The sequence below is a fragment of the Neltuma alba genome, unplaced genomic scaffold, assembly GCF_004799145.2.
Source record: "Neltuma alba isolate B1F8T4 unplaced genomic scaffold, ASM479914v2 tig00012783_pilon, whole genome shotgun sequence".
Lineage (NCBI taxonomy): Eukaryota > Viridiplantae > Streptophyta > Magnoliopsida > Fabales > Fabaceae > Neltuma > Neltuma alba.
In genome coordinates this window covers 64,972-137,060 of record NW_021637187.1, presented here as the reverse complement: position 1 = coordinate 137,060, position 72,089 = coordinate 64,972, and the positions used below count along the sequence as shown (strand labels likewise).

Here is a 72,089-nt window from a genome sequence, read left to right as displayed (position 1 = left end):
ATGTTCCTGGCCACTAGTATGTCACAGATACTATATATATATATAGAGCCTATGGGATGCGTTCCCTTTTGTCTGTCACCCTTATCTCTTAATTTTGTTTCTATCCCACTGCTTGTTTAATTTGAAAACCATCAACACCTAATCCAGGTTTATTTATATTTTGTCAAGTTTAAATTTTAAATCACCTTGATTGCTTCAAAAAAATTTTTAACCTTAAAATACTTTTCAATTATAACAACTCTTCAAACTTGTAATGGTTCAACTCCAAGGGTATATTAATTAAAATACTTGGAACGTAATTAATTTTAATTAAAATGTACTTTTTGAACTATCCTTTTTGTGTTACACCCTTAAAAGTAAACTTTTATTCCACTAAGTTATAAAGCTATTAGCATAAAATTTGCAATTTGCATATAGTATTTTACGCTCTATAGTATTTTTCTTCATTACGATAATATTATGTGAGAAACCAAACCGTGGTTTGGAAAAGTGATTCTGGAAAATAGATTCTGTGGAGAATAGATTCTGAGAAAAAGTGATTCTGAGAAGTAAGAGTGTTTGGATAGTTATTACTAGAAGCACTTTTTACATGTGGAAATTACCAAAAAGGGTATAAGTTAATATGATAATTATATAAGAGATAGATTTTATGATATATTTTGATTTGAAGAAATAAAATTGTTAATGAAAATTTTTTTACTAACATAATTAATATATATAAGATAATATAATTAATACATAATTAATATGTGTATATATATTTATAAAACATAATAGTAAATATGTTTATAGAAAAATGAATTTTTTTTTGCTAACAGAAAAATATTAATTTTCTTTAAAGATTTTAAACGTGAAATCTCATAACATTTTTTCACAACTACTTTTTGTAATAACATACTACATGTATAATAACCTCTGATGTTTAATACAATTAATTAATTAATTGTCACCACACATATATATTCATAAAATATAAGAGTGAAAATATTTTTAGAGAAGATGAATTATTTACAATTCTTGACCAACCCATTAATGGAAACTATTGCTTTGATCACTTTGAACCCATTCAACGCAGACCCAGTTGCTAAACTCTCTGGTTTCTTCCCTTTCGAGTTCAAGTTCGCAAATTCAGAGTTACTGCCAATAGTCAGTTTTACTTTGCCCGCTTCAATTTTGCTATTGAATTGTTATCAGACCAAGCTTAGTTCGAACCACAGATTCAGAGATTCAGAGATTAGTTTTGGAGCGCCGAGAAACAAACAACCAACCCCTGTTTTCACGAGCCCAAGACGATCTCACCGATGTCGAAATTCAGAGCACTGACGGCGAAGACGCGAGACGGCGAAGACACGAGCCGGCGAAGAGGTGAGCTGATGGTGACGAGAAGGCGAAGAGGGGAGCCGGCGAACAGGCGACCCGATGGATGAGCCGGCCGAAGAGTCGAGCTGGGTGAGGATTCGGCGAAGATTTGAAGGCGGCCAGCGAAGAGAAGGATAAGAGGGTATTATGGGTATGATCGTTGCCCCCCCGAATGGTTCCCAATTTTTATCAGAGAAGCGAAAATTATTTGCTTCCTGTAGAACCATGGTTTCACCGGTTGAAACCATGGTTTCAGCTTGGACCACGGTTTGGCAATTTGGGCTTGGTGTTTGGATGGCATTTTGTGCAAACCATGGTTTGGGCTTCCAAACCATGGTTTCCAGTGTCATCCAAACGGTGCCTAAGTAGAAGGTCACATATTCCATTCTGCTTGTATCCCTGTGATTTTAGTGCTTGTCCCTCTAATTAAAACAAATAATGCAAATTTTATGCAAATAATCTGACACTATAGATCAAATGCAAACAGAGAAGAAAGAGAATTTATGGAATGATTATTAATTAATTAACTAATTACTTAATTTAAATGGGATTAGCTTATTAGCTTTAAGAGGGAGAATTATTTAGACATCAAGTACCAATCACTTTTCCATGTCTCCCTGGCCCTGCGGGGCCTCAATTTGGGAATAATCAAGAGAAAACGGAAAACTCGAGGAAGTAGTTAAGATAATAATCATAAAATATATATACATATATAAATTTTTTTGGTGAGTTGAGAGGCTCAATTAAAGACGACCAAATTACGATAATATAAAAAGCCTTAAACTTTGTGGGGTTACCAAGCCGTAGAATAATAATAAGGTTACTGGTAGGGTTGGAGGATGGTATTTCCAAGAACTTGAACTGATCAAAAGAACCTTATTTGTGCCTCTGGGGTGTCTCTTTTCCCTCTGACTTGTGTCCCTACTTGCATTCAGAGACAGTACTACGTAGAGTACGATTCTAATAACCTTGTTCCTAGGATGTATTTTTATCTGTTCCCAGTCCTCTATAGCAGGCATTTTAAAATAGTGTGCGTTATTAGTTCATGGGAAATTGACATTGATTGAAAGACTTTGGGGGGTAGATCTTACTATATATATATATATATATTTTTTTTTTGTGGCCTGACTTACTGTATATTTCTTACACTTGGCACCATAGAATTAATCAATATTTATAGCTTCTCTTTTAATAAAATTTTTGGAACTTTTTTCTTAGTAAAATTTTTGGGTCTTTGTTGCTACTAAATTAATCTTTTGGCATTTAAGGGTGTGATTTTAATAGATTTTGACAAATCAAAATCGTTACAGGAATAATCAGCATGGCTTATTTATTTTTTTTTAAAAAATTCAGCAAGTACTTTTTTATTGTTTTTTCGGATTTAAGTGTCATTCTCCCCAATTCTTTATCACTTATGAATTACGGAAAATCAATTGTAAATTAAATTTTCAAAAACCACTCATAATTAAAAAAAAATCACATTGCATTGTAGTCCATGGAAGAGGGTTTAGAATTGAAGAGGATGGGCCCTTAAATTTAAATTCTTAAGATTTCGTGTTTACATTTGGTAAGGACTGAGACAAGATGACAGACTCTGATAGCTCCACCAATTAAGGTGCGTGTTATTATGTCAAAGATTATTATGTCTTACGGGCAAAATCGAGGGAATCTGCAAAGTGGCATTAATGATTTTTTTATAGTACAAACCTATGGTCCTAACTCCTTATGATAGAGTCTTTTTAATTATTTCAATTTTCACACAGATTAAGAACTTCAATTAATGTTATGTAACCATATTCAATTTGTCAACAATATGAATCAGTTTCCACTTTCCAAAGCCTCAATCTCCCTTTCACTTGATCAATTCCCCGTCTATATTATCATTGATGCTTATCACAAATAAGGCCATTTATGTGAGCAACTAATTAAGTTCAGAGAGAATTTTAAAAGGCCCTATAAATATAAAGGGAAAACCATATCATAGGTACCTCTACTTTCTCTCAATTTTTAATTTAGTACCTATGTGTTTTTTTCCCTCTTAATTAAACATTTAATTTTATTTTTTTAGCAACATTAGTTCTTATAACTTTATTCTATTGGCATTTTTAGTCTCTAAATAAGGATTAATAATGCTAATCGAGTAAAATTAAAGATTTAGTCAAGAACAAAAAAACACATAGGTACCAAATTGAAAATTGAAAAAAAAAATACAAGTACTTCCAATATGGTTTTCCCTAAATATAATAAAGACTGTGCAAACCTTCAAAAAAAAAAATCTGCTATGAACCTCCTCTTTCCACACACACACACACACACACACATATATAATTATTAATGAGTATCATCGTTGTTTATAAATTGAAGTTCTCTCTTTTGTCAGATATATTAGTGTTTCTTTGGGATGATTTCTGTCTTTGAACTTGTATTACGACATTGGTATTCCCATTGGAAGGTTGATCTTATGAAGAGCATTATTCATGGAGGTCTCTTATAGGCAGGAGCTGAATAGTGAAGCATTATTAAGTTATTAGGGACACATCAACTCACAAACATAGGTGTATTGTTATTATGAGTTTTATATCAGAGAACTTCGCAAACAAATTGTTTATTAGTCTGAAGATCTCTTCTTCTTAATAGACTCTTTATTTTCTGAGATTACATCTTTTTATTTGAAGTTACACACACACACGCACTCATAGCATATTCTATGCTAAGAACAAAACGAAATATATATATATATATATATATATGTAGCTCCAATTTACCATAGCTTAATAGATAAACAAAAAGGGAGGGATCCAAAGAATAGAAGCGACTAGAGAGGCATAATAATGACAACAAGAGGGGGGAATATATATGTATATGCATGTAGTACTAAATCATAGGAACACACAATGCAAGAGAGAGACCTGGCTCAGAGCACAAAGCCTTGGGTTTGCTCCATATATAGAATTGGCTTTCTTGATTATTACGAACACTTGACTTTGAAGGTTGCTTCCAAATTCATCCACCATTAACTAGCTAGTGCTACTGTTCCTTCGGTCAAATTTTACTTCATATATAGTGCCTAACCCTTTATGTCTTCTCTTTCTAGGTTTAATTACCAAATGAGATGACACCAACCACCTTAATTAACGACGCCTTTAATAATAACTAGCTATTATTGGTAATCAGATTATGTCCGTTACTTCAACATCCATAATGTATATATGCACCAAGTCTAGCGTTATTTTATACTTTCAAATCATCATCATTTTGATTTGTCACCTGTAATTTACTAAAACAAGTTTCGTTTAACTTATTTTTTTCAACCAACAAGTGGTGATCCATGTTGTAAGTGGCTTCGTTTCTTGTGACGAAGAAAACACAAGCTTGAATCTTAAAAATCACACTTGTTGATAGAGGAGATAACTTGTTAAATGAGCACTCTTATTCCTCAAATATGAATTAATCGGTTGCCTGAACACCTGACCAATATTAGAAGGTCAGGTTTAGAAAAGACACCAAACATTAGGCAATGAGGTTTTCCTTTATAACCAAAAAAAAAAAAAATTCTTTAATTTCTTTGGTTTTGCCCAATGTATAATAGGGAGATTTACATGGGGAGAGTTGTAGTATGCCTGCTTAACTTGAGTCAACTTAATCTTTATTGGCGCTCTGTATTAGCTATTAGATAATATATTGAAGAAGAAAAACATGTTAGCATCAAATTACAAAACCACTAAAATGTCTCAAAAAGAATAAAAGTACTAGTTCTTCATGCCATCCCTTAAAGGGGAAGAATTGGCTTACCCTTTTGTCTTTGCATTAAATTGAGAGTAACTGCATGCTCTTCATCACGAGAAGTCAATTATTCAGTCTACACATATATAGACATATTAAATAGGCTAAGCAGAGATTAAAGCAGATATTGTATCTAACACCTCTCATCTTATTTGCCTCTAAAACACAACGGTACCGTTATATACAGAAAGAACATTAATCCCATCAGTGGGTATAATTGACATTATCTTTAAAACAAATTTCTAAACTAACCACTATCTCCGATTCTTAATATAAGACCTTATTTGATTTTTTTTTTAATCTTAAATATAAGATGTCAATCCATTTTGTCTATTATATTTATCCATTTGTTTCCAAGATAGTCCTTCTAATAAAGTAATTCTAACTAATAAACTTGATTAACAAAGATGTTTTATGAAAGATAACACCTATTTATTACAAATAACTAATTTAATTTATTTTTTTAATCAACTTAAATAAATCCACTAACGCTTATGTTTAGGACTAGAGGTAGTATTAAATTTAAGGATGGAGGAAGTACTTCCAATGACCACATACACTTGCGCACATGCATACATTTACCTGATAAACTATAACGAGAATCAGTTTTTAGGAGAACCACACCTCAAAAGGCGGTTGTTGGAGTTGGGGAGCCCCAGGATCTCATAAGACCTCATGTTCAAGGTTTCCTTCCCAGTATATGAAACTCGTGACAATACACCTCCTCGAGAAGCCAGCTAGGTAGCCCCTCTACAGATAATTCTCTTCAACTAGTTGACTCTCAATTAATAAACCATCATAATAGACACAAGTCCTCAAGAGACCTACAAACGAAAAGCTAGCTGTTGAATTTGGGAAACTCAAAACTGTATAAAAACTCTCCTTCATCCCAACTTGAGACTCGTGATAATACTCAAGTGACATGATGCTAGTGAATTATCCTTCTCTTATGCGTATGTGTGGGGGAGAAAGGATAGAAAGAGAAGATGGTGTTAGAACACATGCATGTATTGAGTGTAAAGGTTTCAATTCATTGGATAGCCCCACACAAACAAAGCCAAACCGGACGTACAACCCCACCATGTTTGGTTTTTTCCTCCATTGTCAACGCCTCATTAATTCATTCGTTACAAAGCTGTATTATCGCTGACACACATACACAATATATATGTATATATATTGGTTGTACCGTTCGATATTTGATTGATAATTATCACCTTCATTAATTCATACAACCTTAATTATGATGATTAATAAATTCCCAACCCCCTTTAATTATTACAGTTAATTGTTATGATCACCGTCTTGTTGACATTATCAATTTCTTGTGTGGTGTTGATTGGCTTAATTATTTTGAAAGAACGGATACAAGTTTTAGATTCATTCAATTAATATTTTTTTTTAAAAAATAATTATGTGATATCAAACATTATCGGATTATATTAAGCATTTGTTGGGTCCAATTAAAAATAATTTTTAGACATTTTTTTTGAATCCATAAAATTTGAATTCTCAATATTATTTAAGAAAAATTGAGGCCTTTCACCTGAACTAATTAACTAAGTCTTATATTTAAGATTAAAGGAAGTAATTTTTAAGCACCTAAATAAATACTTTTTGAATCATGAGTCTTGACTTGATTTTAGTAATCAACGAAGATTTCGGACCCGATTCAGTCAAATATTTGTTTATAAGAACACAATAAGGTAATGTATTAATTCCATGTGTAGGATATGCTTTGTTCTAATTTAAATTTTATGTACTAATTTTATAATTAAACCTTTGTTTAGGGCATAAAATCCAAATATAATTTTCTCTCACACCAGTTCGCATGGCACTACGAACTTTTTTGGGCCATGTAATCTCTCAATCTATGGGCTGAAGTGGGTAGGACCAATCCATCTTATCAAAATTCTTTTTCGAAAACAAAATGCTAATTTGTTGAAAACTTCGACGCCTCATTGTTTGTTGAATTTTCAAATTTTCATTTCTTGATGTGATCCCTTGAATAAATTTTCCAAGCAAAGAATGATGATGCTTCCATTTTTATTTGAAGTTTTCGTCTTTCACTCATAACTCTAACAAATTTCATTTCAATTACTTTTTTTTCCGAAAAGATGTATGGATGTAATTATAGAGTCCAGATTTTCTCAACTATTTTCCAATTGATTGACAAAGCAATCATAGCCAAAAGTCACTAATATCATAGCTAAAGCCATTGTCCTTGTCACCAACACTGCCAATATTTCCAAAAGATTTTTTCTCCTAAAATATCTTTTAATTCATCTCGCATTCTAATTTTATTTATGATGCATCTAATATTAATATTATTTTTCTGGTACATTCAACACCATCTGATGTTGTTTCCCAATTATTTTCAACATCATAATTATATTTATAGTGCATCCAATACTCTAAATTATAAATAAGATTAAGGTGTAAGGAGTAATAGACGCACCTGAAAATATTGAAACATACTAAATTTATAATAAATAACTAACTTAACTTATTACTAAAATAAATTTGTTTACTAATTTGAATTAATTAACAAATATAAGAGTTAGTTGACTAATTTGAATAGATTAAGGAAATAAGTTAAATTAGTTATTTGTTATAAATTTAGTATTTCTCAATATTTTTTATAAATATGTAGTAATATTGAGGTGCTAAATTCAACTTTATCCTTTAAATATTTATAACTCTTACATAGTAATTTACCATTAACCTTTCAAATTTTATTACTAGCATATCTTAAAGGCAAAATAAACTTTGCTTTATATAAACTGAAAGAATCCATTCACAAAGATTTTTTAGGCATCACAATTCCCCCATGACATGTTCACAACTAGGATTTTAAATTTACAGATGTCATGCATTAAGGTGTTTTAAGATATGCGCATAACCAATAGCATATTTATAACTAGTTTTTACAAATTTACAAAATGTATCAAAATCTTAACTTTGCTTTTTGTAAACTTAAAAAGATTCATTTACAAGGAATCATTCAGGACAATATTTAGCTATAATTTTAAGGAAAAATTAATATTGAAATCCCAACTAAAGAACATAATCAATCAATTAACTATCAACTATCAAGTATGAACTATCAATTAATCAACTATATTCTTAAAAACTTTTAATACTCGATTCTTTCAAAATAAGTCGGGTATAATATTATTGAATCCGAATATATTCAATTAATGAGATTTGAATAACATATTGATTGAAATTTGAATATATTGAATTAAATAGGAAATATTATAAATAAATGATATTTCAATTGGAGGCTCAAATGAAGAAATTATTAATTAATTTTGAATTTGAATAATATCTTAATTAGAATTTGAATATATTACAATAAATGTGAAGCATCATAATTAAATAGTATGTGAATCAGAGGCTTAAATGGAGAAATAAATAAATAATTTTAAATTTTTATCTATTCCTTCTAAATTCCACATCTCTAATTCAAATTCTATTTGGATGAATAAAAAAAAAAAATGGTACCCCATAACAAGTAAATCTTGAGCTATAGTCAATTTATTGTAATTTTAAATCTGATCATATATGTTAATCCATGCATCGCATAAGGAAAAATTTTCTAATTACTAAAAAATCCCAATATTAGCTAATAATGAAACGTCCTACAATGACAAGTTTCAAAATAAAAAATAAAAACCACTTACTCGTTATTAAGACCTATTGATAATTATTTTTTTCTCAAGTCCTCGTTACAATTCTTTCTAATTTTTTAAAGCAGAGCCATCATATTCTCTTATAGACTTCATAACATTTGTTTGTTTGTTTGTTCTTTTCTTTTCTTTTTTGGTCACAAAACCAACGCGCGTAAAAGCAAACATTTATGAACCTCATCAAAATCTAGTCTTTATTAACAAAGTTCAAAACATATGCAATAGCCGAGGAAATGGCCTAGGACTGAAGAAGTATTACAGTGCCGTGATCAGCATGAACATGGAACTTCTCCCATTCTAGTGCTGGATAAGAGTTTATCTACATAAACTAAGGTTTCTTTCATAATATGCCTAAGACTCTACACCAAGCTCCAAAAGTAGTGTGTGATTAACTGCGGTAGCTCCCGGACCAGAGAATTGAATGGGACCTGCAGCGAATGTTATATTGTTAATACCAGAAGTCACAATGGAGAGGAGACAAGCTCCAGTTCATCATAAAGGCAGCTTTCATGCTACACCACTTTTTCACAGTTAATTTTTATCAATTTGAATGACAGTATTAGCGAAGTTAAAAAACAAGATCTTTTTCAGATGAAGGCATGGTTAAACAATCCGTTACTAGTATAAGAATAGAGCATACCTGGACACATGTAGCGATTCTTTAGGGCCCACTCATCCCTAACTGAAGCAAACTTTTTAAAGGGTGGCCCTGGATAATTCAGCATCAAATGTAGTCTTTTAATATTGAAGATTAGCGGGAGATGATAGAGAAAAAGAAAATCACCATTTTAGCACGTATTGCAAGATTCATGTTTAAAATGAAAATAAACTCACCAAAAACAAAAGACAAATAGATAATCTTGACATTCACAAGGGGCTGTGAGATTACGGTTATGCCATGATGGTTGGTGATAAAAAAAAGGAATAGAGTCATCCTATGCACCACGCTCAAGGGCTTATGTAGAAAAAGTATTTCTTTAATTCTTTCCCTTTCATTCCTTTTGTTCTTCTCATTTCAAGACGGTGAACACTATAGTTCAATTTTTCACCCATTTATCCATTCTGAATCCTTTAGTCTTTGATTTAAACTGAATAACTAGTGTTTGGATGATTAAATACCTTCAAGTTCAACCATTGCCTTCTTGATCACAGGCTTAAATTTACCTGCAAAAAATATCAAAACATTTATAAACTGCAGATTAACATTCATAGGAGTTGGACCATGGGGACAAAATGATATTTCATTTATGCTTAATCCGGGAATAGCGATTGGAAGCTCTGATGGAACAAAATGTACCGCGTCTCCTCTCAACATCCATCATTGAGGTAAGTGCCGTTCCACCAACAGTCCATTCTTCAACCGGAGCACTCAAATTCCCAACCTGATAAAAATATAACAACAGAAAAAGGGTTTAGCAGACAGTTTTAAAGCCACCAGACAAACAATTTTAAAGTGCAATTATCAACGCCAGCTGAAACGAAGAATGTATTCAGGTAATCAAAAGATGATGAATAAGGCATGGGGAGAAGCACAAACTGATGATATTAATCCAGTCTTCCCACTATGAAGAAGGGCTCCAGCACCATAGCCCAATGCATAGCAGTACATAGCATCAAAGTTAGTTGGCAAGCCGCATCTCCCTTCGTAGCTGCACATTTAAAGCAAGTGAGGGTAACTACAAATTCTAACAAATCAAGTCAAAAGATGGTGACAAGAAAATGCAGGATCAAAAGAAATTATCAAACCGATTAAAAGGAAAGTAAGAGAGTATGCACTGAGAAGTTCTTTATATTCAGAACGTGATTCGGAACATGAAAGTGAAGATAATGAGTGATTAGATAAAATACCCAAAAAAGTGAGACTGCCCTTTGAACTCCCTTTTATATGAACCTTCTTTCTTTCTCTTCTCCAACTCAGCATCAACCATCTGAATAAGCATTTTCTCTGTTTCTATCTTGGCAACCTAAGTGGGAAAAGGGCAGCACGAACTTCAATATCTAGTCAAGTGCAAAATGGGAACAGAGAATACCAGAAAGAAAAGTGTGTGGGACCTGAACATTTCCATGTGGATCTCTTTCAAGCATCAATTGTTCTTGAATGGATCGAGGTAAGAATTCAAAAAGCTTTAATGACTGATCAGCAAGTTTCTTCTTCCATAGCCCACCTTCATCCACAGTACCATTGGCGAGGATTTCATTTAGTTCAGCAATAAGCTGCTGGACCTGCAAATGGCACAATAACATAAAAATGTCTATCATATGAGAATCTTACATCACAAGTGAAAAAAGGCAGAACGAGACAGAATTTAAACACTTCTACGCAGAGTGATAGATACCTCAGGGATGAAATCAATTAGACCTTCAGGGATAAGGACGACCCCGTAGTTATAATTAGCTTCAGCACGTTTACAAATAATATCTACAATGTAGTCTGTGACATTTTTCAGGGTCTGCTTCTTGACAGCAACCTGTAACAAGACAGCTCCAGGTCAATTCTTCAGTGATATTAGAGGCCTTTCACAAATTGTGCATCATTGTTGCTTAAACTGCACTGGACTGCAATCAGTTCAGGGGGCAAAATCCAAACCAGAAATCAAACCAAATAAATTTTTAAAATTTAAATCAAATAACAAAGTACATATTCTTTTTTTTTACTTTTCTTTTGATAGTATGCGAAGTATATACTCTATTTCAATATATTATTACATATTATGATGTATAATATATAAAAAATAAGAACAACATAATTACACACAAATATTTCCACAAACTTATTTTTCACTTCATGGATTATTTTATAGTGTATTTCATAAGCATTGGTATCAAATAAATAATTTTGATTACATGAACCCGGCAGAAGAACTGACCTCTGGGTTGAGGTAATGTGAGCCAATCTGTAAACCAGGTTTAATTCCCCCATCCCAGGCCCTTTGCCATATTTTTCTCTGAATTGAACATATGGAAGCTCAAAGGATGGATAGCATGGTTGTCTCAAACTGGCACCAGCCTTTTTTTTTTTTTGGGGAGGGGGGAGGGAATTGGCTTCTCTTAACTCAATTTAACATTAAAGAAAATTATTGAGTACTAGCTAATCACTAACGTGGCCAGTTCAGGGTTGGACTGACTGAATTGATGCAAGCAGGTTTTCAAAATAATGCATGTCATTGAAACTCGGAATAAGAAACGGTAAAAGGAAGCATTTTCTCTACACGAGAGTTGGGAGGGGAGCTGGAGAGTGCTGGCAGTCATATATGAGTTTGCTTGAGACGATGAGTTGGTTCATCTCACATGCTATTTCCTAAGCACCTCATTCTGCTATGCCATTTTCCACATATAGGACGAAGTAATTATTAAGGTGGCAGGCATAATTGTTTTGCATCACGACTCCTTCACATTTTTGTGCTTTTGGTTAAAATTTTTTACCAAGCTTAGTGTCATTTTGCTTTGAAATGACATATGGCTTCTCAAATACCTCCACAACTACACAAAATCTATAGTAAATTACTTTCCTTTCTCTTAATCCTGAGAGAGTTAGAATAGCACATCTTTTGATTTCATGGGAGGATGATGTAATTCTTTAATATCATTGGGCAGTACAGAGTAGAATTGAATCACAAGATCAACAATAAAACATCCCAATATGATATTCAAACTCTAGAATGCAGGCACTAAATGAGTTAACTGAGTTTATAAAAGACCTCTTCTCCAATAATAGTAATGTTGGGATGAGTTTGTAAAGCACATTCCAGTGTAATGTGTGAAGCTGCACGTCCCATAAGCCGCACGACTGCAGCAAGAAGTTCAAATCTGTTATCCATGGCTTGGAGTTCATCTAATATATAGAGAGGGGGGGGGGGGATTTAAGGGTGGGGAAACTGCCACCTAAAGTTAATGTTTAAACATGAATCATATGATGTAAACCCTCCTTTTTTCAGATCATATCACATTATACTAAGAAAAGTACTGCACTCCGTGGATGCTGGAACCAATTTATATCAAAACTAATCTTGAGGCCATAGATTATCTCAATGACTGAATAAAGAGCCCTCTAAGTTACCCTTATACAACATTAGAGCATGATACATCTATTTTTCCAAGGGAGCCAGAAACATAATAAGTCACATGATAATGTTGGGAAAAAAAAAAGGCAAGAGAGGTGCATGAACAGGGGCATCATTGTTTGAAACTAAAGAGGAATATTTTCATATAATCATGTTAAAGTTATTCTTTGACACAAACAAAACGGGGGAAGGAAAATATCCATATTGCAAGTAATTTGTGACAGAAAAGATGGCAACTGTGACATGCCACAGAGTCGCAAGTGATATGAACTTACGACTCAGATCTTCTGATGTTAGGAAAAAAGTGCAAGATGTTTGAAAGGTAAAGTAGTCCAATTTGCAAGGAACAGGAAGCTAGGAAGTGCAGACCAGCAAGAACAATCAATGGAACTCTATATGGTCATGAGTCTGGAATTGCCAAATATTATATATACATCTCTATTGAGTATACTTACAATGGTAATATTTTCCACTTGATCGTGCATCTACCATAACATTTCCAATCATTTCCGAATATATCTGCATTCAATCCACATAACAACATAAACAAAGCTTGGTCATGTAGTTATGCAACATGTATTTAAGAAGGGATCAAAATATAGCATCGGTGATGTTTGAAATAAATAATCATGTAATAGTTTCTGGAAAGGGGGTGAGACCCTTATCACATAAATGCCTGAGAAGAGGCTTTATGGGTATCATGCTTTCTCAAGGGCTGTTTCTCATGCTCTAGGATAGTTTCTCAAATTAATTCATAGGGATAGGAGCAGTATTTTGAGCTCATGAATTCTCTTTTGTTCTCTATCTTTTCTCCATGTTTGTTTAGAAGGTTTTTAGTGTTCATTTGTACTAATCTTCCTTCTCACATCGAATTCATAATAACAAAACTCACGTAAATTACGCTCTGCTATTGGAAGGTAAAAGCACCCATGAGGCTGCTTCTGATTTTCGACCCCAGTGCTAACCCTCACCTCATTTTATCTCAGAAAACAGATTTCTGCCACCCATAGAAACTGTGAAAATTGATTATGGAGTCTTGAAAATCTAAACTGAATTTTGTATTTAAAAATTGGCAGTAAGAAGTGGTTGCGCAGCTACACTCACCTTGCATGCAGTATCAAATCCAAAACTCGTAGGAACTTCTTTGCATTTCAAATCACCATCAATGGTTTTAGGGCATCCAATCACTAGTGTTTTCATATGTTTATTCCTGCATTCACCAACATAAACAAACAGCCGTCAAACAAAATGGGATGACAATATATTTTTGAATAGAAAATGTTTCTCTCCTCATATGCAAGTTCCAAAGCCAACTTGATATTATAATGATGGGTAAATAAACCCAGACGGTGATTTGCAAATTAAACAAGAAAAAATCATCAATGCTTTAACAAGCTTATTATAATATAGATCATGTCAAAAAATGAACCTTCATCAAGACAACCTGAAGTTTTCGGCAAGAAGGCATGCATTTGTGTTTGAGTCATCCCCACCAATAACAAGAAGCCCGTCTAAGTCCAGCTTCTGTACTGTGTCTTCAGCTTGTTTAAACTGAACAAGTAAATTAAATTACTCTTCACACTAATGATGTAGATCGTAGAAAAACTAGTCATATAATCATACATATACATATATGCTATATCTGGCTGTACCTGCTCTGGAGTTTCAATCTTGTCTCTACCACTGCAAATCATGTCAAAGCCACCCTGTGCATGCAGATATTGATGCAAGACGTAATTATTCATCATAAGAAGATCAATAGTGATATCATGCACTAAAGCTTTAGTTATAATGGTTCGACTAACCAACTCTGATGTACAAACTATGAAACTTAAACATGACAACTATTTTCAAGATTTTTTACAAAATTTATGACAGGTTTGACGCATTAAGTGCCAGAAACTCGTGAAATTGAAAAGAGGTGAGGAAGATAGACCTGATTTCTGTATGGATAAATATAGTCAGAGTTCAGTTCAACGTATTTGCACTTCATGATGCCAGCAGGACCACCCCTGAAACCATATAACGTGCTTCCTTTTGCGCGCTGTTGCAGGTAATCTTAAAAAATAAAATAAAAAAAGCATTATACAAATTAAGTTCCACGACACAGGTCGAGCCAAAAGATACCGAGACATCCCATTCAATTCAAATAAAATGATCCTCACCGAAAATTCCAGAAATCACATTATGACCACCAGGAGCTTGACCCCCTGACAATACCACACCAATTTTCAACTTCTTATCTGGCAGCACTGTATCAGAATCGCCGGGCACCAACATTGCTGAAGGCTGCCCAAACAAGTTTGGAAACAGTTTCGCAATTTCCTCTGCAAAATTCAACATCAATCAAGTTCCAAAACTAATTAACCTGACCAATTAGTAAAAACCCGCATGAAAGAAAAATCTTAAACTCCACCATCAACCATCCGACATAATCCACATTTCAATTCAACTAACTGAGAGAACTCGACCAGTCACAAATTAAAATTAAAACAGAGCGTATAGCAATTGATCGACCATCACAGAATTTAAACCCAAACGAAAGGCAAAGGAGAAGAGACAAACCTGGGTGTCCAGCGGCGGAGCTTCGGGGACCATCAACAACCTTAAAAGGATTTCTGAGAACGGCGGGAAGAGGAAGATCGTAGTCAATACGACTGGTTTGAACATCACTGTAGACGGAGGTGAGACGACTGGTGACAGAAGGAGCGGTGGACCCACCGGCGGCGAGACCACCGTTTGGTAAAAAAGACGGTGCCATTGTTGATCAGACCTAGCAGAGATGATCACAGCGACAGTTTTCTCAGTGAGAATATATGCGTGTGTGTGTGTGTGTATGAAAGGATGAAACTTTGTCCGATAGCGAAAGATAATAATCCAAACCAACCCAGAAAAATGGGTCTTTTTTTTTTTTTTTTGGTTTTGGGTTTAGGCAGTGAAAATGCGACCGTCATTGTTAATCTTCTTGACCAGACGGATACACATTGTTCGATTTTTTTTTTTTGGTTGCCCAAAACATATTGACCAAAACAATGTGTTAATTAAATAGCACTAATAATTAAATTAATAATTATTCAGCTGGCCTAATGATCCACGTGTTCCAGGGTGAAGATGAGAGATTATCGCAATTCAGAGAGTTGGATCATCTCGAGCTCAGTACCGTACTACTGTGTTGGCATGATGTTTGGTAGGTGTTCCAGGAAATTTTTTTCAAATACTTATGTCATAAAATTAAACAATCACTTAAAATATTAATTAACCAGTCCTGGGTATCATTTTTTAAAAGCTTTGATCCGATCTGACACGAAACATTGAAAATGAGAAATAAGAATTATGATTGAGATTGAGAGAATGTATTAAAAGAGTGTTTGGTATAAGAGATTGTTTGTTACATATAATTGGACAAACTCATATATATAGGATTGAGAAATACCATGACAGGAGATGGTATTTCCCAATCTCACTTTTATAGATTTGTCTAATTCCATGTAATAAGTAATTACTCATGTTAAAAATCTTTTTAATGATTTTTCTCAATTATAATTTCAACCCATATCTCTTATTTTCAATGTTTTATATCAAACAGAACTTTTGGGGAAAAAAAAAAACAAAGAAAATTTTGTTCTTTGATAATTCTGGTAAAAAGTTGTAACAAAAAAAAATTCTTTGGGGGGGGGGGGATACCCTTAGTAAGATAATTACAGATTAGAAACTATTTTACACATGATGGATTAGGCAATGAGTTTCAGATCTATGGCCCATGGAAGCAACAGATAATATTAAATATTGATACAAAATAATAAAAAATATTGTTAACTTTAGTGTCAATCAATCATTCTAAATGCATGCTTCCTTCCTAATCATATCAATTTGTATATGTGAAAAAGGAATATTCAATATTTCTTAAAAATTAAAACTATCAAATATTTTTGGTTGAGGATATATACTGTTAGTAGCAATAACTAATCTTCCCTTATCATAGATTTTTTGAATAGATTTTAGTGCTGGCCACAACATTCTTACCACATAAACTAGCAAGGATCAAACTTCTAACTAGATGTTTAAGAAATCCAACTAAATGCCAACTATGTTAGGCCTCGTATTTATAAATATTTAAATATACATAAAATATCTTTGCCCATTTACATATGCTTTATTTATTCAACTTGCATTATATTATATTATGCGTGTGTTAATTATTAATTGTTAACCTTTTTAATGAAATCAATGGGTTAATGCGTCATGAGTTTATTTTGCCACCAGTGTCTCCTTAAATCGGTGGATGGTTCTTCAATGAAACAAATCAAACAATTACGTGGCCTCAAAATCTAGAATAAACGTACACTATTGAACTCTCAAAAGTATATCTACACATTTTTTTTAATATATTTTGTTATGGTACGCCTTTGAATTCTAAAATAGATTACTTGTTTGTTGTTGAATTGCATGAAAGAATAAAAACATAACACATTGTCATCAGTGCACTCCTCTCAATTCTCTCTCAAGTCATCTATGGCGGCAAAACTCAATGAATTACCTCTTTAAGTCCTTCATAGTCTTCATCCAGTGGCATGGACGTTTTTCTCTCATGATATGAGTTTGATCCCATTTTATAACTGTTAGATTGTTAGTGCCTACCTTATAAAAAATACCACTCGAGTCAAATACTGAGTCATTGATATTACCTAAGAATTAAACTAGAAGATCGTGAACCGCTGGAATATTTCTCAGCAAAAATGGTTGATCGATGGCCATTTTATCCTGTGTTTGATAGGAAGGAAATAGAAGAGAGAAGAACGGTACGAGGGATTTAGGTCCTCAAAAATTAGTTGAAATTGTAAATGAGGTTGATCAATATTTCTCTCAAAATAAGGCATCTTTAGATGATTTCTCAAAATGAGGCTGACCATCAGTTTCTTGAATTAAGTGAGAGATGCAAGAAGGAAAAAAAGGCTACTACATTCAAAGGATAAAAATAATGTCTAAATATCTCTACTTGTAGAAAAGATGGACGTCATTGCAAGTGCTTTTGAGCTAAAGGGATAGAGCATTTGAAGAGAGACATGCCTTAAAAATAAAGTATTTAAAGTATTGGAATGCTGCGGAATGCAAAGAAAAAAAATTTCTTAGTGATATTTGATGCAACAGAAAAAGAAGATTGGAAATAATTTAATGTGAAAGGATTATTAACTTGTCCCACGCCTTTAACCAAATGAAAATTAAGGACAAAATAGTCTTTTAAAACCTCCTATCCAACATGACTAATTTGAGTAAATAAAAAAAGTTAAACAAATAGGTTAATTATAATAAATGTAATTTGCTCTTTTTAAAATACCCTAAGTAATATTATACTATTAAATGTATTACTTTACAAGTTAGGTAAATTAATTTGAAGAAAAATAATAAGTATGAGAAACACAATGGATTGAAATCTTCTATTTAGTATCAGATTCAATCTTCAACTAATTTTTATATCTATAGTTGGATGGAAAAAATTTCTAACTTAGTTTCACAATGAATAATGCAGGAAAATTAGTTGAAATTAAAATCTGCCAAACATGAAAGTTGGTTATCTGGAATCTCTTTCCAATTCTTTTCCACCCCACTAAGCCAAACCAATAAAATGATGCTTTCATTATCTATAATAACCTCGCAACAATGGCAAACTACTCAGTGCACTTGAGATTTAGGGACTAACTTGCAATACAAACTTTTAAGCCATAAGGATCAACTTGAAAATGTGAGTAAAGCAAGAGGGTTAATTAGTGCATTTTTCCTTTATCTGATTTAATGCAGTTTGAAGAGCTTATCCACAACTAAAGGATAAGATCATGACAAGGTGATGACTTGTCGGTCTTTATTCCTTCTTCAGTGTTCGATCCATCGTTTTCTTGAATCCTTCATCCACACGAACGTCATAAAGGAAGGCAAATTAATTAATTAAACAACTTTTTATAATTCTTCCATTTGTTTTCTAAAAACCACTGACGCCTTGACGTTATCACTGGTTAATTTGTAAAAATCATACCTAACCCAGTGATTAGTTACAATAATTCAATATGTATGTGAAATTAAACAAAACAATTTAGAACTATACATTATTCTGTGTTCTTGTTAAACTGCGCGCAATTTCTCATGCAAAATTTCTATATTACGCAGTAATTCAAGGGTTAATTGTGGCTGGTTGGTTTATATAATAGTAGGTGAGTTCTGTAACGTGCTCGCCATTTTATGTCATCTGGAACTACTTCACAATGATTTAAAAAAATAGTTAAGAATAATTTATATCATACAATGGCAAAATATTATTATTGTACTTTCTAAGTTTACCTCCTAATTAAAATCAATCCATCTTAATTATCTTTAATTTATTTCTTTTATAATCTCTCTTTACAATACATTTAATAAGAGCATATGTGGGAAAGAAGAATTCAATGCTATTGATTTTTGTTTTTTGTTTTTTGCAAAGTGTCTTATATTTAGAATTATATATATATATATATAAAACTTCCTAGAAGATATTTTATATTAAGATTAGGAGTGAGTAATTAATTAAGACCAAATATTTTTAGCAATTCTTTTTGTAGAACCATGGTTAAATAATGATTCTGTGATGTTTAGGCCAACAGCAGTCATTACTTTCTATGCCAACTTAATTATTTCTGCAGATTAAACCTTTTAAACATTGGGGTTGAGTTCTTATATACCTAACCACAGTTTTCAGATAATGTGGGCTAAATTTAAAAATTAGCCGCATCTTTTGAAATATCACAGCTTAATCATGTTATTTTAATTCGGTTTCAAATAAATAAATCATGGCTAAGTCTCTACGTACTTAATTACGATTTTTCAAAAAGTGGTGCTTATGTTACTTTATTTACTATTAATTCATCACTCTAAATGAAAATTAGCATTCTAATTTCGCTTATTAAAAATCGGGGTTAGGATGAAAATGGATCGCCAGTTCCTTAAAATCTTTCTGGTTAAAATTGAAAATGAACAATATTTATATGAAATTAATGATAGATATATAACTTTTGTAAATTAAACATTCAAATCAGAATTCTTCTGGGGTTTAAATTCAAATTTAAAATATTTGAAAATTTTGGCGTATTCTGTAAAATCAATTTTAAAACTGCAAGTTTCTCTTCTTCTTTTGTATATCAAAAGTTCCTGAGAGATTTTAAAAAAAAAATGAAGAAATTTGACTAAAATGAAAATTTTCATATGTCTGCACGTGTGCTAGAATAACTTGATCAAAGGGACTAATGTACATATTCGAAAAATAAATAATAATTTATTAGTAGTATTAAATATTAGGGTAGGGGAGTGAATGGAAATGGAATCAAATTTTGGTCAGTATGACCATTTACATTTTAGTATAGCACAATAACTCTCACGTATAATAACAATATATTATCCTTTCTGGGGTTTTTATTTTATTTAGATTAAAAAATTCTTTACGCTGGGCATGCGAAATTATTTTTCATGCGGGTCCTATTAGCTTTTAATAATAAATTTATATATTATTCATATAGCAATTGGATTGTTTACCCCAAAATTCTCATTTTGTACTTCATTTAAAAACATTTACCATTGTAGTCCAAAAAAATGGTACCAATCTTATTACCCATTGTTCGGTCAAAAAATCTTATTACCCATTGGGCTATGTTGGCAAAAACAAAATTCCCATTGGGCTACTGATCCATGACAAAGCAACATAAGCCCAATACCTACTATTTTTGGGTCTAGCCCAATTCCTATTCGATTATCTGGTTTTTTTTTTTAAATTTACATACACAGTGAAACAATAATATAAGCTCGTGTATCAACCAATGGAATGGGTTTGTTGTAGTGGAATGGATTAATCCCTCGTAACATATAGCAAACTAATGTTTGAATTTTTCTGGAAGAGATCCCACATTTAGTATTTGATAATACTTTGAATATGATTATCTCCCATATTGATGAGGGTTGAGTCTAACAAAATAGGCTAGTCCTTCATAACATGAAGAACTAAAGTTCAAATCTTTGATGGGAGAGATACTCATATTTAATGTTTGAAAGTGTTTCAAATAGAATTACTTTCAATAAAAAAATATTTATACATAGCAAAGAAAAAAAAAAGGATTACCTCTCCTAAGAGTATAGTTATGTGTAATAGTGAAAAAAGATAGTGTTATGTTGTTTTTTTTCATATTCTTTCCTTATTATTTTTTTCTTTTATTAATTTTTCTCTCCAGTCCTATTTTATTTAAAATTTTTTAAATTTTAAAGAATTTAAACCCAAAGCTCGAGCGTGGACAGACTCCAAACAATCAAATACCATCATTTTGACGTTCCAACTTCAAACATCACAACTACAAATTCAAAAATCAAAAGAATTAACGAAATGATTAAAACTACCACTGAATCATTATCATCATCTTCTTCATATTCGCTTGAGGATGTAACTGCTGCTGTTGCTGACTCTTCCTCTACAAAACAGATTAAGAGAAATCCAATTTATTAATATCTAATAAAAAAATGAGACAATACAAATTGAAAATGTTATTAAAATACGTGCAACAACACTTGCACTACTCTTCGCAAAATTAATAACATCAAGGTCCTTGAGTTTGGTGTCCTCATAAATAGCCAATTTTGGGCACATATGAATGCCTTATATATCCATCTTTCAAGATAAGAAGCTCCTGAAAGTATCTAGTACTCAAATCCTGATACTAAAAGCCAATTTTGAAGATACTACAAAGATATGCGTAGTCAACAATCAGTGCCACTAAATTTAGAACTTTATACTTGGAAACATTCCCTTTTTACCATGCCAAAATCTTAAATGTTGGATTACAAAAATCAATTAAATCAGCTTGAAGCATCCACCTCAAAAATTTTATCTACATTATACGCTATGTCTGCAGTGGCTAAGAATTTTTGCAATGTGATATCAATTTCAAGTTCAATCTCGAGAAATAACATATTATTCCACCACCACTATCATTTGCTTGCTCCATTGTTGGTTGAGATCCAAATGCTCCACCACGATTAAGATCAATAGCACTAGTTGAGTGTTATTAATATAAGCAATACAAGATATTCATAACTTGAGTTACAGGCGCGGGTGTATTGGGTTATGGGTGGCTTACTCAGCCTTTTAACGAATAATAATTCTTGTTTAGCAAATGATGACAAGAACAACTTAGCCAACTGTGGGAAGTTAAACAGATACCTCCATATGAATGAGTAGAATAACTAAGCTAATACCCAATTTCGCTTAACAAATAATAACAACATACAAACTTGTCATTATTATATAATAGAATCATTATTTTTTTTAATCGTAATCATTTAACATTCAATATTATCGGGCTATAATTATACTTGAATCTCATCATGCTTAATTGAAAAAGCTCTCCTAATATATATTATTTCTATAATTCAAAACCTCCATCTTATTGAAGCAAGATCGTTTTTCCTTAAAAAAAAAAAAAATTAACCCCAACCACTTTACATTTAAATCAATACGTGCTAGGTGTGCAAATACAGCCTGTCTAGTGATTGCCTATTGTTATTAAATATATAGCTGTTGAGTGTGAAAGGACACATACTCAGGCTTAATCTTTAATAAACTAATGATGATTATATTAATTAATGGAGCAACATGTGCTTTTAGTCATGCGCTTAAACAAGTTGCTTGTACTGAAAAGACGAGGTTCATATTTCTCATCAGTACACTTACCAGTGAAGTGAGGAGACATACATATGTAATCAATGTTAATCACATGCTAATCACTCGATCACTGTCTTGTTTTGTGTGCTTAATCCTCTTTTTTGTAATTAGCATGCAGATGACGAAATCTTGTAAAGAGATTCTTAATTAGCTGTCTTTGTAATCTTTGTCTGATTTTCTCCATCATTCGCCTTAACTAACCTCTAGCTATCACCTAACAAAGCTAAATCTGATTAATTAATTTAGTATTATCAATGACTAATGATAATACTACCTCCAATCCTAATTATCTGCAAACATGGTCTTATAATTAGGACAGAAAGTAGTAATACAAAACATTATTGATTCAAACTTATATTCCACGTTCAGTTCATCTAGTCATTCTTAATTTGATGGAATAATGGTAGCTGAAACAAACTGCCAGGAATCTAGACATCTATTTTTTTTCCATAATTGTTTTTCGAGTTCAAAAGGGAAGAATAATGGGTCATATTCGTTTATATCTTTGGGGGGGGGGGGGGACTTTCCTTTTCCTTAAATTAAGCAAAGTGTGCCAATGCTAACATCAAAATAAATTAGTTCAAATGCACCCAAGTTAGTCAAATGAATCTCTATAAATTTCATAACAGAAATGACCAAACTAATAAATTGACCATATACCAATTTGATTATAATATTAATTAATTAAATTATTGGCGCGCTTCATAAGTCTAGATAACTTCTCAATTTCTCTATGAAAAGGATTAGAGGTAATACTGGAGGGCTTTCTTTCCTTTTCTTCTTTTGATTTTTTTTCCTGAAAATTTGAGAATATTTCGAGTTAAGTATTTGATTCAAGTGTATTAAGAACTCAGTATTAACACTAATAAATATACGGAACAATATGTTATGAAACATGTACACATATTTTATTTTTAATTACTTAAAATATTAACTTATTTAATTATTAGACTAATGTATGTTTAATATTTTAATTTTCATAACTATTATTATAATTGTTTTATACCTACTTATAATTGTGCTATAACTACTTGAAGCAAAAAGCTGACTAACAATAATACATAGCGATAACATAAAAAATAAAAAGTAATGCTTCAAATTCCAAACCATCGCATTCACTTCATCTAGTCATCGTTTGATTTGTTGAAATAATGGCTTAAACTGATTACCAGGAATTTAGACATTTTTTTTGCCATATTATTTATTTTTCATGTTCAAAGAAAAATGGGCCATATGGTAACGGAATACTTTTTGTGTTCCTTTTCCCCACAATTAAGCAAAGTGTTCTAAAACAGAATAAATTAGTAAAATGCATCCCACAAATGATTGGGTGCATTATATATTATATTGAAGTTATAATAAAAGCCTATGCTTTATATATGGAGTTTGAAAAATTAATCATATTATTGGTTGCTTCTGAATAGCATGGCTTTATAAGATTTTTTTATATGTATAGTATATAAATGAATCTTTATGAGATTAAAATGATATCAAACTCAGAATGCACTAGACAAATTTGCTAGATATCGGTTGATTGTAATAATAAAATATGATTGTGTTTTTAATTTCCCATTCTTATATGTGTGTGTATTATAAAAACTCTAAACTAAACTAGATATATATATAAACAGTGCAATTCATTGTTTTTAAAATTTCATATGATGTATGAAATTACCCATACTAATTTTTTGTATAAAAAAGGTTTGAGAGAATATTGGAGGTTTTCTTTTTCCAAAATTAAATATTTTGAGTTCAAGTATTCAAGCACAAAATATGTTGAGTACGAAACATTTACTTTATGTTTAACCACTTAAATTATTAACTCATTTAGTAATTATCGTGCTATAACTAGACTTCATAATGTTCCTAATTTCCTAATAATATATGCCACACTTTCCAAAATTAAGCATGGTGTGCTTGATCAGATACATATAGCCTATATACGACACATAGTCTCTTTCTTCCCAAATTAATCATACTTTACGCTATAAAGCCATGCATGCCACCTAACAGTTATCCCAAAAAGAGAACTTGAAATCATGGTTAGTTTGAGTTAATTAAACACAATCATATTTCCGAATTAACTATCACAAAAATGTTTCCCATCTGCCCACCAAGCAAGTTCTTTAGAACCACTTTAAAATTCTGTGAACATGGGAACACAATGATTCACTTTTGCGACCCACTTATGATAATCAGATACAGATAATAATACATAAGTTTAATTTCCCCTTAGTTATTTCAAAATCCCAAAGCTTTCATCCCTCTCTTACTCTGCTTGATTATATTCTTTCTTCAGAATAATAATGAAACCGTTGAGACAGCAACGAGTCTGCAAGGCCTTGTGTTGCAGCTGTAATTGCAGACTCAGTGTTTCTTCTTCCTCAGAATTAGAAGCAGAAAGCAGTTCTTCATCAGCTTCTGATAGGTTCCCTTCTGTTTCAAGCTTAGCCCACGCCATGGTTCAAGAAAGGCTTGATCAGATGATAAGAGATCAGAGAGAGAGGAACATGAGGCTTCACCATCATCATCATAATAATAGTCATCTGCAACAGCATCATCATCGTCTTCATGATCAGAATGATCTGCAGAAGAAGCGAAGAGAAGAAGAAGCTGCCGGGACCAAGTTCGTGGTGATGATGGCGATGGAGAAGAGTTCTTATGATCCAAGAGAGGATTTCAGAGAGTCCATGGTGGAGATGATAATGGCGAATCGACTTCAAGATGCTAAAGAACTTCGGAGTCTGTTAAATTATTATGTTTCAATGAATTCACAAGAGTACCATAGTCTTATACTTGAGGTCTTTCATGAGGTTTGTACCAATCTCTTCTTATCATGTAAATGCCAATATTGGTAATAACAAATTATGGGAAATTAAATTGATTCCCCAGCATCTTTTTTTTTCCTCTTCTTTTTTGCTCAAAAGCTAGTAAGTTTACAATTTCAGTGAATATATCTCACTTTTAACATGTGCAAATTGATAATCTTAACGCATTAAATATAAATCACTTTTTTGGAACATGATCTTGAAAGCATACTCTTTTTTCTATTGATATTTTTTGGGAAAATCACTAGCAGGTCCCACAGAAGGCAATTTATTACTCTGAGGTCCCACGAAATGTCAAAATCACTGACAGGTCCCAAGGGACCTCAGAATAATATTTCGTTTTGTAAAATGACATTACTGCCCCTCATATTCCAGATTCACATTTGCTCTGTCATTACGATTTACAACCTCAGCAGCGACTATTAACAACCTAATGAGAGGGCGTTAACAACCCTAACAGTATCCGTTAACAACTTACTTTATAGAATTATATAACCTCTACATAAGAGTAAATTATAACCAAATAATATAATACAACAACTTTAACACTAAAATGGGAAGCTTTTTGATATAATTAAGAATTTTAACTAGATCCAATAGGATTATAGTAATATTTTAATGCGAAGATCCATTTACAACCTCAACAGTGACTATTAACAACCGAATGAGAAGGCATTAACAACCTAAGCAGTATCAGTTAACAACTTACTTTATAGAATATATAACCTCCGCATAAGAATAAATTATAACCAAATAGTTTAATACAACAACTTTAATACTAAAATGGGAAGCTTTTTGATATCATTAAGAATTTTAACTAAACCCAATAGGATTATAGCAACATTTAATGCGAAGATCCATTTACAACCTCAATGGTGAGTATTAATAACCCAAAGAGAGCTGTTGACAATCTAGGCAGTATCTATTAACAATTGACTTTATAGGATAATATAACATCTAACAACTATATAAGATTAACTTTAAGACTATTTAGTTATAGTTTAGTTAGTTATAGTTAGAAGTTATATTATCTGATAAAGTTAGTTGTTAACAGACACTGTTAAGGTTGTTAACAATTTTCCTTAGGTTATTAATACTTACTGTTGAGGTTGTAAATAGATTTTCGCATTAAAATGTTGCTATAATCCTATTGGGTTTGGTTAAAATTCTTAATGATATCAAAAAGCTTCCCATTTTAGTGTTAAAGTTGTTGTATTATACTATTTGGTTATAATTTACTCTTACGCGGAGGTTATATAATTCTATAAAGTAAGTTGTTAACGGATACTGCTTAGGTTCTTAATGCCTTTTCATTCGGTTGTTAATAGTCGCTATTGAGGTTGTAAATGGATCTTCACATTAAAATCTTACTATAATCCTATTGGATTTAGTTAAAATTCTTAATGATATCAAAAAGCTTCCCATTTTAGTGTTAAAGTTGTTGTATTATACTATTTGGTTATAATTTACTCTTATGCAGAGGTTATATAATTCTATAAAGTAAGTTGTTAACGGCTACTGCTTAGATTGTTAATGCCCTCTCATTTGGTTGTTAATACTCGCTGTTGAGATTGTAAATGGATATTCGCATTAAAATATTACTATAATCCTATTGGATCTAGTTAAAATTCTTAATGATATCAAAAAGCTTCCCATTTTAGTGTTAAAGTTGTTGTATTATATTATTTGGTTATAATTTACTCTTATGTAGAGGTTATATAATTTTATAAAGTAAGTTGTTAACGGATACTGCTAGGGTTGTTAACGCCCTCTCATTAGGTTGTTAATAGTCGCTGCTGAGGTTGTAAATCGTAATGACAGAGCAAATGTGAATCTGGAATATGAGGGGCAGTAGTAATGTCATTTTACAAAACGAAAATATTATTCTGAGGTCCCTTGGGACCTGTCAGTGATTTTGACATTTCGTGGGACCTCAAAGTAATAAATTGCCTTCTGTGGGACCTGTTAGTGATTTTCCCATATTTTTTTGGCAACCTCTTTTCTATTGATATGATGCACTCAAAATTTTAATCTCACATTAATTAAATGATCACTAAAGAGATCTAACTCAAATCGTTAGGAAATGAAAATCTAACTCAAATCGTTAAGAAATGATATATATATGTTGTGTGGTTGGTGTGTTTGTGTGTGTGTTGTGTGTAATGCCACATTTTATTAGTTCCAAAAGTAGGAAATTCAAAATGTGAAACAATTCTCAAAGTAGGAAGGAAATTCAAAATGTGAAACAATTCTCAGGAACAAAATTTGATTTCACTAGACTTATTACAAAAATTATTACATCATGAATTGAAGGGATCAGACTTTAACCATTCCCTGCGAATCAACAGCTATAGCTAGATATATATATATCTGCTGCTGAATCATCATGGCATGGATCTATTAATGCCTAGAGAGAAACCAAATTACAAAAAATATAATAATAATGATTAATGATCATATATATATATATATATATATATATATATAAATGATCATCTTCTTCACTTGTTCATCCCTGTTGCGTCCTTCACTGCATCAGCAGCTCCTTGTGCCTTAGCCTGCATCTGCTGGCCAGCCTACAATACAATACAAAAATTCACTTTAAACTATATATATACATACACACATTTAATTTCTCTGGGTAAATATAATTTCATTTCATATATATATTATATTATATTATATATGTGATGATGAATTAATATAGAACCTCTTGCATGGATTCTTTGGCAGACTGAGCAGCATTGCTAGCCTTGTCCATCATGCCGCTAGCCTTCTCCTGCAATAATATTACCCACAGAATCATGTATACATATATACTTATATCAAATAAAAAACTCCTCAAAACCATCAGCCCATCAGACTTAAAACTATTTGTTTGAATCAGAGGAGCAAGCAGTAACGGTCTGAGGTTATAAATGAGATTGAATTCACAGTCTCCACTTACGGGAGAGCATTCATGCCATTTGGCTACAATGCCATTAACATTTGTGTTATATATATATAGAGAGAGAGAGAGAGGGAGAGAGAGAGAGGGAGAGAGAGATACCTCAGCTTGGCCCTTGGCTTGTCCAGCGTTGTAGCTTATGTTGTTCTGGGAGTCCATTTTCTTCTTGTTGAAGCTGTAAAATAATTAAGCTGAGAATGTATTGAAGATGAAGAATAAGTAGAAGTAGATCGTGTTGCAGATTAACTTCCCAGAGCACCCATATATATATGGGGAGATTGTGGTTCTTGAAGGCGTATTTTGCTCATTTTGGTGATTTGGATTGGAAGAATTCAATTCAAAGAGACTCTCTTTTAATGACAAATGGCTTTGTATTCTAAAAATGAGGCTTTTCATTCTTTCTTGACCACACAATATGTGGAGCAGATTAATTGATCATGTTTATTTACTCATAATTTTTTCTACTTAATTATATATATTCATTAAATTGAATGAATTTTGTTTATTAAATATCGATATGATTGAATTCTTCTTATGCCTTGGCAATTCCTCCAACGTAATAATCCAATGCTGCATAGCATATGACTGGCTTTTTAATGAAATTTTTTAAAAATAAAAGCATTATAAAAATTGTGTTTGATGATGAAACTATTTAATGAAAATTTAATCAACTTTTTCAAGTCAAATATAAATTGTTAGAAAGAAGTTACTACATTTAGCAAAGCTTAGCACGGAACAACAAAAGCGACGCCATTTGTTAAGTTTATTTCATAAAAAAAATCACTTGTTTTTTGTAAAAAAAAACTACTTGTGTTAAATATTATGATTTTGATTAACCTTTTGAAAAAAGCTCAGAATCTGAAAAGTTATATATTTCTAATTAACGAGGTAGATGAGAGTTTGGTCAACAAAAAAAGAAAAAGAAAACAAAGGTAGATAAGAGGGAATATCATGAAAATATGGAGATATGCAAATATGTAATAGAATTTGAAAATAAATAAATAATGTATGAATATATCACAAAATCTGAAAACCACAAAGTAATAATAAATTTTTATGATTGTAGCCAAATGCAAAATAATTACTGTTTTTCATAAAATCTCTATGCAATAAATCACTCCTTATAGAATCTATAATCTATAAACTAATCTAAAAATTACTTATTTTTTAAACTTAAAACAAACAGGACCTTGATTATTATTGTTATTAGCATCAACATGATAATTATATATTACCATGATTTAATCAAGATTTAAGATCATTTCTCTTCAGCCTAACATTAACATTTTCTTTTGTTAGCATATTTAATGTGCCCATATATGACTCATATTTAAGAGTAATTCAGAAAAGTTAACCTTAATGGCGCGAATCCATATTAGCCAGGTTCGAATGTGATTTTTTTCATTTTTGATGTTGAATGGTATTTTTTTTTTACAAAAAAAAAAAGCATGATTAATTACATTTTATGGCTCTGTACCATGAAGGCATGGAGAGAAGACCAACCAATTATTAGTTGATATTATAAACAGTCTTATTTTGATAAGGGAAAAAATAAGTTTGAATCCCAAAAAATGCATTTATTCCCACCTGATAGATATTAGTCTAAAGTCCAAAATAACTTGAATTAAAAAAAAAAAATCATCCGCCTACACTCCATGCATGAGAGGTGGAAGGGTAAGATTGGAATCAAAGCGAAGCATCTGAGGCAGAAGAGCGGGAAGAATCTAGCAAGTCAGTATTGTCATCATGCATGCTTGTTTATCTGCTGCTTCTTTTGATGCATATTCTCTCTCTGTCGTTATCCGTAAATAAAAACAAAGATGTTGTCGTGAGTAGAATAACGAAAGACTTCAAGACCAAATCCCGAAATGCCATATCACTCAACACTGTCACTAAAAAATTGAAACAAAGTTCTGTAACAATTCATACTTGCACGATTGGGAAATGAGTACAGAGACTCGTATCAGCTCTAAATTAAAAAATTTTAAAAAAAAAAAAAAACAACAACAACAAAGACAAAGATTGAGTTCCATACACATCAAAGCTTCATAACTTCGACGCCTCACTATCCAAGTCACTAACTATACATAGAACACAACATGGGGTCAACACCAGACAAATATACAACACCAGAAAAACCTTCATTGGGCAGAATGCTTTCCAACTACTTCTGCAGGTTGAAGTGAATACCAGTCCATCTCTGCTTTGTGCTACTGCTTCAATTTCTCTCAAATGTTTGAAATTCTCTCCTTTTTATCATGTTGTCAGTTTTCAACAAGCTGTCGAGATTCTCGAGGTTGAAGTTGAACAGACTTGCCATGCTGCTTCTCATACTGTTGTCTCAGTTCCTCTAAACGCTTGGATACCTGGAAACCATCAGAACTTGGACATATGAACAAAGAACAAAATCTATAGCATAATATGTTGGAAGTCAAGAAATTACAAATCCAAGAACGGATGAAATAAAGCACTATCTTTAGTTCTTAATATAAGATCCAGTCTATAGTTCATCTTATATTTAAGATCAGAGGCAGTGATAAACAGTTCATAACAAACTCCTAGAACTTTTTGAATTCATTACTAAAACAACGAATGCCAAAAAAGCCATTTAAATTCTCTATTTATGCACTTTATTTTCTAACTGCTAAATTCATTCTTAATAAGTGCCAAATAAATTAGAACGTGGCCATCTCTGGAGCTTTGAACAACAAGGTGAAGATCATTGTTTGATCTATCACATCCACCTATTACCAAGCCAACAGAGTGTTGCATAGCAAGATAACTTCTACAAATAAAAACCTTGTGGGAGTTCAGAAACGCAATAATTTATCATGTAATACATATTGTGTTGAAGATCCCAGCAAAGGGGGAGAAATTTTAAATTTGGATGTCAATGAGTGCACAAAAGATAAAGCAGAAAAAAGAAGAGAACCTTGAAGGAATAGGCCAATGGTAATAATGTGTCAGGATCCATTGCATCCTCAGGGAAATTCCGCAAGGCATGTATCAGTTTCTCGAAAGGCAATTTTATCTGGTAATTGAACCAAAGTATTAGCAGAAAAAATGCTGACTGGCTTTTGCAGTGAGCGAACAGAATTCATAAGGTTATATGACACTCACCAAGTCATCATGGCAATACTTTAGTAAGGCCAAGCCAACTTTGAAAACAATAACAACGCCCTGAAAGACAAAAATGTCATTATCATCATCATCATCTTCTTCATATATATATATACACACACACACACACATAATTACAAACCAATATCTATTAAGAGCAGTTGTTGCTAACCTCGTTCAAAAAGACATCCCAGATTCTAAGAGCCAAATGGAACGGAAAGGAGTATGAAAACACAGTTATGAACCACTGGCTTGCATACATGCTAGGATTTATCATTTCGTTGGCAAAATGTTCTCCCAACTTAGGCAGGTGCTCCCTCACCAAGTGTTCAAGCTGAAAGAGATACTGTTGTACCAGAGGCAATCCTGCCTGCATTAAAACGAAAAGAACCACATGAAAAGAAAGTTCATCTCGTTGAAGAATACATTATAAAAACAAACAATCTGCAATGTATCCAACAATTTCCAAATAGGAATATCTATACCAGAAAAAAAGGAGGGTGCACAATCAATGTCAGGAGGATTGTATGATCAAAACGAGATCAATATAGAAACAGGTTCTGACAACTAGATGTAGTTGAGTAGCAGATACTGATATTTAGTACCAAAGCATACTAGAAGATAAAATGTAGACCGATCATATATTATACCACATCAAATTAAAAAACCAACAAAAACTTTAAATGAAAATCATTCTAAGCTTAAAGAATATTCTTTTCCTGCCTTCTAGCAGAGACAGGCCTTAAAGATATGCTCAACATGAATATAGACTGATTTTAGAAGCTTTTTCAGGTATGTAATGTCTACCACTATTTTCAAATTAATTTTTTTCCTTTTGTATCACCTTTTGATTAGATAAAAACATTTACTTTTAGTTTAATTTATTTTAAGTGATTTTATGTTGTACAAAATAAATATGTGAAACATAGAAATATTTTTTTCAGGGGATGCCAAACAACCGCTGAGTTTAACTATTTAATTAAACTCCCTAACTCTCATATTCAGACCTAAATTTCAGGGATGTGGCATAAAAACACAAGGCTAAGGAGTGTAATGTGTGAACTTTGTTAGAAAATTTTAGGACTCTACATGTTGATAATCAACATTAAAAAGATAAGACCACATTCCTTAGTTGCAATTGCCAACCATTAGCTATAACCTAATATTCGGACACTCGATCATAACATTAAATTCCTTTGCTGGTAAGTTCAAGCTGTCCAAATCAGACAGCTTGTTTTGGTAGCTTTAAAACTAAAATCAGTTCAGACTTCCAAACAGGGTAGTGAAAGGGTTAATGCAGTTTACCTTTTAAAAGAAAATAACAATGGGATACTTTGGAAGAAGAACAAAACAAAATTGCTTTTCTTCTCCCTCATATTACACATATGATATGACAGTATTAGAATATATAGTAGATAGAAGGCCCCATTACATATTGTAACTCAAATTGCTAGTATTTCATGCAGCATAGTATTTCGGGTTATAAACATAAGAGTACTTACACTTTCCAAAGTATTTTCTCCTTACATAGCAAGGAGATAAGCTGGGATTGTACTACACTTATGATAGAAAAGACTATGCAACAGATAAGATTGGGACTGAAGGATATACGATACTCAAACTGAACGCTTGCTAAAGGATAACACTGCCCAGTCTGCGTTAGCAATCATACGACATATGAGTTGGCAATCATCTATATATGATCCCCCAACAATCCTTCAAGAATGATAATGGAAGATGCAATAATGACAGGAGAATATATTGCCATGTTTTTGGACCAAACGCAGCTTAAAGAGATTCATATTCAAACAGACCTCGGGTAGAGCAGACAGTGGCTCGGTTGATGCACAGGTAATACAAAAGGCCCAAAAACACACTATAAAACATTAAATCATCAAAAAAGTGGGAGAAAACACACTAAAGAAGCAGGGGACGAAGCAAAATAAACCACAAAGACCAGGTTGTTTGAGTGAATGACCAGTCAAGGTGTAAAGATGATCTTCCCCAATCCCTACTATGATCTGACCGGACTGTTGCTATGGTTGCCACAGACCTTCACCTCATGCATCAGTGTGTAGGGTAGTGCAAAAATCAGCACATTTGTAAAAATGAAGCATTTTCCTTTTGTCATTGCCAGAGATTGACTGTTCAGAGCTCGCTTACCCCAAGGTCAGGATACTAGGTCTAGCACGAAGTTAAAAAAGCTACTGCTCTTTGGGTCAGAAAACCACACAACCTCCAGAAAAGTTCCTTTGGTACAATGAACAGGGAAGACCCAAATTTTGTCTTCCCCTGAATCCGATACTATGAACTGACTAGAAAAAGAGAGAATGTTTTGAATTCGAACATAAGAGGAGATTAGCTTATATTGTGCTACATTAACTATGTGAAATATGCTATCTGGGAACTACTGCGCTTTGGGTCAGCAAACCACACAACCTCCAGAAAAGTTCCTTTGGTACAATGAACAGGGAAGACCTAAATTTTCTCTACCCCTGAATCCGATACTATGAACTGACTAGAAAAAGAGAGAATGTTTTGGATATGAACATAAGAGGAGATTAGCTTATATTGTGCCACATTCATGGCGAGGAGAACACTTTAAACTATGTGAAATATGCTATCTGGGATTAATATTAAGCTTTTAAGTAATGCAAGATGGAGATGTTCTACAATTTGGACCACGGAATTAAATAGATCAAGTGATAAACTAAGGGAAAAAGGAATTAAGTAGAAAGTAGACGCACACATGAAACAAGAGAGGGAGAGAGACTGTGGTCAACATGGAAGTAGAGTTTGATGCACTACACATTTTGTTTTGAAATGATAAGACAATTCTGCAGGTATTACGTGATTGGTGAATGAGTTCATACAAAGACATAGTTACCAGATACAAGCCCTCCATTGGAGCATGAACAGCTCCTTTCAGCAATGCCACCAACAGCCAAAATGCATCCTCCTCACTCATATACAAAAGTAATAGACCAGCTAAGAACCCCATTCCCTGGATTTTTCAAAAGGTTAGTAATATATTGTTATGCTACGAGCAACCAAAAAAAGTGATGAGATCATGAGTTGAACCTGAACATATCCGACGTCTCTGTCAAAGACTGAGTAAGCCTTTAAAACATTGTAGAGTGACCGCTGCCCAGGTCCATGCCTTTGTTGGAAGAACACATGTGAGGGGAAGGTGCGAGAAATATCTCTAATTATATCTAGCTCAGAGGCCGATGTTTCATATATCACTAGTTGCTGTAAAGGACATAATATCTTGTAAATGCAAGCTCAAGTGTTTGCATGACTGTATAAAAAAAGGATAAATGCTTTGCACGCATTGATCACTTATAATCATTAACCAATTAAACTTGCAGAACTAAATAGTCATTTACACAATAATTAATTCTCTTCATATGGCATATGAGAATGCGAATTTTAAAACAATTGACTTCAGTGGTTATGATTGTCAAGAAACTGCACAAGCTCATTCTATCCAGAGGAAGGTTTAAAATTTTTATTTGTAATGTTAATTTCAAGATAGCACAAAAATGGGATTAAACAGAGACTTGCAGATTGCAGGCTCAGAAACAAGTTAAAGATTTTAGTCACATAGGAGAGCTAAACGCTTCAATTTCTTCAATGAACGAGTAAAAAGACAGGGATAGAAATAATATCCACATAACGTCAATAAATAACCTTGTTCATGCGCATTACACAAGCTTGTGCACGAAAGTGCTTGTGAGTGAGAGAGTTCTTGCTTTATAGAAGTAAGAGCAAAAGTATAACCACATTCTTTTGATTTTTTCCCCCCTGGATAACCTTGCAGATATAAAGTTTTGCACAGCAGATGCTGAGCATGACCAACAATAATCACATGTCCTAGCTTAGTGTTTCTTCTTTACATAACTCATCCATCTTAAATTTTACACAACAGCTGCTAAGAGTTCTAACATCTCCAGGAACATCCATTTCCTTCTAAATATGAAGGAATGACAAATGAACTATAGTCCTCCCTGCTAGCACATGCTTCTTTCTAGATCTCCTCTTAACTTTCTGAACGCAAGTCCTGATTCGGTTTCTACCATTAGGTAGATATTCCATCTCGAGTAGCCTAGATAAGTCAAATACTCTGTTTCGACATTAATTCTCTCCGTCTACAAACCAAAACCTCAAATCTCTACAGGCCACTTTTTCTTGATATGCTTATTACGTGCAGATAAAATTCCAAAACATCAACCCAGTTAATTTTACATTGTAGGAAGCTACTATATTTTAATATATACTCACTTATTCCAAACGATGATTTAAAAAAAAAAAAAATTGCCTTTAAAATCAAAGTTAAACCCCAGAAATGGCACATTCAATGCAGCAATAACAAGGGGAAAAAGATTGCAAAACCAAAATATAGACACAGAAAAATAGGCAAAATCTCCTCACTTTTTGAAATGAACATAGACAGCTCAACACTATGGCACGTATTGACCATAGCAATATAGATTAAGTCATTAAGATGTCTGAGATCATCTTAATAAAGAAAAATGATTACCTCGTACACTCCAGGATTCATCAGTAATAGGTCTCGACTTCCTGATATCAACTGCCAAACAAGGCCCCTTAAACAATCAGGAATTCCTTTCCTTATACGCCTTTTGACAACATGAGGTTTTTTTCTTACATAATGCTTCCAGTCACTCCCACCGACCCCAATCATCTTCCTCCATTTTCTTACCCTTCTTTCCTCCCTAACTCTGATAAATATAGATAATAGTAAAGGTAAGGACTTTGTATACACTATGAATTTTATTCATTGTCTGAAAATGGAAAAAGCTTGTGGGAACAAAATACCTCTCATACTCATTTGCTGACCTACTCTTGACTAAACCATCAGAAGAGGTATTAGCATCCTGTTTTACAAACCCAAATCTGTCCACTGCTCTTGGTGAAGGAATTGAACCTGGTTCATGATCGTCTAATCTTTTCTTTTCCATTTAAGCATCAAAAACTAGCTCTTGAAAATCGCAAGAAAACTGACATATCATGCTTAATTAAACCTTATGATGAGGAAAACCTGACAAGATGTAAAGAAAATGAGATCGTCTATAGTCATACTTTTACAATAATTATTGAGAGACCAAATAAAAATTTGACATGCAAAATATACATTGATGATGATTCAGTAACAACCTTCATGTAGCTATTGAACAAGGGATGGAGCAGTTTCATTTATGCTGAAAGAAAAATACATGCAAGGAGAAGACTAGTTAATTTTTTTCAATTATCAGGACCAAGCAACTAAGTTTGACTTTCCTCAATCAACCAGCATGACTTTCTAAGGATCTCCAATTGAATTTGACTACTTGCCAGTATTTTAAAAGAAGCAAACTAAAAAGGCAAGAATACCAACGAAACAAACTAATTACCAGGAATCAGGGAATTCCAAAGCCAAAAATATTTGCTGGCTATTACATTTATAGCTTGAGATTTTTCTTTACAGGGTTAAAAAAGCCTCTCTTTTGCCTTCCATAAGCCCAGAAAGCCAGTAACAATACCTTTAATCAGCAGCAATCAAATGCCAGTTCCTTGACCTAAATAACCATTTCTGGGCAATGTGACCAACTCAAGCATTTTGTTCCCATATGAAATTTCTCATATTCCAAAAAAGGGGAAGTTAAAAAACTGGCAACTAAATTTTCTACCCTTCTCAATAAACTCGCCTTGCTTGAGCATAAATATAACAGCTTTAAACTTTTTATGATGGAAATGGGACTGCCCATAAATGAAGCCTGGATCAGTTTCATTTATAATTTACCACCCACCGCTGCAGTAGTGAAATTGACCGCCGAAATCAACAACTAAGACATAAAACCTAACGACAGCAGGAATACGAAGTCCATGAAGTAAATGTAGAGGCAGGGTTTACCTGATTAACATTGGAGGAATCACTGATTCGGTGGATGCCGTTTTCAGAAAAATTTCAAACAGAAGATGTTGATTCTGCTAATATTCCACGACCTTAACAAAGCCTTCAATGGAAGAGAGGGACGCCGCGGATGGCCGGCAAAAAACTCACGCTATTCCAATGATTCCTTCTCACGGAGATTCATTTTCCTCCCAACAGAATCTTTTCTTTCAGCTAATACAAAGCCTAAATTTAATTATTCTGTTATTATGCTAGTTTCATTTAATTTCAAGGGGGGAAAAAAATCTTTCTATCGAAAAGATTTCAGAAGAAACAAAATTGCAGTTTGTTTTTGGTTAAACAGAGTGAAAACTGAAATGTCGTGTTTGATGATGATTCTTTTCCATTTCGACCGAAAAAAGTATGTATTTAGTTTAATTAAATATTTTGATTTTACAAAACACTCCTATTTTCCGGTCAATTTTACTGAATTGAATATTCATATATTAAAATGATTCAGAGTAAACTTAAACATTTCACATTTAATTTGCATAATTATAATATAGGTTCTTGTTATAAGTTTCAATTTTTGAAATTTGAATTTATTTTGATTTTAGCTCCTAAAATTTAAAACCATTATTTTTTTGGTTCTTAAAATTTAAAAATATATTTAACTAAGAGAGATTAACCTTTATAGACAAAGTAAATTTTAAAAACAAAAAATACTTGTTTCAAATTTGAGGACTAAAAATTATATTAATCTTTGTATTATTATTTATATGCAGGTTGAGTATTTTGTTTAACAGGAACTGTTATATATAAGTAATAAATTTTGTTTTTTTTTTAAAGTAGAAATTAATAACCTAAAGAGTTTCACGTAATTTTGAATTTCTTAGGTTGGCAAAAATAATTGTGTTTTTCTTAGGCAAACTGCCGACTGTTGCTTTTACTTTTTATATTTTTCTTATTTTCATTAAATTATTTATTTATTTTATTCATTTTTCTTTCAAACTTATTTGTATTAGTAAAAGGGTAATATGTCCGCCTTTGACCCCAAAATGCTCTGAAAGTTTTCATTGTTGCACTCTTGTATCCTCGCCGTACTGACCAAGCTTTTGGCGTCACCAAAGGTCCAACAACATCATTAATATTAGAATTTTTACTCTCAATATGAAAATTGGTGCAGCCCTCTCTTTTGGTGCTCATCACAGCACCATTCGAAGCTTTTTATTACTATAGTAAAACTCATATTCAAAATACGATTGGAATGATTTAGATTTAAAATTTTTTAATAATGAATTTACTCTTTTAGAAGTATCGATTATAAAATTATTTTTATTTTAAATTATATTCTATTAAAAATTATTTAAATTAAATTTGGATTATTCAAAATCAATCTAGAATGTCTAAATTAAGATAATTATTTCATGCTCAGTTTTTGAATGAGTATGGCATGTGCTCGCGAAATCAATTGCACCAAGCTTATCCATCTAATGATATTATGTAGGAAGAAACATGTAATCATTTAAAAAAGTGTTTGGAAGCATTCAAAAGTACTTCTTATAAGTATTTTTTCGCAAAACGAGATAAATTCCTCCATATATTTATTTCGTACACCGTAAAAGTATTTTTAAAATCATGATTTTGATTCTATACAAATACTCTAAGTTTTTCTGGTCTTTGCACATTTGGTTATGGTAAGGAGGAAAAATTGGGGCATATTTTTATCCTCTAGTTTGGGTGTTTTTCAATTAAGCTGCCTGGTTTGAGCTCACAGATTCAATTTATTACCCTTTCTTTTTTCACCTGGATATTTCTGGCTTAAACTTACTCTTTTGTCACCTCTATAGGGATGGAAAATAAGGCCTTTTAGAAGCAATTATTGATATGATTTGACTGAAATGTACTCCCTCCGTTCCTTATTATAAGAGACAAATAACCAAAGTACGTTAATCAAAAAAACAATTAAAATTAGTTAAGAATAATTAATGTGTAAAAAGTATAATTTTTTTTCCAAAAATGCCCTCATTAATAAGGAGAGAGAGCATGAAAGAGAACAATTAAATTATTAAAAGAAAGAGAAGTGAGAGGGAGAGAGTGTCAGTTGGAGATAATAAATATGGGTAAAATAGTAAATCAACACAAAAAAGTAGAGACAACTTGTAAGTGTCTCTTATATATAGGAACATGTCATAAGCATCAAATGTCTCTTATAATAAGGAACGGAGGGAGTAACATTACTGGTTCCCTTTCCCTCACGAACACGAACCTAACCTTCACTCATCAAGTAAAGTCACTATCCTCTACTCCGACGTATCCCGGGGTTTCCAATAATGGCCCTTTAGAAGTTTTTTTAATTATAGCATTTTTTTTCCAGATATAAAATTTTTTTATTAAAAACAATTTTATTTAAAATACTGTCAGATATTAAATAGGAAGTAATCATATTTGATAAACTATTAGGTACTAAATAGAAGACAATCATGTTCAAAGTACTGTCAGGCACTAAATTTAAATACTTCTTTTAATAGAAATTCAAACATTAATTTATTGTATCATGAGGGATTTGCGTGCAAAGACAAAGGGTTCTAAATATCTGCTGTACTGAAAAAAAAAAGTTCTTCAATTTTTCACATACAGGCTTACTTAAGCGGGATTTTGTAGGGCGGGATATATTAGATATTTTTTCTTCTGTTTTTGTTCATGTTTGTAACCCATGAGTTTAGTAATTTCTCTATTCAATATTTACGGCAGATGTAATGGTTCTTTTTATAATACTCCTCTCGTCCTTAATATAAGACCCAATTCTTGAGTTGGTTTTGGTCCTAAATATAATACATATTTCTCATATTTATCATTTTTATCTAAATTACCCCTATGGATACTCCCTCAACCATAATCAAGTAGAAGAGGGAGAGAGGGTATTAAGAAAGATGATTATGGTATTTTAGGAAAAATGTCACTTTTCTTATAATTAACTAACTTATCTAACTTCCTTAATCTAATCAAATTAGTTAAATAGGTCTTATATTAAGGACCGGAGGAGTATCTTTTTTTTTTATAAGAAATGATTTTTCTCAAAGTGGTCTCCCTAAATATAAGAAATAGATTTTCTCTAACTAATATTTTAAACTAATCTTTTTACTCTTACATTCATTGAATATATATTACTCATTATCTGTCTCCGATAAATTTCCATTCATTATCTCTCACATACCAGTGTTTTCTTTACAAATAAGGGTATGGTTGGAAAAATATGTATATACCTTATATATTTATTATTTTTAACTAAATTTTAACTAACATTTTGAACCCATAATTTTGGTAGTTGTTTTTCTTAACAAAAAAAAAATCATTAAGCTATAGGGACATAGTTGGCAATACAGTCAATATTTTTTTTATATTAATTACATTTTCTTAATAATAAATATACAAAGAAGATCAGGCTGCATTATATATGCATCTCACGTGATAAATTTATTTAAATGAGTTGAATTAGGTGGGGAAAAGAAAAAGAAAAAACAGGAAAGATTCCTTAATTGGATAAGGTATGATTATTCAAATGCTACTTGTAATTAAATTAATTACCTCATGGAAAGGCCAGCTGTAAACTTCGCAAGGGGTTTCATTAATTAATTAATTACTTCAAATAATTATGGGCCCAATAAAATTGTTTCCCATGATTAAGGGTCCACATGGCTCCAACTTTTGCTAATGGATTATCTTCCAATAATTAAATGGAGTAATTAATTGAATGGTGTGATTTAATAAATCTATTAATATTAACTAAAATGATAAATATGTAAGAAAATGAAAGAACTGTATAGGAAAAAAAATAATACAATTAATTAGGGATAAAACTAGTAAAAATGCATTTAATATTTGGATAATTTCAAATAGAATCTTATCAAATTTACACTTTACCTTGCTTTGGTTTTAATACTTTCAAGAAAATTAACCTCTACTACTGATAGAGAATATTAGTTATAATTTTCAGGAAGAAAAAAAAGATTTTAGTTATAATTTACCCACAAAAAACTGCCTATCTTTCATAAAAGTGTCTGATTTTATATATAAGCTTTAAATTTGAAAAAGAGTGTGGCCTATTTTATAAGTTTTAATTTAGACTTATGTTAATATTAGTGCATTTTTTAAATTTTATCCTTAATTATTTATGAAAAGAAAATAAAAAACCAATAATAATTGAAGTCAACCATAAATAAAAGAAGAGCTTCCCGATCACTGATGGAATCAAAGCAGATGATACAGAATAGAATAACCAAGAACATTTGAATCTTCTCTTCATTTTTTTTTTTAAAATTTCGTCCCTACCATTTTAAATTAGAAATAAATGATTTAGATTCAATATTTTATGAAAAAAAGTTATTGTTTATTTTTCAGGTAGTTTATAATAATTTTATAAGATATTAAATCTCAACTATTCGATTTTTAATTTACACTTAGCTAGATGCGATTAGAAGAAGAAAACGAGAAAATGAGGGGGGGGGGGAAGAGATTCTCATTCCAGAATATACTGGTGTTTATTTCCTCCAAAAATGGTGTTTACTTCAACTTAATAAAGCAATTCCTTTTATAATGATGACGTCTTCCTACCTTGTCTCTGCAAAATCCTAATTAAGTTTTTCTTATATTCTACTAGCTCTGGTGTTTAATACTTCTCTGGTCTTTAATATAGAATCTAATTATTAAGTTAATTTTGATTTTAAATATAAGATTTATTTCTCATATTTATCAATTTTTTAAAATTATCTCTGTGGATACTTCCTTAACCATAATCAAATAAGTGAGGGAGGGAAGATATTAAGAAAGATGATTATGGTATTTTAGGAAAAACAGATCATATTTCTTATAATTAACTAACTTATCTAACTTTTTGGGTTTAATCAAATTAGTTAAATAAGTCTTATATTAAGAACCGGAGGAGTATAAAATTTATTTTGAGTTGAGTTTGATCTTAAATATAAGATTTTAATTTATTTTGTCTTTCATATTCATCATTTTTTTCCAAACTATTTTTGTTAACTTCACATATTAAATAGGTTTATATCAAGATTCAATAGGTAATTTCAATATAAATGATTTAAGAAGATATTTTAGAAAAATCAATACATACATTTCTGTTCACAAATAACCAATTTGTCTTATTTTGTTAATCTATCTAAATTAGTTAAATAAATCTTATATTTTTTTAATAGGAGATATTAATATCTACCTTCTTTGTATCTTCTTGTTTTGTGAAATGTGTTTTGAATCTCCCTTGTTTATGTCTGGATGGTTGGTGTAATATCCTAATTTTCATATATCTAATATTTAAACAAATTTTTATAGATACAATTAAAATAATTCTGATTTTTATGCATGTGTGTGTATGAGAAAATGAGTAAAATAACAATATTAAGAAGTCTCACGTTGACTAAATGATAGGAAGATGAATAAAATAACAATGGTATAGAAGTCCCACATCAACTAGTCACTAGAATGAAGGAGCTTGAGGAGCCTATATATAGGAGGTAGTGGGTGAAGCTTGGAGTGGGTAAATAATTTTCGCATATATCTGAGCTAGCTTCAGAAAAGTGTTAGTTTTAAGTTCAGTAACCGTTGGATCGGATTAATATTTGGTCAGTCTATTTGGGACATCCAAATTGTCAATTTGAACGGTTGGCTCGTCATTTTGATCTCCGAGTTACAAGTTATTAGGTATGTTTTCAACTTGTTTTTTTAGATTTAGTACATAGAGTCCTGAATAGTAAATTAGCATTTTTAAGTTTGTCCACCGCTAGATTGAGCCATAATTTGGAGGATAGTATCATGATAGATAGGAAATTAAATTCAACAGTCAGATTAAAGGTTTAACTTCTGTAGTGAGAATAACCTAACTTGTATTAAATCTATTTATTTAAGTCCTTCGAAGATAAAACATAAGTTATAAATTGGGGTTTTTCTATTTACGTTATGAATTTGATAATTCTAATAATATAATCTAATAATTAAAGGATATATTTAAACAAGAAAAATTTAGGAATCGAGTCTAAATCATATATATGTGTGTGTGTTCTCATTCCAAACTTTAGAAAAAGGTCTTTTAGGCTAGAATTCTGAGTAAACAAATTTAATTTTTAAAGGAAGAGTTAAAGGTTAGGATTTTATGAGTAGCCTACTCTAATACTATAGAAATAACATTTTAATTTCTTTTGTAAATATAAACCCTATTGTGGCGTTTTCGAGATTGAACTTTGGTTGTATTTGACTGTCAACTAGGAGACTAGGTAATTAAATTTCTATCTGTTACATACATTGGTATGAGGTTGGTGGGTGATTTTATAACCAAGTTTCACATACATATATTATGTTTTGTATGAACTGTCTTGTGGGATACTATTTTGAAAAGGGCTGAAATCGTTTGTATTGATAGAAATTAATAATTATAACTATGAGGTGTTATTCTGGAATTCAGTTGATTATGCATATAAATGTGTTGTTTTGAACCCTATGCATCTAGTTTGAATGGGGGAAAGAGATGATTGGAGTTATTGAGATTTATATACTTACCACGTGGTATCGGCCTCCATACGGAGCTCTATAGTTGGCCACTATTATTGTCCCACTAGTTCTTCGAGGGACTACGACACCTCACTAGTTCTTTGAGGGGGGACCCATGGTCCACCGAGTGCTCTATGGTCTTTGACGACCTGTCCATATCACTTGTATGGTGAGCTTGTTAGAATAGCCAGTCAAATGGAAAAAACTTAGCCTATAGGTCTAGTCGGCAGAAATAAGGAGGATAAAAAGATGGATTTGGGATTCATGGACTGCATATAACATGGAATCTTTATTGATATTTATATCTTTTGAATAAATAAAAAGTATGTTATTTCTTTTGAAATTATCAGTTGCATGAGATTGGCAGATATATTTGACTTATATGGTTATTGTGAGTTTAACTATTAGACAAGTGTCTATTGACTGTTATTAACTCTGTGTATCCCACTTGATACCTCACTAGCCCATGGTAGTGTGTGTGATAAGTAGGGATTTAGTTATTGAGACGTTGTCTCATCTCTATTGTTTAACATTTTTCATGTGAAAGTTTTAGAGGAGGGACGTCAGGGAAGGCTCAGGAGGAGTAAAGCTATATTAGTGACTTGTAGCATCTCATCGATTTATGAGCTATGTTGTATCTTGTATATTGCCACTTTAGGATAAATTGGTTTTAATTGATTCATGTATTATTATGTCTTATGTCCTTTGAGTGTACTATTGTGGTATATGTGCTGATAGGTGGCCAGAGGCCTAGGATCGCATGTGATTTGTTTATGAATTTATTACAAAGTATGAATTAAGATTTAATTCTTAATATTTTGATTTATGAGTTATATTATATGTTGTTTTATAACCATATTAGATAAGATTGATCCTTTCTTATATAATTTGTATTTGAATGAGTTAAGAAAAGTTCTTTTATCCGTGATAGGATGTATGATTGGTTACTGCTCTTTTCTATCACGGATAACAATATTATATAATTAGTTAGTGTAGATGATTGTGATATAATTTAAATTTGTGTTTAGTATGATTTGGTTATAAAAAGTTATTTCTTAAAGTTACTGTAAAAAATTAAAATTATCCGTTTATTTAGGAAAGTTGTTTCAGTTGGAGATTAAAATGCTCATTTACGCACATTTTCTTAATAATATATTTCAAAACTATTAGATTAAGGACACTTGATCATATTTCAAAATTACAAGCTTGCAATAGTATAATCACCCGAATAATTTAAGAGATTAATTTAAGAGATTAAGGTATCAACATTATTAGATTTCAAAATTGTTCTCAAGCTCTTCCAATTCCAGATTTGAAATGGATCTACTGTATTTAGTAATCACTGTATAATTAAATTAAATTAGAGACTGGTCCTGGGAAAATAAATAATATAGACAAAATCAAAGGATAAATTCATGTTTAGATTAATAACCCTCAAAGTGGGGCAACAAAATGTGATGAAAAAAAAAAATAAATAAAAGACCAAAATTAAAGTCAACTATTTTTTTTAGTTGTCTAGAGTATCCTTCTACCGGAACGGTAAAAGATTGATCTCTCAAGGTACTGTCAGGCGCCATAACAAAACCTCTCATAACAATATTTTTTCTATACATACTACTCTAAAGATCAAACTCAGTATATGATGTTTAAAATGTCTAAATTCCTTATACCTCGACCAATACTTATTGGTAATTAAAGTCAACTGTTAATACTCAAACAACTACGCCCTTGGTGGTGAAATAAGTGGAGCCTGCCCTGTTGTGACTTGTGCGGATTGGAAAACAGTTTTAGTGCTCATATCTTTGATGAGCACCATAAACTCATCAGATCTGAACCGTCTATATCTCATTTGAACGGTCCACATTTAAAATCTTTAATTAATTATTTTTAAATAGAAAAAACTATTTTTTTGAAAGAATAATAGTTAAGAGATCATCACTATTTTAGATTCTATACATATTAAAATAATTATTTTAAATAAATAAAAATAGAACAGAAATTAAATCTAAACTACCCAAATGAGACACGGACGATTCAGATCTGATTAGCTTATGGTGCTCATCAAATGGATGAGCACCGAAACTGGTTCTTGCGGATTGCTGCCGGGTAGCAGAGAGCCCCATACATGGGATGTGGGGTCCACTCGCCAAGCAGATGATGAGAATATGAGTTGGATTTTAAAAAATAAAAAAAAAGTATTGGATGAGTACTAACAACGAGGGGAAGAATGCTGGTAAAAAAAAAAAAAGAGGGGAAGTATTATGTCCTATATGCTTGATATTTAATATTAAAGTTAATTGAGAGTTTCAATTTAGTTATAAATACAAGACTCTAATTTATTTTTTTAATTTATAATTATTTTTTAAAAATATTCCTATTGATCGTAAGGGATTTCTATCAAAAAGTAATAATAATGCACATAATTAAACCATGCATTAGTTTAAGAAAAGTAACGCACATTTATTATAAATAATCAATTTAATTAATTTTTTTAATCTTTTTAAATTAGTTACTTAACTCTTATATTAAAAACTTAGTTAATACCACCTCTGGTCTTAATTATAAGAGGTAGTTAACTAATTTGAGGGGATTAAGAAAATAAGTTAAGTTAGTTATTTGTTATAAATATATGTTGTTTTTTCTAAAATATCCTTGCTAAACAAGTATCTTGACTAAAACTACCATTGTTAAAAGGATTATCTTGGAAAAAAATACATAAATATGAGAGACAAAGTAGATTAGCGTTTTATATTTAGGACTAAAATAAAAGTCAAATAAGATCGTATTATATTAAGGACCGGAGGTAGTATTTCATTTACCAACCCAATAAGCAACCATACTTTCTATCTTATTTCTTACGAAGAGTGAGGCAGCGTTCATATAGTTCCCACCTTGTTTGACTTACCCTTCTTTTTTTAATAGGGGAGAGAGAGGATTAGTGGGTAGATTTATATATAAACATATATGATTTGAGTTTATTACCCTTCTGAGATCTGATCGAAAGCCATACTGGAATTGATTTCAGAGCGACGCAGAGAAGGAGATCGAAAAGAGGATAAACTTTCAACGCAGCTTCAAAGATCACAACTTTGGCTCCATCGGGTAAGAAAGAAATACGTATACACACACACACACACATGTAAATGCCTCTTCTTTTTTAATTTGTCAGAATTACTTATACATCCTTACGGTGTCCTCTTGTTTGATCTAACTCAGCAAAACTGTCTGCCATTTTTGTTGAGTTTGGGAAGTCAGAATTTATAACTTTTTTCCTCTAAACCCTCTCTATTGATTGCGTATATTAATGAAGTTTTTTCCCCCCCTTTCATGGGAGTAGTTTCCACTACAAATTATTAAAAGAGTACTTTAGGGATAACATATATACTTTATAAATAACTAATTTAACTACTTTTTTTAATATTTATAAATTAATTATCTAATTTTTATATTTAGAATTGGAAGGAGTATTAGTTCTTTGTGTTTGTATTATTTGTTTATCAATATGTGATTGATTATATATTTCAGTTTGTGTGAGTGTATATGTTTGGGCAATTTATACTACATGCAATTTTTAATATAAAACCTAATTTACTAATTTTTTTTAAAAAAAGAAGTTACTAAATTACTTTAAACTATTTATATTTATTATTTTTTTAAATTAATTTACCTCATTTATAAATTAATATATAATCAAATGATCCATTTAGAGAGATAATGTAACATATGCTATAATTAAATAATTTAATAAAATTTGTAATCTTTTTAAATTAATTAATTATATCTTATATTAAAGATTAAAGATTGGATGAAGTAAAAGATTAGGCTCATTTAGAGGACATTTATCACCCTCAAGAGCAAAGGCAGTCCATTTCCTGTTTCATATTTGTACTTTTGTTCTACAAAATAAATTTTTTAAAATATCCTTATAATTTTTGAATAAAACTATGAGATTTTTAAATAATTACATAATTCCTTCACAGCACAGAAAACACATTTAGTTTAGGCACCAATTTATGGGATATATCAACCAGAAGACTTGGGCATGAATAGCTAAAGATTGAATAGTCTCCCCATGTTACTTTCCTTCATTCACATTTCAACCATTTGTTTTTTTTTCTTACTATAGAGATGACTGATGAAATAAGGAGAAGAAAAAGACAGAAGGATCCAAATCCTCTTTTTTGGAGCCGGATCCTCTCATTTTTCTCTCCTTTTTTCGTTAGTTCGATTGCCTTTTTCAATAGATGTTTAATATAAGATCCTTGATATAAAAACTAGTTAGAAATTAGATTTAGTTCTAAATATAAGATTTTAATCAACTTTATTTCTCAAGTTTATAATTTATTTTTTAAAATATTCTTATTGATTACATATATCAAGTGGGTTTCTATCCAAGAGTAGTTATGATTAAAAGGATACTTTTAAAAAAATAAACTCATATTTGTTACAAATAACTAATCTAACTAACTTTCTTAATCTATCTAAATTAAGTACTCCTTTGGTCCTTAATATACGACTTAATTGTTGAGTTGATTTTGGTCCTAAACATAAGACATATTTCTCGTATTTATTAATTTTTTCTAAATTACCCCTATGGATACTCACTCAACCATAATCAAGTAGAAGAGGGAGGGAGGATATTAAAGAAGATAATTATGGTGTTTTAGGAAAAACAAATCATATTTCTTATAATTAACTAACTTACCTAAATTTCTTAATTTAATCAAATTAGTTAAATAGGTCTTGTATTAAGGGTTGGAGAAGTAACTTTTATATTAGAAATAAGAGTAAACAAAGATATCTCTTTTCAATAATGTTATTTTGTAATCCACCAATAGACAATAGAATAACTTAACTTTCTCCCTGTCACCTTTTTCCTTTTTCCAACGAATTTTTCCGCATGGATTATTAGAGGGAACCCCTCAATCACAGTTTATTCAAAGGCATGGGAACTTAAGAGAAAGAAGAGCAGAAAATCTAGATTATACTTACTTCGCTCCTAAATATAAAAGTTAGTTGACTAATTTGAGTAGATTAAGAAAATAAATTAAGTTAGTTATTTGTAATAAATAAGTATTGTTTTTTTTAAAATATCCTTACTAATAAAGTTTATTGGTTTGAATTATTATTATTATAAGAACTACTTTGAAAAAAATAGATAAGTATGAAAGACAAAATGGATTGAGATTTTATATCTAAGACTAAAATAAAAACTAAACAAAATCTTATATTAAGGACCAGAGGTAGTAATTATCATCTCCCTTCACAATATTCCTCTCTCTCTCTGTTGCTGTGTTTCTCTTGATTTTCCACGAAGAACATGGGAAATGAATTTCTACATATGTAACATTTTTGTTTCTGTTGCGTGTTGGGATCAGTTTGGACTGCGGCTCTGCTTGCCATCTCTGAAGAAATGGTTTCAATGGAAGTCACTTCCACGAAAAATGATGGAACTCATTTCCACAAATATATATATATATATATATATATATATGTTGATTAGGGACATTTATAACCATTAAATATATAGTCAAACACATCCTGTAGATTGAAACCGATTTGGGTGCTCATCCAGTTTCCTGTGGACTGTCAGTCCAGATATAATGGGTTTTTTTGTTTCTGTTTTTTATTTTTTTCTCAGAACAATTTTGTAAAATAAATTTTTAAAAATAAATTTTGAAAAAAAAGAAAAAAAATCTGTTTGGGTAATTTTTCTGAAAAATTACATTTAAAAATAAATATACTGAGATCGGAGAGTGAAGCCTCATAATAACTTAAGTCTTTAAATGAAAAAATAGCTATTCAATAGAGAAGAAAAGTTTCGCAATTTTTTCAAACAAAAAAAATCAGAAATACAAAAAAAAAAAAACCAAAAAGCAACAAAACATTGCTTTGCTCTTTTAGTTTTTAAAAACAAATTTCTATTCTTTTATTTTTAAAAAGATTTGATTAAAAACAAATTGCTAAACATTTTTTTTTGTTTTTTATTTTTAAAAATAAAAAACTGTTTTCAAAACAAGAAACCAAACAAGACCAATTTCTTTTTTATTTTTATTTTTTAAAACAGTTATTCTAATAAATATAGAATCTAAAATAGAAATAATATTTTAACTATTATTTTTACAAAAATAATTTTATTAAAAATATTAAATTTGGACTGTCCAGTCCCATTAGACAATCTAGAGAAGATAAGCACTGGGTGCTTAAAAAAAGAGCATCCAGACCAAATCCGAACTGCTTATGGCTCCTTTAAAAGAAGGATTTTCGAATTGTATTTTCGCATCCCTAATCTCCTTTTCCGTTTCGTTTATTAAAATTTTGAACCAAACAAACCCTTTGGTTTCCCATCTTGATGACTAAACCCTCTCTCTATTTCGACCTCTCTTTCTTTCTGTCTTTCTATAACTCTATCCCCCGTGCTCTAGTTTTTTGAATGAATGTCCCTTGTTTTTTCTAATGGTAAAGTTATTCCAGAATTATACGATTACCCATCAACGGACATTGTTTCCTTATTTGTTTAATACTATATCCGGTCTTTAATATAAAAATTCATTTGACTTTTATTTTGATTCTAAATATAAGAGCCTACTCAATTTTGTCTATCATATTTATTTTTTTAAGGTAATTGTTGTAATAAAAGTAGTATTAGCTAATACACTTGATAAGCAAAGATATTTTGGAAAAAACAACACCTATTTATTACAAATAACTAACTTAATTAATCTTTTTAATTTACTCAAATTAGTCAACCAGCTCTTATATTTAATATGTTTGTTTCCTAAATATACTTAAGGACATCAATTAATTAAGGACCCTACGGCTTCCAATTTACAAGGTTATCATATTTAATATGTCAAAAACTCTTTCCTCCATCTGTCTTAATTTTAAAACTAGTTTCAGTACTCATCATAGAAATGAGCATTATAATGCTCATCAAATCTCAACCATTCAAATTTAATATGGATAAATGAGATTTAATATTTAATCTCTTTGTTTTTTTAAAAAATATTTTTTATTTAATAAGTACATAATCCAAAATAAATATAATCTCTTAAACATGTCATTTAAAAATCATTAGTTGAAACTTTTAAATTTAAAACTGTATCTGAATAATTTTAGATTTCACCATTGCGATGACCCCTGAAACTGATTCCTTTACTTTCCTCGTCAATTCGTGGCATAGCACTTCAGGTCGCTTTTATTTAAGAAATTCCACCCAGGAGAGGTAATCAAGCTTTCAATATCAATGGGGCCCTTTCAGATGTGTGATTGCTTTGACTAATTATTCCTTCTTTGCCGTATACTATATTGCAACATATATATCTATTTATATATATTTCCTAGACCAAGTAAGCAACCAACCTTGTATTCTTCCAGCTTGTTTCTCACGAAGTTTGACTATCTTTTCTAGCCAATAAATTATAAGGACAGAAAGAGAGGAAGGATTACGCGGAAAATTTATACTCTTTCGATCTTTAACATAGGACCCAATTATTAAGTTAGTTTTGGTCTTAAATATAAGACCTATTTATCATATTTATCAATTTTCTCCAAATTACTCCTATGGATACTCTTTCAATCATAATTAAATAGAAGAGAGAGGGGGTATTAAGAAAGATGGTTATGGTGTTTTAGGAAAAATGTGTCACTTTTCTTATAATTAACTAACTTACCTAACTTTCTTAATCTAATCAAATTAGTTAAATGAGTCTTATATTAAAGACCAGAGAAGTACATAACATCTGTCTGTGGCCATCTTTGCACTGAGATAGATTTGGGCTTATCTTCTTTGGATCTGAAAGCAATATCTGCGTGATTAATGGGGGGCGTGCATGTTTGTTCACAGAGATCTGTGGATGAGGATGCATGACATGTCTACGTGCGTACTAACTATAACTATGCGAGAATCTATCAACTATTTCTTTTCTTTTACCGTGTTGCTGTTGGTTTAATAGCCTTCCTGAATCTTACAATTGATGCATAAGAGATCTGTAGGAGAGAAGAAAGCTATGGCTAGGTCAATAACTACTCGCATAATACCAAAATAATCCTCAGAATTATTATAGTCGATATGGAAAGTCAGTTGAAAGCTCAGCCAAATTGAAAGGAACCCCACAAACAGACTTTCTTCGAAGCAAAGCAGGTGATACAATGCGTGTGTACATATATATTCATTTCTGGGAGTATTTTTTTGCCACGTGTAGCTAATACGACAAAAAGATTGACTATGAGCAGCAACGAGGAAGGAAGAAGATATGGCTATTTAATTAAGACCCCATTAAAAATATGTTAACTAAGCTTCCAACTTTGTCTGAAGTTTAAAAGAACATCATCAAATAATTTCTAACCAGCCTTTTTCGGTTCTCCTAGGTTGTTGTTGGAATCAGCTTGAGGCGTTTCTTTCTGCTGTGTCTGTCCCAGATCTGCAGTTCCAGTACATACAGTGGTAAGCTTTCATATATGAACGCTTCTGCTAATTCAAGATTGCTATATCTATTATATTATACATGTGCGTGTGATTTTTCGGTTTAGGGTCCGGCATGCAAGTTCATTTGATTAAATTTAGTTGGAGCCAATAAACTTTTCACTCTAAGCGAGGCCATTTTAATAAACCTGTTTTACTGAATCCTTCCTTGAAGTAATAAAGATGTATGTAGTTTTTTTTTTTGCTTCAAATTATTGTTGGATATCATGCGACATGCCATATGACATTGCTTTGATGAATGATATGGGAAAATTTACTGGAGACTTGGTGGATATTGAGAAAATAAATCTATGAAACACAAGGCTGATGAGCATAAAGGCATGAAGCTAAGGCCAGGTTCTTTATGAATGATGAGGTTGAAAAAGCATATCATTCAAGTTTGTCCTTACGAAAAAGAGTTTGCTTTATGGTCCCGTTTGCTATGAAAAGGTAAGGATTAGGATTGAGATTGAGTTTGAAAACTCATTAAAAGAGTATTTAGTATGAGGAATTGTTTGTTACTTACTTGGGATTGGACAAACTTATGTAAGTGAGATTAGAAAATATCAACCTCCTCTTAAAAAATATTTTAGGGTGCTGGATACACCATAAAATATTTTAGGATGTTGGGATGCACCTAAAAAAGTATTTCAAGATGTTAGTGTATCTTAATCATATTGTTATCTATCTTTTATCCGATTTTGTAGAAAAACAATAACAAAACATACAAATATTTTATTTTATTTTTGTTTTCAAAATAAATTTTAACCTTTTTTGTTTTTCCTAACATATAATTGAAACAAAAGTTATTTTGAAAATAGGAAACCAAATAAACCCTAAATGATTCATGAGGGAAGTTTTGTCCATGAATTTTTCCATGATGACCTTTGATTTTTTTTTCAAAAAAGTTATGCATACAATTAGAACATCAATCCTTCCGTAGAGAGAGAAATATTGTAACCGTTAGTCTACAATAACCTTAATCCATAGTAAGCCAAATCCTAATAAATTGCTTGAAACCTTATATTCCCTCTATTTTTTTTTTTTTATAAGCAACAACTAAATCTCCTTTTTATTTCTAAATATAAGTAATATTGAGAAATTCTTACATGTACTGGGGGCACATCCATTTAATGTCTCTTTCTTCCTCCTATTTTCACTTCCAACAATGTCCCTTTTCCCTCTCCCATCAAACCCACTAAATCCGTCAGCTGTTGAAATTTGAAAACCACCCCAAAAAACGTTGATCAGTTTAATCCCACTCCACCAACATGTCCTTCCCCATAATATATTAAAAATACTTATTTATAACATTTATACTAACTAAGTTAATGTTATAAATGACACATACATAGTTATATATATTAATTTTTTTTAGTGGAAATACTATTTTATTACTTCCTCCATTCCCTATAATCGTGAAGTATGTAATGTTTCTCTTTATAAAAAAACATTCAGAGGTTCTCTCAAATTTTGTGTCTTGATTTTTCATTTTACTCCTATTTAATTACTTATATTACTTATATCATTATATTTAATTTTCACACATTCTTTCTCTCACACATTATCTTTCTTTCATATAAATGAGAGTATTTTTAACAAAAAAGTTACACTTTTTACTTATTTATTGTCCTCAGCTAATTTTAATTACATTTTAAACAATGTAATTTGAGTAATCATTTCTTATAAAACGGAAGGGAATGAGTACTTGTTAAACTTTGATTGTTATTACAATTTTGCAAATTCTTTTAAATTTTAAGTCACATTTAATTGAATTGTCACACGCACGTATTTTTACACTAATATTTGATATAAAATATAGATAATTAATTTATAAATATTAAAAAATTTAAATATTTTTAAAAATCATATGCATTATAACCATACCACCAGTCATGAAAATCTCCTTACTATGCATAATTAATGAAGACACTTTAAAAAAAATTATAAATTTGAGAGGTAAAATAAACTAAGTCTTATACTTAAGATTAAAATGAATATCTTATCTATCTCCTATATTTAAAGCTAAAGTAGTATTTTTTTTAAAAACAAAACTTACATCAATTTACTTATATGAATTAGGTTTATTTGATCAGATTTTGTTATATGTGATTTTTTTACACAATATGCATATATCCATTGGGTCCATTTTTTCAATTTATTTACATATACATGTGTGTGTGTGTGTATTACTTATATGTTTAAGGTAAAAAAAATCTAATTGACGTACAAATATATTAAGAAACCCCTAAAATTCTACAATACCGCTGAATTTTATTTAAATGTATATTAGATATAAATAAATATTTTAACATATAACTAAGGGGAAATTGTAAAAAAAGACCTTGGAATTGCAAAAACGCATATAGAGACCCTTGACAACTTCACTTTGGGTTTTGACAATTTCATGGCATATTATTATTGTCAAAAGCTATAGTGAAGTTGTCAAAGGTTCCTATCTGTGTTTTTACAATGCCAAGGTTTTTTTTTTGCAATTTTTCCTATAACTAATGTATTTTGTAACATTAACTTAGTTAACATAAATGTTATAAATAAATATTTTTAATAATAACTAACATATTGTGGGGATGCACGTTGGCGTCTTGGTGGAATGAGATTAGGATGAAGGTTTTTTGGGCGGTTTTCAAATAGCTGAGGGATTTGGCGGCTTTAAGGTTTTGTTTGGTTCAACAGAAGGAAGGAGAGGGGAGGTTAATTAGAGGGAAGAGAGAAAAAAAAAAGGGTTATGATTTTGTTTGGTTCAAAAGAAAGGGATGGAAGGAGAATTTTTTGTTTGGTTAAAAACGGAGAGGAATGAGAATTAATTATAAAGTGACAAATATACTCTTATCTTTTTATTTAAAATTTTTTATTATGCTATTATAATATTTATGAATTTCAAAAAATTAATCACCATACCTACACGTGACACAAAAAATTATAGGAAAAACCACAAAAAAAATCATGGAATTTGAAAAATTGTAGACAAGGACTTATTCATAAAAATTATTGTCAAAACCTATAATAATATTGTTACGGATTCCTATTTATATTTTTTCAAATTTCACGATCTTTTTTGCCATTTTCTCAAAATTATATCCATTTTAAATAGTAATTTTTATTAATTATAACATATCGTTTCATTAATTTCAATATGCTTGTTAAAATTTTATACTTCTAAAAAGTACGATAAAAATAAAAAAATAAAATGGATTGTTGTCGCTGTATGCAAAATTTTTGTATATATTCATTGTTAGCGTCGGACGCACAAGCTACTTCTCAAAATATTATTTTTATATCCCTTCGTCACCATTTTGTCTTCTTCCAAGTATAAAAGAATACTCCTCCGGTCCTAATTATAAGATCCAATTGACTTATTTGATGAGATTAAGGAAGTAAGTTAAGTTGGTTATTTATAATAAATAAGTGTTATCATTCCTAAAATATCCTTGCTAATTAAGTATATTGGCTAAAACTATCATTATTAGAAGGATTATGTTGGAAAAAAATGCATAAATATAAGAGAAAAAATGGATTGGGTCTTATAATTAGGACCAAATAAAAAGTCAAATTAGGTCTTATAATAAGGACCGGAGGAGTACTTTCCATCAAAAGATTGAGACCCTGTTTGGATAGTAGGTCAAACTATAGTTTGGAAAAAAAAACAACCCAAACAAGCACAAATTATCTGAAACTATGACTTGGGTCGAAACCATGGTTTTGGAACCAAAACCATGGTTTCAAGAGAAGTGAATTTATTCTGCTTCTGGCTCAAATTGGAAAGTATGATTGTGTCTATTAGAGTAAATCTCAAAATAATATGACTTTAACACCCCTTAATTAATTTTTTATAAACATATTTAATCTTATATCTTATAAATAAATATACACATATTAATTATTTATTAATTATATTATCTTATGTATTATAAATTATGTTGGTAAAAAATATATTATTAACAATTTTATTCCTTCAAATTAAAATATATATACAATCTATGTTTTATGTAATTATTATATTAACTTATGCTTTTTTTAATAATTTGTACATATAAAAAGTGTTTCTGATAACAACTATCCAAACATTCTCACTTCTCAAAATCACTTTTTCATAAAATCTATTCTTCACAAAATTTATTTTTTCTAGAATCTATTCTCTATAAGTTATTCTCCAAACCATGATTTGGTTTCATCTAAACACACCCTGAGAATAGAACGGATCCGAGAAAGAGGAGGAGATGAAAAAAGAGGTTTTAGGGAAAAAGGGCAAACTTGTAATATTAAATAATGGGTAAGAATAATTTAATTAGGATGACATATAAAATTTTTCTCCCCTTCAAAGAACTCCAAATTTGGAGGGGAGGGTAGCAATTAAAAAAAAAAAAAATTTCTCTCCCCTCCCTTTCATTTTCTGAACCAAACATGTTTAATCCATCCTCTTTTCTTCCGTCCTCTTCCTTCCTCTTGAAAAACCTCTAACCAAACAGCGTGTAAGGCTTTTGATGGAAGAGAAAAGAGGGGCATTGTTGGAAGTGAAAATGGGAGGAAGAGGCAGACATCAAATTGACGGAGAGAGAAACTGTTAAATATAAACTTTTGCGGGACCCACAACTTTTTATTTCTCTGACCAGTAAGGCCATGTGAGTCTGAATTTATCTTAATTGGTTTCGTTTAATTAGGAAAACGCAAGAATTTCTCAAATTTTAAATTTTTGTAGCAAATTCTTTATTTTTTTATTAATTATTTATTTTAATACTCTATATATTAATTATCTCATTTTTTAAACTATTATCTATTTTTATCACACATTCTTTTTCTTTTATAATTTTTTTCTTATAATGATCTTCTTAATTTCTTTCTCATACTTTCTTCTTTTATAAATAAAGATATTTTGGAGAAAGAATTTTCAATTTTTATATATTTATTGTGTTTAACCAATTTTAACTAACTTTATGTAATTGAGTTCAATATTACTTATAAAAAGAAATGGAGGGAGTAACGCCCCTAGAATTGATTTTGCTAACTTTTTTTTTTTGGGGTGGGGGTTTGGGCTTGGCTTGATAGAATAGAGTGACAAGCATACGTAAGCTCAAGCTAAACCAAAATGGAGTTTCTTGTGGCAATCGGGACAGGAATTGTGTCAAAACTTGGGGAGATGTTAATGGATCCACTCACATCGCAATTCAAACATCTGATTCACTATGACAAAAATATCAATAAAATGAAGAATGAACTCAACAACTTGGAAGAACGGAAGCGTGCTATTGAAGGAATGGTGGACGCAGACAGAAGGAATGGACGTCGCATTGCTCCAAATGTTGAACACTGGCTCTACAAAGTGGACAACGTTGTAGAAAATGAATTGCATAAAGTGTACGATGATGAGTTTGTCAACAAGAACAAGAAATGCCTCAATGGGTTGTGTCCAAATTTGGTGTTTCGTTATTCACTGAGCAAGAAAGCAGGAAAAATGGCGCCAGAACTTGTTTCCCTGAAGGAGCAAAAATTTGACTTCATATCCTACCCTGCACCTTTACCATCACTAGGATCCACTTTCACAGAAGGAATTAAGAGCTTTGCCTCAAGAGAATCAATTATTACCGAGGTTGTAGATAAATTGAAGGGTGATGAGTTCAACAGGATAAGCGTTTGTGGGATGGGTGGTGTGGGGAAAACCACATTAGTGAAAGAGCTCATCAAAATTTTAGAAGTAGATAAGGTGTTTGATGAAATTTCAATGGCTATCGTGTCCCAAGTTCCTGACTATAGAAAGATTCAAGGTCAAATTGGTGACACCTTAGGCTTGAAATTTGATAAGGAAACTCTACAAGGAAGGGCGGGCCAACTACTTGAGAGGCTTAACAAGATCAATAAGGTCCTCGTAGTGCTGGATGATGTATGGACAGAGCTGGATTTCGAGTTGATAGGGCTTCCTTCAAATGGGCAGTGTCACAAGGGCTGCAAAATTTTATTCACATCAAGAAATGAAGATGTGTGCCACAGGATGATAAGTCAGAGGAACTTCACTATGCCCGTTCTCTCTAAAGAAGAAGCATGGGATCTCTTCAGGGATACAGTAGGTGGTCATGTTGCGGACAGAGCTGAGATTCATAACATAGCAAAAGAGGTTGCAAATGAATGTAGGGGTTTGCCAATTGCTATTGTCACAATAGCAAAAGCACTAGGGAACAGGGAGAAGCATGCATGGGAGGATGCACTTGATCAGCTGAGAAAGTCTTCACTAACTTCCTTCTCAGAGATGCAAGAATATTCTATATATTCATGTATTGAATTAAGCTATAACTTTCTAGGCAACGAAGAAGCTAAATTTCTCCTTTTGCTTTGTTGCTTGTTCCCAGAAGACTTTGACATTCCTATTGAAGTTCTTCTAAGATATGGAGTGGGCTTGGGTTTGTTCAAGGATCTGGGTGCTTTGTGTAAAGCAAGGAATCGAGTGCATACCTTGGTTGATACTCTAAAGAAGCGGTTTTTGTTGCTGGACAGCAATGAGGAAGAGTGTGTGAAAATGCATGATGTCGTTCGTGATACTGTCATAACAATTGGATCCAAAGAAGAGCATGGATTTGCAGTGAAATATGATGCCGGACAGACGGGGTCAAAGGAGTTTATATGGCATCATAGTGCAATCTCACTTGTGTTTGATGGGATTAAGATGCATCCTAAGCGTTTGCAGTGTCCAAACCTTAGGCTTTTGCAACTTTATTTAAAGAGAAGAGAACCCATTTCCGAAAATTTCTTCCATAACATGAGCAAGCTAACGGTTTTAGGCATAAGCAATCTGTGCGTTCCATCAATGTCATCTCCATTCCGATCACTCAACAACCTCTGCACCTTACGGTTGGAAGATTGTCAGGTTGGAGACATATCGGTAATCTGTAAGGAGCTAAGGAAACTGGAAGTGTTAAGCTTTGCCCGCTCAAATATCAAAGAATTGCCAGCAGAAATAGGCAAGCTAAGCCTTCTAAGACTGTTGGATTTGACAGATTGCAATGATCTTGATCAGATGTCTTCCGGGGTCCTAGCTAGCTTATCTAACTTAGAAGAACTTTATCTTAGAGTCAGGAATTTCCATTGGCAGGAAAAGAATTCCATTCTTGCAGACCTCAAATCTCTTTCTCATCAGCTAAAAGTTCTTGAGATTTCAATAACAGGAATTCATAATTTTCCTAAAGATTTCGAGTTAAAAAGCTTGGTTAAGTTCTGGATCTATGTGAGAGACGCAACTACTCTTTCTCATGGCTTTGGTCGTCGAGGATATCTACATCCTAACATCCTTAAACTAAACAGTGTGTACCATAAGGACATTAAAGAGAATGTGGCAATTCAACAATTGCTTAAGAAATCTGAAATTCTCAACCTTGTGAATGTAAAACAATTAGAAAACTTGATCTGTGAGTTGGATGAAGAAGGTTTTCCGCACTTAAAAAATCTCAGCATTCAATTCTGCAACGAGCTGAAGTATTTAACAGATGAAACTGTCTATGCTTCAAGTTGTGTCTTCCCACTGGTTCAATCATTGTCTCTGCACAATTTGGACAATTTAAGGGAGATATGCCATGCCAAGACTTTCACCTCTAGTTGCCAATGCTTTGGCGGTTTGAGTGATCTGAAAGTAGAATTCTGCAACAAGTTGAAGTATATCTTTTCACCATCTCAGAAGTCAAGTGTTGGGATGCTCGAACGCTTGCATGTGACTGAATGCTATGGGATTGAATGTATTTTCTCCAAACAAATCCATGATGGGAATTCAGTGATCAAGTTCAGAAATCTAGTGGAACTGAAGCTACAAGAACTCCCAAGCCTTGTTGGGTTCGCTATACCGGATCATAACAATGAGCTTCATCTCTTAGAATCCCAGGTTTGCTTCTTCCTATTAATTACCACTTTGTTGCCTATCTTCCACGTATGATATTTCACATCTTGTATATGCAAGCCAGTTTGTATTGTTCATGAAAAGACTTCGTCATTGGTTTTGCAGAAATATGTCATGTTGATTACTTTTATCCTTCCTAAATGATTACAAATACTAATTAATATAGATATAAGATTATGATTCTCATATATTAAATTTATGATTCACATTAAGTACTATATCAATAAATTGCTTCCTTTTTTTAAATCCATACATTCTAATTAGATGACATTAACAGTAATGACAAATTCTTTTGTATAATAACTTAGTTTTCTTTGGTTGCATGATTAGGAAGCATATGTATATATGTGAGTTAAATAATATAAAGTACAATGTGCTGAGCCTAAAGCCATTAAAACAAGTTAGATGAGTTAAATAAGCGAATCTATCATGGATTACGGGTTAAAATGGGATGACTCATTTAACTTACTTTAATCTGATGAGTTGAAAATCCAAACTTGACTTATCTGATAGATTAAGTACATTAATTGGTTTAACTTATCAGAAAAATTAAAGATTAACAAAAATGATTCAAACATTTAATTTTCTAATATATTGTCATAACAAAAAGAAAGCATTCAAATGTCTTATATCATTTTACTGTTTTAAACTTCAAGAAGTTATAAATATTGTCACGTAGAAATATTTTTATCATAAAAAAAAATCAAGAATTCGAAATAAAAATCATGGAATTTAAGATATTTTTTAAATTTAATTTAGGATTATGTTTCCAATATTTGGTGCATTAACTTGGGAGATATTATTTGTACTTGAGGTTCTTAAAAACAAAAAAATCATTCACCCATCGTTCATGGGTTTAGCGGTAAGAACCGCACACCCTCACTCAAAAGGGAGGGTGTTTGATTCCTGTTGCGGCGTTTGGGAAAACATCCTAGAATGAGGGTGCCCGGGTTTATGTCTAAGAGTATAATATGGGTTTGCCCTACTCAACATTGATATCACCTAGGAGGAGCTGTTCAAATATATTGCCCTTGGCTTGGTTGAGCTCGAACCTTGCATGAAATTTTTGTACAAAAAAAAAAAAAGAAAAAGAAACAATGTTCAAATAAGCTAACCCACCTAGCTTATGAGTTCGCGAGTTAAGTTGATTTGTTTGATCTTATCCCATTAAGTTTCTAAGTGAAGTCATATCTCATAAAATTGGTGATGTAAAGGAGCCATGCAATGGATTTGCACAGGTTCAAGAACAGAAGCTTGAAGATGTTCAACATCTGCTAGGGTCCAACTCAATATTAGGAGCTGACGCATCCGTTCACATTGGCGGTACACTATTTGAATCCAAATGGATGCCCCAGTTCCCAAAATTGGAGAAAATCTTATTACTTGAGTGCTCTTTGTTAGATACTGTCTTTGACTTGAAACAGTCGGAAATGGAAGGCCAGCCAGGTCCTATGCTATTTTCTCAGCTCAAAGAAATAGAGATCTCTTGGCTTAGCAAGCTAAGAAATATTTGGAGTAATGTTCCAAGTTATATTCAAGGCTTTCAGAACTTGATATCACTCAAAGTTAAGAAATGTGATGCTTTAAGAAGCATCTTCATTCCCACCGTTGCCAGAACACTCACAAAGCTTCAGAAGCTGGTGATACACAGCTGCCAGTTGATGGAGAAAGTTGTTGGGGATGATGATGGAGGAGAACAAGAGGAAGTGGAAACTCTTCTGTTTGCCAAGTTAGATTCTTTGACACTAAAGGATCTCCCAAACCTTGTGAGCATTTGTCCAGATTGTTATGAGCTAGCCTGGCCATGTCTGAGATATTTATGCATTGAAGGATGTCCCCAGCTGAAGACATCTTCATTGCCAATTCATGACCTAGCAAAGGAAGAGAATCTCAGCAACCCCTTTTCAGATTCTACCCTCCAGGATGTTGGTTTCAGCATTCCTAGGTTTCTCCCTTGTTGCCTTGGATGCACCCCATCAAGCATTGAGATTTCCAACTCAATGGCCAAATCAAATTTCCGACCAGGAAAGATCAGCAACCAGGTATCATTTGATTAATCAAATGTGTATACTTGTCTTTCTGTTTCTGTTCTTATCAATAAAGTCTGCAGCTATACATTCAAAGCTCAAGGAATTGTTATCTCGTAACCTACTAAAGAAGTCTGACAGTTTATTTTCCATATTTATCTCCCTAACAAATACCCTATATTGATTGGGGCGGGGGGGGGGGGCTGAGACATGAAATATATATCTATAGACACACTCTTCTTTTTACCATTTTCTTAGATTAGTCTCCCGTTTGACGTTACTAAATTTCTCTTCAGGCTAATTTGACGAGAGACCATATATCTTCTCATGTCAAGGAAATATATACTAGAGAAGAAATGAGGTCCTACATGCCAAATCTGGAACAACTTCAAGTCAAAGGCTGGGATTCATTAGATGCTATATTCCAGCTTGAACAAAACCAGCATTCCAAGGCTAGTGCAAACTGCATAGTAAAACTGGTGCCCATGTTGACAAGTTCAGTAGAAATCACCGGCTTCAACAACCTCACGCTGCTAAGTTTAGAAGCTTGTCAGAATTTAAGATATCTGTTCTCTCATTACATAGCAAGGCTTCTTGTGAAATTGCAAGATGTGAAGGTATCAAACTGTAGGATGGTGGAGCAACTGGTCAAAAGCGAAGATGGCTCAGTTGTATCTTCTTCTGCAAACTCTCTTGATGTTTTTGAGAATGCATTACCAAATCATGCAACATCCATCTCCAAAGATTCATTTGTCTTAGAGTTTCCATCCCTGAAGAGAATCACCATTATTAACTGCAGCGTGCTAGAAGTTATCATCAAGAATGGAGAGTGGACAACAGACCTGACTTCATTTGATCAAGTACAGTCTCTTACTTTAAGCCGTCTGCCAAATCTTGTGAGCTTCTGCTGCCAACCTTGTATTCCTGAGCAACCATATTTAAAGAAATACAGAGGCAACGGCCATCATCAACAAGATCAGGTAGAATAGCTAAATGTTCATTTATTTCTTGTTTATTTCACTGTATGATTTTATTTTGAATGGTTAAATATACATTTATCTATAAATAGGTGATCGGTCCCATAAGCATATGGGATTGTAGTAGTACATTAGCTGGAGTATTTAGATGTTGAACCCACAGGGAGGTTGAGTTTTACCAATCCAATTAAATTTAGTTATAACACAAGATAGTAATTAAGTGAAAATCAAAATTTATAGAAACTAAACAAGAGAAGAAACAAACGTTGATCCAATCGATGGGGATTGAATTTCACCTGATGGGATGACAAGCTTTTATTTTCTTTTTGATCAACATGGTATGTCTAAACTTCACTCTGTGTCTTCGCAATAGCAATGATTGTTGCTCTTAAAATGTCCTAATCTTGCTAAGAAAATTTTTAAATGGGGACTGATTTTGTTTTGTTTCTTCCATTCCTTCTTTTCCTCTTCTGATTTTCTTCTTTCCATCTTTTCTTTATTTGATAATTTTGGCTGCAAAATAAAATTTGAGCATAGGTAGATTTTGCAGCACAAATACTTTTTATCCTATAATTGAGTGTGTACGGGGGAAAATGTATATAAAATTAATTAGATAGGTATAAAATATTTATACATTTAATCAAATATAATTCAAAATATATTCCAATTTAACTATAAAATATGCACGTATCAATTGCACCAATATGTCTTATATTATTTATCAGTGCTCGACCATATTAAAATCAAAGCTATTTTGCTGTGAGACACCGTGATAGTAGGAAAGTTTAGATAGTTAATTATTACATTTAACAAATAATCCAAAAGTTATTTTAACGTTAAGTAAATATGATAGTTGATTTTTGTCGTAGTTGAATGAAAGATGAAATATTGCAACAAAATCTTCGTTTTGTAGGTTGCTTATGATGAACAGAGAATGACAAGGAATGCTCCTTCTATAAACCGCTTTTGGTTTTCACATCTAACATACCTAGGGGTAAAAGAATGCAAAAAAATTAGCTGTTTGTTCTCTACATCATCCTCAGCAAGTCTTGTGCATCTGCAAGAGCTAGAGATATGTGATTGTGAGAACATAAAGGAAATAGTATCAAAAGAAGAAATTCATGCAAACTTTTTCAGGATTGTGTTCCCTAGATTGAAGCGTCTGAAACTTGAACGCCTGTCCAAACTTGAAGCCTTCTGCCATGGTTCCTATGACTTGGATTTCCCGTTACTGCAAGAAGTGTGTTTTGGAAATTGCCATAGGATGGAGGTATTCTCATATGGATTTCCAAACACTCCAAAGCTAAAAGGTATTACCATGAAAGTTGGAAACCTTACCAAAGTCATATGGATGGGAGATCTGAACACCACTGCTCAACTTTCCAAAGGAATTGTAAGCCCAGTTCTTTTCGTCCTTTCTCATCTATAAAATTTGTATTTGTTATGTTTTTTTTCTAATTAAAATTCTAAAGGAAGCAACGGGAGAGCAATTCTTATGAGGTTATGGCTACTCAGAGGTTTGTTCCAGCCAAAAGCGATAACTTAAGCACTTGAAAGCTACATATCCTTAAGCATAACATTGCTAGATTCAAGCGCTTTAATTGCTTAAATTTTATTCTTGTATTGGTTACTTCGTAGCAGCTCATGTCCCCGCAAGAATTTCTTCAGAACTCTTCAGTTTTCTTCAATTATCATTTTTATTGAGATAAAAAAAAAAAATTTTTGTTAACACGTGGATGTGGGTTTTGCAGTTAGCTTTTCAAACATCAGAGAATCTTGGCTGGCTCAAGGAGGAACAAGGCATGCTTAGCTACTTTATGAAAGAAACAGAGATGACTGTTGAAAGCTTTCAAAGTTTACTGGCTCTAGTCCCATCCAATGTGATGCACTTGTTTCAGAATCTGAAGAACCTCACAGTAAAGGGCTGTGGTTCACTGATTGAAGTGTTTGAATCAGAAGGAATAAACAAAAGGAAGAGGCATAGCATGATACACTATGAGCTAGAAGTCATGAACTTGCTTTTTCTGCCTAAGTTGATTCGCATATGGAAAAATCATGAAGAGATTTTGGACTTCCAGAAGCTGAGAATATTGAAGGTTGAATACTGTGGCAATTTGAAGGGTATACTGTCACCTTCTATGGCCAAAAGTCTTGTCCAGCTACAACACCTTCGTGTATACAGTTGTCAAATGATGGAGGAGATAGTAATGAAGGAAGCCGAAGAAGAATCTGAAGGAGCAAATAAAGCTGAGATATTGTTTCCGTTGCTGAACAAGCTGGAGCTTCGTCATCTCCCCAATCTTAAATGTTTTTCCTCAGAAAGTGTTGACTTTGAACTTCCCTTCTGCGAAGAAATGGTAATTGAAAAATGCCCAAAGATGACGACCTTTTCCTATGGCGCTGTAAGTATACCAAAGCTTTCTAATATATATAAAGGATCCTATGAGTATGTAGACATCATGGGAGACCTTAATATGACAATCTACCAAGCTCATTCAGGAGATTTGAAGGTAACCATGTGTATGATTTCTCCAACTCTTTAATTCCAAATTCCAAGTTCCAGCTTCCATGGAATGTCTTATTTCTCTTTGACACTTGATTTGCATGGACATCTCCTAAATTTTGTTGGAATTTCTTGGAGACCTATTTTAAAAATATCCACCGCTTTTACTTGAAAATAAAATGTAAATTTCATGAGCATCCTTGAATTTTGATAAAATTACAAGGATGTTTATTCTGTTTTCAAACCAGATACAAACCCCTCCAGAAAGTTTTAAAAAAAATCATACAAGCCTATGAATTGTATGGACATTATACAGACCTCAATTCTTTTTTTTTTTTTTAATATTTATCTGTATATACTTTGAAAATGAATGAAATTGTGCAATTTCAACAAAATTTACGGAAAGTTCACATGAATTGCTCTTTATTCCAAGGGAAAAATATACAAGCATGTCTATTTCTAGTAAAATTTATGTGGGGTTTACATTAGTTTTGACAATAGTGGAGCATAATTTTAGTAAAATTGACGGTAAGTCTGAACAATTTACACATTTTTATAAACAACATATAACTATCCTGCTTATAAACTTCTGCGGGGAAAAAGTAATTATACAATGCAGCATATTCTACTTTATGAAGTATAACGATTATTTTTGTTTTAGTGTTGAATAAAATGTGACGCTTTTTACTCCACGTGCATTTGCAAAGGGAATAATACTAGTTTCAATGAGATTCACAGGAAATCTGTACAAGTTACACTATTTTTATAATCAAGATACAGCTATTCTGTTTATAAACTTTTACAGGGCAAAAGTAACCTTAGCAATCTATAAATGAGGAAAAACATTAGAGAATGCTCTTTAAATTGAAGAATCTTAGGTTTTCTCATCAACATGAAAAGATCTTTCCATTTCAGGCAGCATTTCAAAGATCAAAGACAATCAATTGGATTGAGCAAGATAAACTCCTACTTGGCTACATAACAAGAGTAACAGAGCTGGTTGTTGAAGGTTGCGAGAAGCTGTTGAACTGTGTTCCATCCAACATGCTGCATAGACTGCAGCATTTGAAACAGCTCAAGGTCCGAGAATGTTGTTCACTGGTGGAGATATTTGAATCAGAAGGAGTAGAAGCAAATGAAGATAAAGAGCATGCTAATGCCATGACATTGTATGAATATAATCTGCAAGAAATGCATTTGTGCTCTCTACCCAAACTAATTCACATGTGGAAAAACCATGGTGAAGTAGTCTTAGGTTTTCATAATCTTAGAAAGCTAAACATCGGGTGTTGTGATGGTTTAAGAAGTGTGTTCCCTCCTTCCATAGCCAGGACCCTTCTGCAACTGCAAGAACTATCAGTTTATGAATGTGAGATGATAGAGGAGATAGTCACAACAGAGAAGGAACGAGAGTCCAGCAAGGCCAAGAAGATTGTATTCCCAGAACTGAAGTGGCTGACCCTTTTTCGTCTGCCCAACCTTAAATGTTTCTGCTCGAGTAATTACCAGCTTGAGATGCCGTCTTACAGGGAAATAACTATTAAGGATTGCTCAAAAATGGAGAGTTGTTGTTATGAAACCATGAGCGCTCTGTGAAAATTGGTCATTCCGAGTCCCAAGAGGAACTTCATTGATGAGGTACGTAATGCACTCGCCGAGTATTCAAGAATTTGGAAGCTCTATGGTCACCTTTTGATCAAAGCATTGTAAAGGTAGTTTTGTTTGGAAAGTTGTAAAAATTCCATTTCCAATTAAGTATGGCTGTTGCATACATACATACATACATATATATATATACACACACACACCATGAAGAATAAGGTTGTTAATTACACAAATTACTTTCATGATGCTCTTCATACAGATTTCTTCATGAACTTTTTAGCAGTGCTAATAAAGGGAAAAAGGATTTTTTTTTTTTATAAAAAAAGGCAAAGGCTTATACCTTGGGGGTTATCTTGTTGATGTTGAACCATTCATGTCTTGGTGGAAGTTATGGTTTCCTTGCTGTTCAGCTGTTGTTAGTTTCAAATATTATGAGGTTGCAAAATTTTCTGGCTTTTAGATATGTGAATTTAGATAAAATTGACTCATCGTTTCTCTACCACATTATTTCATTGAAGTAACAAATAGTTATTGTATGACATTTTTCCTTTTCTTGGCAATTCATTGATCTTTGCTTCTTCAGTTTCAGTGTAATTTTAGGTGTCATAACTTCCTAATTTATTGGTTATCAAATAGGTGACTAGTTGGGTCGTTGAATGTCAAGATTCTCCGATTGGGCTAGGTGTTGTTGAGTCTCTGGCTCAAACTTGTTCAGCAAGTGGCGCCATGGATCCTTTTATGAATGCATACGTTGCAAGAATTCAAGCTACAAGGGTAATTCTTGCTACCCTTCCGTCCAAAAAAAGAAAAAAAATTCTAGCCCCCTTATCTATTCATTTGACCATTATGCATAATTTTTTTCAATCACTTTTAACATAGTTTTACGGAGCCATCCTTCAGGATGATAGTACTGATGTCAGGTTATATAGAATTGCCTCGGCAGCCATTCAGGCAATTCCAATTTTGAGACGTATACATAACTGTGAATCTTCTCTCAGTAAAAAAGTGAAAAATAGACAAAATACAGCAAATATATTTTTATAGTGGGGCAACATGATAAACTGTCCTTATTCTTACAATCACACCATGAATGGTTCACCAGCAGGGGGGGAAAAAAATCAGCAAATAACGACAGCTCAGAGAGCCCCTGATTTTATACTTGGTCTTGACATTCTGTAATTTTACAGGTGCTGATGCTGTACGCTGACAGTTTTTGAGTAATGAGAAAGAAAAATCAGTTCTAGAAACTGAAGAGCTGGAAAATACAGTGATTGATTACCTTTGACAAATTATATATGAAGCTTTTCCACGAAATGAGAAAGACAAAGGGTTGCACTGCCTAATAAGTACGAGACCTTATAGTTCAGAGACAGCTTGAAATCATGAATCCCATAACACCTAAATGTAGCCAAAATTTGAAGCCATGTCAGTGCAGACAAGCTAGGTTAGAATAAGTGAGCGAATAACTTCTCTGGAACAATTCATTTCCATTCTCAAGATTTTATGGGTGACTAAGGTAACTTGAAATCGCCAATGTTGAATAATTTATCCTTTGGGCTTTTCTAAGTTGGTTCAAAATGCACAAATCATGGAGGGAAGCCAGGACGCTTATGGGTAGAAATTGTTACTTTCAATTCCACGCATGGGAGTTGTTAGATGTGCAGACACGTGCTCTTGCAAAATTACGCCCAATGCATATTTGTCATAACATCTTTGATCATCCTCCACCTTGGTGCTTGCAGGCGGAGGAGGATGAAAGAGGTTTGTTCTCATATAGTGGCACCATGTAATTTTTTTTGAATGTATGATGCAATTTCATATCACACACACACACGTATGTATGTATGTATGTATAGGAGATTCTTTTTCCTCCCAACAGAATCTTTTCTTTCAGCTAATACAAAGCCTAAATTTATTTATTCTGTTATTATGCTAGTTTCATTTAATTTCAAGGAAAAAAAAATCTTTCTATCGAAAAGATTTCAGAAGAAACAAAATTGCAGTTTGTTTTTGGTTAAACAAAGTGAAAACTGAAATGTCATGTTTGATGATGATTCAGTTTTAATGGATTCTTTTCAATTTCGACCGAAAAAAGTATGTATTTAGTTTAATAAATATTTTGATTTTATAAAACACTCCTATTTTCCGGTCAATTTTACTGAATTGAATATTCATACATTAAAATGATTCGGAGTAAACTTAAACATCCCATATTTAATTTGCGTAATTTTATTATAGGTTCTTGTTACAAACTTCAATTTTGAAATTTAGAATTTATTTTGATTTTAGTTCTCAAAATTTGAGAGCATTATTTTTTGTTCTTAAAATTTGAAAACATATTTAACTAAGAGAGATTAAAAATTATATTAACTTTTATATTATTTCCATGTAGGTTGTGAGCATTTTAATTTGTTTAATAGGAACTGTTATACATAAGTAATAAATTTTTTTCCCCAAAAAGTAGAACTTAATAACCTAAAGAGTTTCACGTAATTGTGAATTTCTTAGGTTGGCAAAAATAATTGTGTTTTTCTTAGACAAACTACTGACCGTTGCTTTTATTTTTTATATTTTGCTTATTTTCATTAAATTATTTATTTATTTAATTCATTTTTCTTAAAAGGGTAATATCTCCGAGTTTGACCCCAAAATGCTCTGAAATTTTTCATTATTGCACTCTCGTATTTTTGCTAGATTGACCATGCTTTTGGCGTCACCAGAGGTCCAACAACATCGTTAATATTAGAATTTTTACTGTTGGTATCAAAATAGATGCAATAAATATTACCCAAAAAAACTGATGCAATAGATACCATTTAAAACTTTTTATCATTATAGTGAAATTCGGATCATTCAATATGATTTGAATAGTTCAAATTTAAAATTTTTTTAATAATAAATTTATTTTTTAAAAAGTGTCTATTTTGAAATTATTTTAAATTATGTGTCTACTAAAAATTATTAAAATATAAAAACTATTTAAATTGAATTTGGATTATTCAAAATCAATCTGAATTGTCTAAATTAAAATGAGTATTTCATGCTTAGTTTTTTAACGAGTATGGAAGGTACTCGCGAAATCCATTGCCCTAGGCTTACCCATCTAATCTAATGATATTTTATAGGGAGAAACCTTAAACCATTTAAGTTATTCTGGCTTTGGCGCATTTGGTCATAGTAAGGAGGAAAAGTTGGAGCATGTTTTTATTCTTTGGTTCGGGTGTTTTTCAATTAGGCTGCATGATTTCAACTAACAGATTCTATTTCTGGCTTCTTCTTTTTTACCTGAGTATTTCTGGCTTAAACTTGCACTTAGAAGGTATCATTGTCCTGGTGAATATGATTTGATTGAAGTGTAACATTACTGATTCCCTTTCCTTCAGGAACCTAACCTTCATTAATCAAGTAAAGTTACTATACTCTATTTCGACATATCCCAAGATTCCAAAAAATGGTTCTCTAGAAAGTTGGATACAAATTTTTTGTCATGATTTTATTTGCTTAAGAGGTTTTCTGCTTGTGTATGGGAAGTTGCTCTAACCACAAGGCCACTAGCTATGCTTGGATGATGCCCTAAATTCCAACATGGCATTTACATGTTTGTGAGCTCATGTTTAAATTGTATAGAATAAAATAAAACAAAATTTTCTATTATAGTAGCATTATTTTTCTCTCCTCAAGTTGAAAACAATCTTATTGGAGGAATTGTTAGATAATAAAATGTGGACACTTTTTTCAGTAAAATTTCAAACTTTAATTCATAATATTATAAGACGTTAGTCATTTCTGCTAAACTCAACTCTTATTATTGTATTATAACATTTTAAATGGTAAGATATGCACATCATGGCCCGCCCTTCCTCTTCTACGATCTTTGGGCTGTTTTTAGTTGGATTAGCACAGTAACACTAAGGGTGCTAAATATCTGCTGTATTGAAAAACAATTCTTCAATTTTTCACACCCAGGCTTACTTAGGCAGGATTTAGTAGGGCGGCATATGTACACTAGATAATTTTTTCTTCTGTTTTGTTTCGTGTTTGTTGTTCACGTTTGTAACCCATAAGCTTTCTTTTATTTATGTTTTTTAAGTTACTCTTCTGATCCTATTTATAAGTTACTTTCAACATGTTTCATATATATCAAGGGAAACCTTAAACTTCATTAACTCTTATTTAAAATTCAAGAAATTTTCAACCTTATCCTTATTTAATATACATTATAACTCATGTAAACAAAGCCAACACAATAATAAATAAAAGTTAAAATTATACATCCATATAAAAAATTTCTTTCAGTACCCTATAAATAGGACTAAAAAATATCTTCTCTCTGTCCTATAAATAGGACAAGAGAAGTAGTAATTTCTGTATTCAATCTTTTTTTCTTTTTGAGTAAAATTTCTCTATTCGATCTTTACGGTGGATGTAATGGTTCTTTTTACAATGCTCCATCCATCTTTTTTATAGCAAACAGTTTCTCTCATAGTGGTATCCTTAAATATAATAAATAAATTCTTTTTTTCTGAAATTTTAAACTGGTCTTTTTATTTTTGCCCTCATTCAATATAGTCATTCATGATCTCTCTACAATAAATTTTTATTTATTATCTCTCATGTATTCTCTTTACAAAAAAAGTATAATTGA

General features: G+C 31.8%; 5 protein-coding genes across 6 annotated transcripts; 2 read left to right on the top strand and 3 right to left on the bottom strand.

Annotated features, from left to right (window-relative positions):
• Positions 1-8,989: 8,989 nt before the first annotated feature.
• LOC114730928 (pyrophosphate--fructose 6-phosphate 1-phosphotransferase subunit beta-like) lies at positions 8,990-15,656 on the bottom strand. The gene is made up of 16 exons (XM_028918036.1): positions 15,461-15,656; positions 15,061-15,222; positions 14,832-14,953; positions 14,548-14,601; positions 14,340-14,446; positions 14,000-14,105; positions 13,351-13,414; positions 12,533-12,621; positions 11,171-11,302; positions 10,887-11,057; positions 10,683-10,798; positions 10,372-10,483; positions 10,132-10,216; positions 9,954-9,998; positions 9,475-9,543; positions 8,990-9,262 (listed from the first exon to the last, which is right to left on the bottom strand). Exons 1-16 carry the CDS (start codon positions 15,654-15,656, stop codon positions 9,186-9,188), a joined length of 1,707 nt encoding a protein of 568 aa, XP_028773869.1. The 3' UTR covers positions 8,990-9,185.
• A 9,272-nt stretch (positions 15,657-24,928) lies between these two features.
• On the top strand, positions 24,929-25,480 carry LOC114730923 (probable transcription repressor OFP9). Its single transcript, XM_028918031.1, has one exon. The coding sequence runs from the start codon at positions 24,929-24,931 to the stop codon at positions 25,478-25,480; it is 552 nt and encodes a 183-aa protein (XP_028773864.1).
• Positions 25,481-27,951: 2,471 nt separating this feature from the next.
• Positions 27,952-28,556, bottom strand: LOC114730917 (stress-induced protein KIN2-like). Its single transcript, XM_028918026.1, has 3 exons — positions 28,500-28,556; positions 28,161-28,229; positions 27,952-28,026 (listed from the first exon to the last, which is right to left on the bottom strand). The coding sequence occupies exons 1-3, from the start codon at positions 28,554-28,556 to the stop codon at positions 27,952-27,954; spliced, it is 201 nt and encodes a 66-aa protein (XP_028773859.1).
• Positions 28,557-30,429: 1,873 nt separating this feature from the next.
• Positions 30,430-37,648, bottom strand: LOC114730913 (ecotropic viral integration site 5 protein homolog). 2 transcript variants are annotated; one of them, XM_028918022.1, is made up of 10 exons: positions 37,435-37,648; positions 37,064-37,332; positions 36,360-36,582; positions 36,061-36,262; positions 34,599-34,769; positions 34,405-34,521; positions 31,690-31,887; positions 31,518-31,577; positions 31,330-31,428; positions 30,430-30,763 (listed from the first exon to the last, which is right to left on the bottom strand). In XM_028918022.1, the coding sequence occupies exons 3-10, from the start codon at positions 36,500-36,502 to the stop codon at positions 30,662-30,664; spliced, it is 1,092 nt and encodes a 363-aa protein (XP_028773855.1). In that variant the 5' UTR covers positions 36,503-36,582; positions 37,064-37,332; positions 37,435-37,648; the 3' UTR covers positions 30,430-30,661. The 2 variants fall into 2 exon arrangements, with proteins under 2 accessions (XP_028773855.1, XP_028773854.1); XM_028918021.1 differs by lacking the exon at positions 37,064-37,332.
• Positions 37,649-57,542: 19,894 nt separating this feature from the next.
• Positions 57,543-63,348, top strand: LOC114730922 (probable disease resistance protein At4g27220). Its single transcript, XM_028918030.1, has 3 exons — positions 57,543-60,317; positions 61,571-62,374; positions 62,656-63,348. The coding sequence occupies exons 1-3, from the start codon at positions 57,543-57,545 to the stop codon at positions 63,346-63,348; spliced, it is 4,272 nt and encodes a 1,423-aa protein (XP_028773863.1).
• The last annotated feature ends 8,741 nt before the right edge of the window (positions 63,349-72,089 follow it).

Coding starts and splice junctions, on each gene's coding strand:
- LOC114730923 (XM_028918031.1), top strand. CDS start 24,929: ATGAAACCGTTGAGACAGCAACGAGTCTGCAAGGCCTTGTGTTGCAGC.
- LOC114730922 (XM_028918030.1), top strand. CDS start 57,543: ATGGAGTTTCTTGTGGCAATCGGGACAGGAATTGTGTCAAAACTTGGG. Junction 60,318..61,570: donor TTCATCTCTTAGAATCCCAG/GTTTGCTTCTTC, acceptor GGATTTGCACAG/GTTCAAGAACAGAAGCTTGA. Junction 62,375..62,655: donor CAGGAAAGATCAGCAACCAG/GTATCATTTGAT, acceptor ATTTCTCTTCAG/GCTAATTTGACGAGAGACCA.
- LOC114730917 (XM_028918026.1), bottom strand. CDS start 28,556: ATGGACTCCCAGAACAACATAAGCTACAACGCTGGACAAGCCAAGGGC. Junction 28,230..28,499: donor AAGCCAAGGGCCAAGCTGAG/GTATCTCTCTCT, acceptor ATATTATTGCAG/GAGAAGGCTAGCGGCATGAT. Junction 28,027..28,160: donor CCAAAGAATCCATGCAAGAG/GTTCTATATTAA, acceptor ATTGTATTGTAG/GCTGGCCAGCAGATGCAGGC.
- LOC114730913 (XM_028918022.1), bottom strand. CDS start 36,502: ATGGAAAAGAAAAGATTAGACGATCATGAACCAGGTTCAATTCCTTCA. Junction 31,888..34,404: donor CAATGGAGGGCTTGTATCTG/GTAACTATGTCT, acceptor GTTTTAATGCAG/GCAGGATTGCCTCTGGTACA. Junction 30,764..31,329: donor CATTGGCCTATTCCTTCAAG/GTTCTCTTCTTT, acceptor GATGGTTTCCAG/GTATCCAAGCGTTTAGAGGA.
- LOC114730928 (XM_028918036.1), bottom strand. CDS start 15,656: ATGGCACCGTCTTTTTTACCAAACGGTGGTCTCGCCGCCGGTGGGTCC. Junction 10,799..10,886: donor ATCCACATGGAAATGTTCAG/GTCCCACACACT, acceptor TTTCCCACTTAG/GTTGCCAAGATAGAAACAGA. Junction 10,484..10,682: donor GGGCAGTCTCACTTTTTTGG/GTATTTTATCTA, acceptor TTAAATGTGCAG/CTACGAAGGGAGATGCGGCT.